The 72,089-nt window shown below is 41.3% G+C and overlaps 4 protein-coding genes across 5 annotated transcripts in view; all 4 read right to left on the reverse strand.

Moving 5' to 3' along the window:
* Window positions 1-1,571: 1,571 nt before the first annotated feature.
* inhbb (inhibin subunit beta B) lies at window positions 1,572-11,166 on the reverse strand. Its single transcript, XM_034134709.1, has 2 exons — window positions 10,152-11,166; window positions 1,572-3,283 (listed from the first exon to the last, which is right to left on the reverse strand). Exons 1-2 carry the CDS (start codon window positions 10,537-10,539, stop codon window positions 2,454-2,456), a joined length of 1,218 nt encoding a protein of 405 aa, XP_033990600.1. The 5' UTR covers window positions 10,540-11,166; the 3' UTR covers window positions 1,572-2,453.
* Window positions 11,167-16,386: 5,220 nt separating this feature from the next.
* Window positions 16,387-38,128, reverse strand: si:dkey-3d4.3 (leucine-zipper-like transcriptional regulator 1 homolog). 2 transcript variants are annotated; one of them, XM_034134538.1, is made up of 9 exons: window positions 37,928-38,128; window positions 37,682-37,810; window positions 28,464-28,654; window positions 26,951-27,033; window positions 26,728-26,806; window positions 23,686-23,732; window positions 21,690-21,801; window positions 20,683-20,872; window positions 16,387-18,448 (listed from the first exon to the last, which is right to left on the reverse strand). In XM_034134538.1, exons 3-9 carry the CDS (start codon window positions 28,630-28,632, stop codon window positions 17,800-17,802), a joined length of 1,329 nt encoding a protein of 442 aa, XP_033990429.1. In that variant the 5' UTR covers window positions 28,633-28,654; window positions 37,682-37,810; window positions 37,928-38,128; the 3' UTR covers window positions 16,387-17,799. The 2 variants fall into 2 exon arrangements, with proteins under 2 accessions (XP_033990429.1, XP_033990428.1); XM_034134537.1 differs by lacking the exon at window positions 37,682-37,810.
* A 2,653-nt stretch (window positions 38,129-40,781) lies between these two features.
* On the reverse strand, window positions 40,782-45,753 carry slc10a2 (solute carrier family 10 member 2). The gene is made up of 6 exons (XM_034134163.1): window positions 45,226-45,753; window positions 44,625-44,743; window positions 44,449-44,537; window positions 44,159-44,334; window positions 43,865-44,022; window positions 40,782-41,979 (listed from the first exon to the last, which is right to left on the reverse strand). Exons 1-6 carry the CDS (start codon window positions 45,615-45,617, stop codon window positions 41,786-41,788), a joined length of 1,128 nt encoding a protein of 375 aa, XP_033990054.1. The 5' UTR covers window positions 45,618-45,753; the 3' UTR covers window positions 40,782-41,785.
* A 17,986-nt stretch (window positions 45,754-63,739) lies between these two features.
* The window catches only part of gtpbp8 (GTP binding protein 8 (putative)), a 20,153-nt gene continuing 11,803 nt past the window's right edge, over window positions 63,740-72,089 (reverse strand). Inside the window, exons 7-8 of the mRNA XM_034134657.1 lie at window positions 65,422-65,540; window positions 63,740-63,908 (exon numbers count right to left, since the gene is read on the reverse strand). Coding sequence (XP_033990548.1) covers window positions 63,818-63,908; window positions 65,422-65,540 — 210 coding nt within the window. The 3' untranslated portion in view covers window positions 63,740-63,817. The remainder of the gene's footprint in view (window positions 63,909-65,421; window positions 65,541-72,089) is intronic.

The following is a 72,089-nucleotide window of genomic DNA, read 5'->3' on the forward strand; positions in this document are numbered from 1 at the left end:
ACACCAATCAGACGTGCTGTGCTCCACATGTACCAGCCATTGTTAACCAATCAGAAGTGGCCCATGATAGTAGGTGATAGACAGATTGATCCAATCACCTGCCAAGTATTTTTGAAATACTTTTCCAAATGGCTTCCAATGGAGCTATCCTAGATGGTTTGGTGAAACAAAGCATCTGAGTCAGGTTAGTAATGCTCCATCACATGTTTCTATTACAGGGTGAATCTTAAACTGAAGCTTGACTTTAAAGCAACCCAACGGAAGTTTCATGTAAGTTTAGTTCTTTCACTCGTAGCTCGGGCTGCGGGGGTGCTAGAGACGGGAGCACGTTGATACGACCTTCCTAGCCGGAGATATGGCCGCATTTTACAATAAACTTCCGTTGGGTCGCTTAAAAACAAATATCGCAAATCGAATCGCAATCTCAATATCTGTCAGAAAAATCGCAATTAGATTATTTCCCCAAATCGTGCAGCCCTAGTTTTCAGTGAGGTTTTTAGAACTTTAGAATCAAGGATCTGAGTACTTCTTCCCCAGTGATGCGAACACATCAGCAGACGTCAGATAGGAGTCAGCAGGTATGTGAGGCTCTGCAGGCTGCAGCTCTGAGGATGCCAGGGAGCTGTTAATCATGGTTGTAATTACTGTTCTACAGCTCAAAGAGACACTCCTGACAGACAGACACTTTTATGTTTCAACCAGTACAGACGAGGACCGTGTGTGTGACGGACGGTACCCAACTATTTCTGCCTCACCTCTTTGTTTATTGAGCTACACGCCCATAACATCAGGATTACAATATAGGCCCAACCCACTCCTCATCAAGAGAAAAGACCACACACATGGCACAGGAAAGAATTTAAGGTTACAAAATATTTAAGAAAACATTTTATTTTACATAAACTGTACAGATGACATTTATTTGACTAAATGATTCTTAGACAGGAACTAAAATAACTTTCTTATTAAATAGAAAACTGAAACAAAAATAGAATTAAAGATGAAAAAATGAAGTGTTGCTTATTGTACAAAACAGAGAATGAAAATAGAGCTAAGAAATGAAATCATACATCGTACCCTGATACAGTGGTAGGCCTATTGCAAAATGATTAAACAGTATTGTACACAGTAACTCAATGGCCTTGCCATCTTAGTACAATAGCTAAAATATTGGCCTCTTTGGTTCCTTTAATTAGGTAAAATACATTTGAAACAAAATTCAATTTACTTCTATAAAAATAACTTTTCAATGGCAGTTTTTGTGTCACTAATCCCGCAACTTTTCAGTGCAAACGTCACAACAATCATTCGCTTAGGAAAGGAAGCGATAGATTACATTTCAAGTATTGATAAAGAGTGGAGGATTGAAGCGAGAGAGAAGGAGAGAAGAGGATTCAGTCTAATAGAGCAGGCTGGGTATGGGGATAGGTTACTATACATTGCATAGCTCATGTGGCACTTATTAAGCGATAGGACAGGACACTCAGTACCCTTGGAAGGCATTTCTTTATACAAGTGCTATCAGGGTGTGCATTTCAGTTTCTGGAAGTGCTGCACTGCACTGTGGGGGGGGGGGGGGGGGGGGGGCGCCCCGACTCCAGTCTGCAGGCCGATCCTACCGAGCCTCAGCGGGCCGTTCTCTCTCCGTCGCTGCAAGTGCTCAAGTGAAGTGCACTTATGAGGTCTACCTTCACCTGGTTGTCATGGTAGCAGGGCCTGCACCTCTCTGGACAAGCAGGAAGTGGAGGCCCATAGTCAGCAGGAGGACAGCAGCTCTGCGGAGGACTTTCTTCTGCCTTTCTCTGGAGGTATAATCCTGCAAGGCATTAAGCGCTGCCCGTCTAATTCCACCAGAGAGGACAGTCGGACTGTGTCTGTCGGCAGAGTAGGGAAGTGCTGGTGTTCTGAATTGTATAAGCTGATGAATTGTCAGTGCTTTATAAAAAACAAAAGTTTGTCATGTGCTTAAATTACTTAAGAGGGTCCGAGGAGCGGGGTCTGGAGTGTTGGGGCGACGCCAATAATGTCCTCAGCGATGGCTGATCCTGTCACTTTCCTTAAGCGCTTGTTATCTTCATTCAAGAGGAGATGATGAGCCATTATTTTTGACTAGAAATGGCAAACTAGAGCAAAGTATCATTTGGTGATATAATCGTTCCCTTCTCGACCCATCACTGACCAGTCGTTGCTGAGCGGACAAAACACGGACGGCAAGCATGTCACTCAGTCTGATAAATACACACACTCGCACGAACACCTGCAAACACACACATGCACACACATGGACACTGGACTGCGCTGACGCTTGCATTTGCGAGACGTGCCAGTGTGCGTGTTGCTCGCACATACAGTAGGTATAGATATATTGTATATGTGTACCGTACAATAACGTCCTGTTTGTACAAAAGGCCATTCTGACTGTTCCGAGTTCAACAACAGTGAAGGGAGCGGACTCAAGCGCAGCCACACTCCTCCACGATCATGTTGGGCACGTCCCTCTTCACGATGTTGTACTCATCGTCGAAGTAGAGCATGGACATAGTACTGAGCTTGGTGGGGATGCAGCAGGAGTTCACCGAGCCCGGGCTCATCCCTCTCATGCGGTACTGGTTCACCACGGCGGTGTGGAAGGATGAAGCCGAGCCCGGCACGCCCGCCATGTAGGCCGGGCAGCTGCCCTCGCAGTAGTTGCCGTAGTAACCAGCTGGTGCAATGATCCAGTCGTTCCAGCCAATGAGGCGGAAGTCGATGTAAAACTGTTGTCGGCAGCAGAGGCCCCCGCCGGTGCCGTCACACTCCAGCCCCCTCTTGCGGATGCGATGCTTTCCGTCCACCTGTCGCGCTCGCACCACCAGGAAGGGCCGGTGGGAGGGGTCCAGGGGGTCCACCAGCACCGGGGCCACGCCGGACGTCTCACAGCCCTCACAGTGGACCTCCAGGTCCTGCCGCCGGTTGCCTTTCCCGAAAACAGCTCGTATCGCCTCCGAGAGGGGGAAGGTGTGCCAGCCGCTGCGCTTCAGATCCACACGCTTCTCCACCAGGGCCCAGCGACCGGTCCCTCCCCCTCCTCCTCCTCCTCCCCCAGGGCCTCCCTCTGCACTGCTGGTGGTCCCGGCCTCCTGGTAATGGATCTTGACCGTCACCTTCCTCCGGAGGCCCTTCTCAGGACCGGCTGGCAGCACGCGGAAGAAGAGCCACAGGTTGGCCTGGGACACGTACAGGTTCTGGTTCCCCTCGTTGGAGACCACGAAGTACAAGCTGGACTTGGCAGATAAGCGATCATCTGTTGGAGACAATAAAAACAGGAATGGTTCATTCTCAATCTGACATCCATCCAACATAACGATACAACATAAAGTTCAAGTTCAAAAGCTTTATTGTCATATGCACAGCTACAGTGTAGTTATCAAAATCATAACTCTCAGGCTCCTCCAATAATGCAACATCCATATTTATAAGACATAAACAAAGGAAAAAACTATAAAAAGAGTGCAAAAAGACACAATAGAAATAAAATAGTGCAAGACAATGTTGCAAGACTAATATGCAAGTGATGCAGGATAAGATGAGCTCAGAGTAGAATGTTAAATGAAATGCTGCACAGTGAAATAAAATACTGCTTATGGTAATAATAGATAAATATGTGAGATGCAAACAAAACTTATAGATAGCATGTTTCAAATGAGTTGCAATAAGAGATGAATATTATTTATACACAATAGTGAGTTCTTCTGACTTTAGAAATAGTGATTTGACAAAGAACACTCATTCTAACAGCTGATCTGAGGACAGGTGAGGATGAGCTCTGACCTCACGTTTCCAAAATTCTTTACTTGATTAAACTTGAACCATCACCATGAAAACTGAGCAAACCTTATCTGCTGTTGAGGGCCATAAGAAAGCTTGGGTTCATTTCCAGTAAATGCACGTGCATGTGCCCAGCTCTGGCTCTAAAGGGCTGTTTCCCCCTCTGTTAGCCCTCAATCACTATCAGGTGTCCTCGTGGCTACTCCTGATAGGCCAGCTGTGACGGGCCGGTTCTGGGATCAGGCCCAGTTGGCCCCGGGTCCAGCTTTGTAAGTGACGGGGGCCAAAAAGACAGAGAGCGAAAGAGGGATAAAGAGGAACAGAGAGGAGAACAGAGGAGAAGACGAAGGACAGCAGGAAGGATGCAAGTGGGAAAGGTGGGAGGGTGGCGGACATGGCCAAGGCCCCCAGGGGGTTCATTGAGTTCGCTGTTAGTACCCCCCCTGCCGAACCCCACTACCACCCTACCCCGCCCCTTCCCCCCCTCCCTCCAGTGTGAGCACCATGAGAGTGACAGCACAAAGCGGGCTGTGAGGCACCGGGATACAGCCGCGCTGCAGCCGCCTTTCAAACGCGTGGCTTTCCAGCAAAAAGCATGATGAAGCAAAAATAAAATCCATTTACATGACACTGGCTACATTCTACAGCCGCACAATGAAGAGATCCCGGGAGTCTTAAGGTGGCCATGGGCTCTCCCTGGCAGTATTTTTTTTCTAAGCCTAATGATGTCTTCCAAATTACCCCGAGGTAACTTGAAAGGTTTCTATTTCAGGAGATTTGGTACAATGTGCTCAAGCGGAGCAGCGCCTTTGAAAGCAGCTAAATGACTTTGTTTGCCGACTGATTAGTGTGTGTCAGTGTCAACAGGTGGCCACCAAAGACGGAGCCCCCCCTCTCTAAGGCGCCTCACGCCTCTTCCTCCTGTAAACCAAGGCTTTACATTCACACAGGGACCTGTTGAGACCAGCTCTCCACTCTGTAGCATGTCAGCTGGGAGCTCAAGCACTTCACACACATTTGCACCCAGCCATGAACACACACCCAACCCCACGGTTAGCAATACATCAACTATCAGCCTTCTCAATACCCGAGCCTTCGGGCAATGTATCAAGTGCACAGTGGGAAGGTATTGAAATGCATCTGAAGTGAGCGATATAAAGGAATCAGCGGAGCAGCAGCTTCCAAGGGCGTAAAGGCGCCTCAGGGCTACAAGTAACTAACCTCACCTCATTTAGCACCGTGCCTTCTTACTTGCCTCGACAGCGATGAGCACACCCTGCTCATACAGAGCTGGGGGGTATAACTGATGCATGGGTAACAGTTACTCGCGATTTGAAGGAAACCTTCAGACCTTTATGTTGTCAATCAATCTACCATTTAAAGAATGTATTCATTAAATGTCATAAAATAGTGCACAATGCCAATCAACAATACATAAAGTCTTCACTAAATCAATGTTTCTGCCTGACCAATACTACCAAATCTTAAAACCTCATGACATCGATTATACCATCATATAGGCTAGGACAATGCATTACATTAGTCCCGCAACATTCTCTTGCACTTCTTGTTGTATTGTTTTGTATCATATATATTTATGTTGCATTGTTAGAGGAGCCTGGTACTTAAGATGTTCATTGCCATACCTGCACTGTAGCTACTGTGCATATGACGATGAAGCCTTTAAATCTTTATCCTGAATCTTAAAGCGTGATGATTAAATGATAGGAAATATTGCTGTAAAAGGACAGGTAAATAGTTGTTTTATCCCCATATGACAGCTCTTTGTGAACCAAACAGTTATCAAAAGACGCATCAAACAACACCCAGTGCTGATGCTTTGTACCAGAAACCAAGACTAAACGTATGAAAGCATTACCTCCACAACGACAGAACAGTCAATCTCAGTATAGTTCTGAGATTTAGGATAAGACTACTGCAACAACTGCAACAACTATGAGCTGCAGACAGGCCAGCCTCATCACAGGACGCTTCAGTAGGGGCTCTGCAGCTTTCAGTCACATCATAAAGTTATCAGCACATGGACTTGAATCAGAATGAAGTAACTCAATTTAAATATCTACAATCCCAAGACGAGTGACCAAAGACATGATAAAGGTCACGTGGTATGGTCAAAGGCTACTAAAACAGACCTTGAGGAGTCAACTACTGTTCCAAAGGTCAGAAATAAACTGTTAATCTATAGTCTACAGTGTATTGGGTTGGTTGAATAAATACAACACTGTACCCAGCTGCTGCCTGGATACTTTACTGAGTAAAGCTGACATGTTTTAGACTCCGTCAGTATCAAAAACAATCCTGATCTTTTGGCTCCATACATACAAACATACCCAGGGTTGGGAGGGTTACTTTGTAAATGTAATTAGTTACTGAATACTGAATGCATGGCTCTGAAAGTAATCCGAATACAGTTACAGTTACGTGTCTTAAAAAAGTATTCAGATTACTTTTAGATTACTTTTAAAATACTTTTGGAATACTTTCTTTTTCCATAACAGATGGGTATGTTTTGGTGAACAGGAGACACGTATTTGACTGTTTTAATGGCTTATCAAGAGCACAACTCAAACACAACATCTTGGTGTCATTCTGGACAGCTCCCTCTCATCTGCACCCCACAGCCCACATAAAAAACATTCCCCGGACTGCATTCTTTGCCCTGTCTTAAACCTTTCCTTATAATATGGTATGAATTGTAAGGTGTCCTTGGGTGCTTTGAAAGGCGCCTCTAAATAGAATGAATTATCATTATTATTTATTATTATTATCTGAAACGATGTAATAACTTTTGTAACTGTTTCCAGTCACTTGCCCCATGCATTCAGCAGCAGCAGGCCGTTCACTTTGATTTCATCCCGTTATGAAATGTCATCATTTCGACAATAAAGAAATGATACATAAACGTTATCTTGCACATTTTATCTAACCATCTCCGTTTCTAACTTTCAATATATTTTAAAAGAGATCTTTCTCTCTCATCTGCGTGCGGGGGAGGGGCCTCACAGACACGCTGCATCTCTCTCTCTCTCTCTCTCTCTCTCTCTCTCTCTCTCTCTCTCGCTCACAGACACGCTGCATCTCTCTCTCTCTCTCTCTCGCTCACAGACACGCTGCATCTCTCTCTCTCTCTCTCTCGCTCACAGACACGCTGCATCTCTCTCTCTCATCTGCATGCGGGGGAGGGGCCTCACAGACACGCTGCATCTCTCTCTCTCTCTCTCTCTCTCTCTCTCTCTCTCTCTCTCTCTCTCGCTCACAGACACGCTGCATCTCTCTCTCTCTCTCTCTCGCTCACAGACACGCTGCATCTCTCTCTCTCTCTCTCTCGCTCACAGACACGCTGCATCTCTCTCTCTCATCTGCATGCGGGGGAGGGGCCTCACAGACACGCTGCATCTCTCTCTCTCTCTCTCCCTCTCTCTCTCGCTGAAACAGACACGCTGCAGCGCCGTGCACACAGATCTGCCGGTAATGAATATTACATTTTGTGAGGAAACTTTTCCACCAATAATTCCAATAAGTATTCCAAAATGTATTCACTCCAGGTTTATGAAAGTAACTATAATCAAATGTAACGCGAGCTGAATACAGTTACTTGATTTGTGTACAACCCAACCCTGAACATACCCCAAGACTTTCTCCACTGAGGTCCTTTGAAGGAACAAATTGTTCTTTTCATGCAGTGTTACAAACAATTTAGAGCTGGCCCGGACACGCCTCTCCTGACCCCGCAGTGGAGAAGTTCCTAGTGAGTATCAGCAGGCAGGACACCTGGGTGGGCTTGTGTGGAGGATAAAGAGCTGCTTCAGCGTGTCCCCACCTGTGCCACCAAGTCAGGGAGGAGGCCATGGAGGCAGGCCGCCCCACAGTCATTAGTCAAAGCTGCTGTCGACAAGACCACACGCCGTGGAAGGACCAGGGTGCAGCGTGAAGCATGCAGGGCTGGACCATGAGCAGACGCGTGCTCCTGTCTAGCACTCCAGGAATTCCACATAGGGTGAGGGGGTGAGGGGATGGAGAGGCAGGGATGCGTAGTTGACGAGAGGTTAAGGCCTCCGCGGCACTGGCTCTGTTGTTGTTAAAGCTTTTTGAGGGTCATTTTTAATAACGTTGCATACATCATTTATAGTATCACAATCTATAGAGAGGCAGCCAGGCCCAGTGAGGGGACTGAAACACACACTTGAGGGTGAATGTGGAAAATGTCTGGACCAGGTCCAGCAGGACCCTGACTGACAGCTCCTCATGAATGAGTGGTGTCCTGAAGTAAACCTGGCCAACCCGATTCCTCTGGAGGAACCGGGCCGGAGTTAATGACCTTCCATAATGAAGTCAGCGTCTTGGACCGCTCGCCGCGAGTTCACTGGGTCCGAACGGCAATAGTGAGCAATCAAGAAGTGCCGATCTGAACTTCTCCATCGACCCCTCTCTCTTTCGTCCTCCCCTCCACTCCTGACTGTGCTCCCCGCTCCGCTCCCGTGGATACGGGACACCAAATCCCTCAGCGAGGACCCACGGGACCATGTCAGGAGAGAAAGGCGATTGGCATCGTCTCCCTCACCTGCCCGGGGCCGCTTGGCAGACCTCTCCCCTCTGTGCTGCGGCAACCGGAGATAAGAGGCTGCCTGGCTGACAAGCAGGCAGTTAACCCTGTGCTGAGGGGGGGCCAGCTGACCCACACATAAACACCTATCCACATCCCTTCGCTGGCTACTGTTGGCTATACATGTGCCAACCTCACCCCCCAACCCGCCTGTGACAACAACAATTCAGGCTCCCTTATGCTTTGGGGGGACAAGCTCCCCTGGCTGCAGAGTTTTCTGGAGACCTTTCCTCTGAGCCGTGCCCCGGCTGGCAGCATCCGATCTGGGGGGCGTGAGCCAGCTGGCCAGGAGGCAGACGGGGTCCAGGGAGCAGGGAGCCCAGCCAGCTCCATGCTACAATGCCACACAAAGGCTCAAAGGTGTGAGGAAGAATGGAACCAGAAAAAAAACACAGAAGTAGAAGAAGAAGAAGAAGAAGCAAAGGAGCCCAGCGAACCTTTAGAACGACAAAAGCATTCTTTACAACACTGCAATATGGGCACACAATATCACCCCCCCTCCACCATCAACCAACACCATCCACCCACACTCCCCCAATCCAACCCCACAAACTCAAATGTCTCATGCATTATTCTGAGCAGTTTCTTTTGTTTTCCTTGCTTTCCCCCCTCTGTTCCATGTTGACATGTTGGGTTCAGCAGGAACACACAGTGCTCTTATAATAATAGCCCGGCTTTTGTTCCCTTGTCATGAAGAGCTCAGATCATTCCCATCGGAAGGTGGGACCAAGCAGCCCATTCAGGCTAATTGTAGCGGCAGGGCCAATGGGAAACTACAGGATGGTTTTATGTGTGTGTGTGTGTGTGTGTGTGTGTGTGTGTGTGTGTGTGTGTGTGTGTGTGTGTGTGTGTGTGTGCGTGTGGTGTGTGTTTGTGTAAGATATCCTATTTGGTGTATTTAATTGTATGTTTTCTTTTTGTTAAACTAACAGTTTGTGTCGGTTCTCACACTGCTAACTGACAATTATTGGATTCTGTCAAGCGCAGATGATGAGTGTGAGTGTGTGTGTTTGTGTATGTGTGTGTGTGTGTGTGTGTGTGTGTGCGTGTGTTTGTGTGTGTGTTTGTGTATGTGTGTGTGTGTGTGTGTGTGTGTGTGTGTGTGTGTGTGTGTGTGTTTGTGTATGTGTGTGTGTGTGTGTGTGTGTGTGTGTGTGTGTGTGTGTGTGTGTGTGTGTGTGTGTGTGTGTGTGTGAGGAAAGGGTGTTCTCTTTGGACTTGTGAGAATTAGTTAGATACACATTCTTAGAGCGAGGGATAAATGGCCAATTGAGGGACTTTGTCCGTATTTAAAAGAGGGCTTTATACATTGGAGTATTGAGTGTGAGCACAGCTTTAGTGATGAAATTGGATTCAGAGGCTCTTTTTATCCCCTAGACAACACATGGGGGTAATTTAAGGACTCTGTCTTTAGTTTGATTCCTTTTTGAAATGTCATTGGGCTAAAACAGGAGGATTTGACACCAGGGCTGAATTGCGATGCAATAAGAAGATGACAAAATGATGAGAGTATCCAATTAGTTTATGGCTTTTGTGTTCATCTCATCTCTGCTGCTCAGTCATATCAGCATGATAAGCTCTGCAGAATGAAATTCTATCTGAGTGATGTTAAGTTATTAACTCACCTGCTTCCCGCGGCTACCTGTTACATAAACTCAAAAGGTGAGTGGGTTCACCGAATGGTCGTTTCAGATGTGTGTGATGAATTATTGATGATTACCTGATTCTGCGAAGCAGATGATCTCCGAGTTCTCCGCCTGAACCTCGTTGTTGTACGCAGCCTGTCCGTCAAAGCTGGGGATCTCCACCCGGCCGTCCTCGCGCACTTTCCCGGCGTGCAGCCTCCTCAGAGCCGTCACCATCGCAGCCTTCGGGATGGGGTGCGTGATGTTGGGTCTGTCTCTCATCTGCAGCCGGTTCAGGATGTGCCTCTTGACCGCCTCCAAAAAGTCTATATTTACCCGCTCCGCCTGATCCGGAGCCCTGAGGCCGCAGGACGCGCACGATTCCTGGGGAGAGCTCTGAGCCTCCACCCCGGCCACCGAGCTGCAGCGCACGGACAGAACGCACGCCACCAAACAGGACAAAGTCACACCGTAGATGCTCATTTTCCCTAGTTTACAGTCCGAATTCAATTTTTTTTTAAAGAAGGGGGGAAAATATTACACTGTTAAGTTAAAGCTGTTCTTATTGATTTTCAAGTTCCGGGGAGAACATCCACTTCCAAAACAGAGATATCCAGAGAAGCCAATGAAATATTCCCAGAGTGCTGCTGAAACTTTGGGGCTAATTAACTCCAGGCAGTCATTGTGCATTCAGGATCCAGCAATGCGACTTTTCTCTGCACACAAGCAAAGTTTCATCCCTCTGAGTGTCACAAGTTTGGATAGTTGACGCGCTTCTGTCATAACACGCTCCCGTCAGACGCGTAATCTACCAAAACAAAGCAGATAAGACTAAATAGAAACAAGAACCTTAGTGTCCAAAGGTGCTCAGTCCGCTCTCTCCCATTCAAACGTGCACAGCTGCAGCTTCACAGAGAACAACAAAGCTCGCGGAGTCCCGTGCCTTTTGTGTACCTGCCTTGGGTACCGTGTCCGGTGCGCAGCTGTATGTGCAGCTCCGTGCGTCCTCTATGCTGCTCACTGAGACCCTCTGCTCCTTTGAGATCGCGACAACGGGGGCTCCGCACATCCAAAGTTTTTATACAGGAGTCGTAAACCACGTGGGGATTTCCACCAACTGGACGCAGGGGATTATTCACTACTACGCCTCAGAGCCACGACGCACTGATGGAACAAGGTTTTATTATGGTGACACGCAAACTTATTTGAATCAAGTGATGTCGTCATGCAACTTTAGGATCCTTTATGCGATGGTTGTGTCTCTGTGACTCATGTAAGATCACTGTTCCTACACTCAACGAAATATAACTTCTGAAACAAATTAAAACACAGTTATATGTCTGTCTTTTATATCATTAATTCAGAATATTAAAACAAAGTTCAAAAATAATAATAATTACAATAATGATAATAATAAAGAACAATTTGAATTAAGCTAATATTTTTATAAAAACTATAGTTTACAATAAAAAAATATAGAAAATTACAAAAAAAAGCTTGAAGGAGTATGCTGCTGATTAATACATGCATGGCGCCATCTACCGATATAAACGTGTCATTACACACTGATAGGGCGATGGATAGAAAAGGTAAGTAAGCAGAGCCATCACTATGAATTACTACAGTACACGATGAAATACTACACTATGAATTACTACACTATGGACTACTACACTATGAATTACTACACTATGAAGTACTACACTATGAAGTACACTATGAATTACTACACTATGGACTACTACACTATGAATTACTACACTATGGACTACTACACTATGAATTACTACACTATGGAGTACTACACCATGAAGTACTACACTATGAAGTACACTATGAATAACTACAATATGAATTACTACACTATGAGGTACTACACTATGAATTACTACACTATGAAGTACTATACTATGAATTATAAGGGTATTATTTATATGTGGTATTGTCCACAGTGTTCAATGTATTACATGTCTGTTGTAATATAATGTAATGAAAAGCGCTTTGGGAACTTGGAAAAGCGCTAAAATGAATATAATTAATTAATATTATAAAAAGCAATCATTTGTAAAACATACTCGGTTACAAGTCCTACATTAAAACAAGTAGTACTCAATATGTGTAATGGACCATTTTCATGATTATATCATTTTGATGACCGGATTATGATTATTGATGCATTAATCACAGCTGGTACAGGTGGAGCTTATTTGAATGACTTTGCTCATGGATATCTTATATGTATACTGTATATCATAGTTCATTTAAAGTTGATTTATATTTCTGTTGGCTGGTAATTGGAATTAAGTAAATTAAGCTGCTGTAAAGTAATACATCTTTTGCAGTAAAAAGTACAATACCAGCTTTGAAATTGTGGTGGAGTATAAGTATCATATCATAAAATGTAAATACTCAGGAAAAATACCACAGTTAAGTACTTGTACTAAAGTACTTGTATAGACCATGTATTTTGTTACAATCTACCATAGGATAATTGTATATGATGTAAAGCAGGGTGCAGGGTTGCCTTGCATAATTACAGATCTGTTGAATACAGGGGTAGATGTATGCTATATCATTATATATTATTTAAAAGTAGTATGATTGAGAATCAGAGTTAGTGTGTGCACAGACAGGAATTTTACTTAAAAGATATACAAAATAATTATATATTTTTAATAAAAATTGTAAACATAAATACATAGTGTGCAAATGCTGGATAAATATGACATAACAACGCAACATGTTTAACAAATGATGGAGAGAATGTGATGAGCAGAAGGCAAACCTTCATTTTGCACATGCAGCTTTGAGTGGTTTCTGGGAGAAGGCCATCAAAAAAGAAAAAACACATATCCCACTACTTGGAAAAACACCAGAAGAAATTGATAAATAAATAAATGTACTGATTCCTAGGGACCAAAGTTTCAACACATTACATTGGTTAACCCTCCTGTTGTCTTCGGGTCAAATCTGACCGATTTACTACTTTCATCAATCATAACTTTTTTGTTTTACATTCGATTGCATTAAGGCTTTATGATATCCTTCACAGTAGACATTTGAACATATAACATTGCTGATCACCACTTTCATTGCATTTTGGACGATTTAGTCAACTTTGTAACACCCATGGTGTTCCCGGTCAAATATGACCGCCATAAAGAAAAGGAATTAGTAACCATCCGGATCAGATAGAACACACACACACACACACACACACACACACACACACACACACACACACACACACACACACACACACACACACCCACACACACACACACCACACACACACACACACACGCACACACACACACACACACACACACACACACACACACACACACACACACACACACCTGGCACACACACACACACCTGGCACACGCAATACATGTTCAGTGTCTATTCTTTGTATATTTACTGCAGTTTTTCATGTATACCAGTAGTCTGATACAATATTTACAGTTTGAAAGGGTGTTAAATGACATTTGGTGATGATTAATGGTTTTTGTGTTAATGTAATAGCAGTTAAAACAGGACCGGTCAAATTTGACCGCAAACACCAAAGTAAGGGGGGGGGGGGGGAACAAAGACAATATTGTCTTCCTATTGTCTTCGTTTGTCTTCCTATTGTCTTTGTTTCCCCCCCCTTACTTTGGTGTTTGCGGTCAAATTTGACCGGTCCTGTTTAAAAGAAAAACTCATAAATGATAAAAGGAAGGATCTCGTAATTCCATATGGAATGGAAAAAACAACAAGAGAAATTCAGTTCAGATCTGTGACGACGGGTGCGTGACACAACACACACATTAAAAATGAGCCTACGGTTAGATGATGAAAGGTATATATTCTTATGAAAATGAATGATGTGTCAATTATCTGTTAAATGAATCCTGTAAATCCTCTATCTGTTTTCCCTCTTTTCTGATGTGTGGATTGTTATTTCATGTATTTGTGTATGCCTTAATCATTTCTTAAAATAGAAATAAAAAAAGTAGATAATGTAACATGTTGCTTTATGCACGAGGTAGATGAATATGGCAGTGTATATAATAATACACAGTGTATTTTAACATGAGAGCAGTGGGTATTTAAACGATGAAACGTGGTGATGTTACCTCTACTACTTTTTCCACAGTACCTTGTTATTTTCTATGGATAATAGAATAATAAATACTGAATGTTTTGCATCTCTTGAGCAGATTGAAATGATTGATATTATAATGGTATGACTGGTGGTGTCAACACCAATGCCACGACCTGTGAAAAGAAGAAGGGTCAAAAAAAGGTAAAGAGTTCCACTGATACAGTACTGAAATATTAATGAAGCTGGTATTACACACAGAATATGACGCACAGAGAGCAGCGTGTGTGAAGGCAGTTCATATGGTTCACACTGATCAAAGACAAGATAAGATCAAAGTACACACATCAATTATAAGAATAAAAACAGGAGCATACTGTATAAAGATCCGTATGAATAAAAATAACTATAAAGTCATATTTGATCTTTAAACTGGTTGATGGATGCTGGGTGGTGAGACAGGGCAGTGGAGAAGCTGCTCACAGATGATTGACAGCTGGAACACGAGGTTGGACAATAGATGGGTTGTTGCTACACTTATGGTTCGGAAGAAAGTCTTCCAGAATCAAAAATCTAATCTTCCCAGACTTACCTCCTAACACATGTAACAAAGGGATTGTGTAAATTGGACAAATGTAATCCTTTGAACAGCTTTTCGTCACAATATGGTTTACCCAAATCCCATTCATTCAGATTCTGTAAGTGAGAAGTTATCTTTCGGACATTGCTTCAAATATATGACTCTGGGGTGGAAACAAAATGTCTAACTAAGCTGGTTAAAATATTACAAGTTACCCATCAAGATGAACAACACAGTATAATTAATGTAACAAATAAATGGGAAAGTGAACTATCCTGCAATATTCCAAAAGAAGGTTGGGAACACATGCAAACACATTCCTAGCATAACCAACTACTGGAAAGAATACACATGGAAGGTTTTGATTTAGACACCCCAGATCCAGTCAGTATAAACAAAATGTCACTTCATATGCTGGAGAGAATGCGGGGAGCAGAAGGCCAACCATGGTCATATATTTTTGGTCTTGTAATATTTGTGTGGCTTCTGGGAAACAGTTATAAGAGAAATGTCAAATATGTTTGGCATTTCTCTAAACAAGGACACACTACTTGGGATAACACCAGAGGGAATACAAAAAAAAAAGGTTCCTACTTACTTTTAGTGATAAATGTGGGGGAAACCTCTGAAGCAATTGGAGTCAGGACTCAGAGAGACACGAGGAGAGCTGGAGCTTTGATGGCAAACTCTGACGGTTTATTTGGAGCTTCGGCCGGAGAATTCACAAGACATGTTACGGGCCACGAGTTGACCACACTGTTGAGATACCACAATCAATTCTGAAGACCCCTCCTGTAGCTCCAGGTTTTAACTAGTTCAGAGTGTAATAATCAACATTCTTCAATAGATAGACTAAACAGCTGAGGACACTGAATGACATTAGTTGTCGCTTATGGCTCGGGCTCATCTACACCCAGAGAAGGATGTGTTCCAGGTGTCCCACAACAATAACTATCTCTGACTGAGAGTTGCCCGGTCATAAACTGGCAGCATCAACAATATGCTAGGGCAGCCCCTCCTTCAGGGAGATAGCATGCTGCCCAAGGCTGGGCATCTGCGTCAGAGGGCAAAAGGTAAACATCTATGGAAATGATTCCCTGACAATAAGAATAGTAATTATTAAACAAGTACAAGGAATTGGTTAAAAGATAATAACTGAATTAACTCACTATGGAAGAATATAGTAAATGAGATTTATGGAAGGGAGAAATGAACCATGAGAAGCAGCCACCAGGTTCATATCTTTGATGAGAGATGGGAGAAATGTGTAAATGATAGACCACACAACATTAATGAAGACCAGGTGGATAGGATCTGACAGTTAATGTATGAATCTTAATGTTTTATCCATTATGTGTAAACTATACCTTATAAGTTCATTTAAATGTGTTTTTTTCTTTTATCCTGACTTGCCGTTTGTTATGTAGATGATGTATCTGTCTGTGTTTGTGATGTATGCCTTGTAATGAAATCCTTTCTTAAAATGTAAAAAAAGAACTATAAGGTAACATTTGATCCTTAAACAGGCTGATGAAGAGACTGCTGGAGGGCTGAGACACACAGATGATTGACAGCTGGGTGTCAATCATTGACAGTCCCGATTGATTTACAATTATGTTCTATATAACGTATCGGAGTCTAAAGACAAGCACACATCACCTGAGACTGTTTATGATTTTGTTTATTTGCACAATTAAACAAAGCCAAAGAAGCACAACAAAAAAGAAAATAAGCCAGATGTCCTAGTGAAAGAACCTCCAGACTCAGGCTGCTGAATGAAAGGAGGAGACAATAACTGAAAATAATATGAAATGAAATAATATTTGGCAAACATACGATTTTTTAAGAGTCTCTCACTAACTTGCACGCACGAACGTAATGTATGTAGGTAGATGCCATGGAAACAGCTCGTTGAGCCTGTAAAGGGATAGAGACCATTCAGATGTTTCACTTCACATCGACTTGACACAAGTTGACTTGACTCTTTGAGTTGAACCTGCAGCACCTGGCAACTACACACCATGTACAACAACAAAAATGTTTACTTAATTTTAGCGTTTGAAATGTGAATGTATCCCTGTAAAACCACACAAAGCTGTATCAGTTTAGAAATAAGTTAAGCTTTTTGAGTTTAAAGGTGGACACTTGATAGAATGTTTGCAGGCCTGATGGTCAAACTCAGATTTGGTGAAAGCAGAAAATCATTCCACGATTTTCCGTGTAAAATGAATGTTTGTTAAGAAAAGGTTTCTGAAATGTATAGCTGGACAGGAGTGCAATGTAATAGCAATGAGTGTAGTGATTTGAAAGCACTGTTCATTTGATTTCATTTGGTTTTTTTGAACAAATTGTGGAAATTTGATATCAAAATTCAGTGATATGTTACCTATAATCCAGGGGAGTCCAACTCATTTCAGTTCAGGGGCCACATAACGCCACATTGGATCTCATGGGCCAGACCAGTAAAATCATAGAATATCAACATATAAATAACCACAACTCCAAATTGTTCCCTTGGATTTAGTGCAAAAATACACACAATATGAAGTTGTTGCATTTTTATGTAATCACTCTATTCTTTAAATAATGTTTGCAACTTAAAAGGTACATTTAAATCAATACATTCTTTGGAGATCTATAAATTGAGCTCTGGCGCCATCGTGTGTAATTCAGGTCTTATTGCATTATTATCAGCTCCATGTTTGCAGTTTCTAATAAATGAATTGTGCAATATGTCTAACACAGCCTGTGGGGATCAAATATGTTTCATATTTTTAGTACAAGCAGGACAGGTAATGAAAGATAACACTAATACTGTGTGTGCTGTGTTTCTTCACTATCGTACTAATGATCTTTGTTCAACAACTGAAATAATGTGACGCTTTTCTTAAAATGTTTCTATATTTAATTTGATTACTGCATAAAGGAAAGTCGCAAAACATTGAAACTCACAACAGTAATATTATGAAAATATATATTTCCTTATTCACAGCATGTAAGCTGACGCCTGGTGATATAACACTGGTGTTGTTGATCGTACAGCCGACATGTTTGTACACACTAGTTTGTATGTTAGTTACGAGTCAGTGAGAGTCATATGCCATACGGAGATAGGACTGGTCCTGGAGCAGGGTCTCCCCCCCAGCACCAGCAGCAAGTCAGGCAGATGCTGAGCTACATCTTCCTCTTTCTCCTCCTCCTCCTCCTCCCCCTCCTCCTCCTCCTCCTCCTCCTCGGTGCGGCTCCACTGTTTCCTCACAGCCTTGTTCTCAAAGGTCAGACAGTTTTGGATGAGCGGGGGCTCAGTGACCGTGAAGCTCTCTCTGATGTAGTCCTGTTTAGAGCATTGTGTCTTGCCCCTGTAGCAGCTGAAGGTCTCCAGCTCGATGGCCCCCTCCGACCCCAGGAAGGTGAGCTGTGCAGGGAAGCACTTATTCTTGAAGGGCCTCAATTTCCCGTCCAGCAGCCCGGGCTGGAGCTCTGAGCTGGGGGGAGGGCTGCTGCTGTCAGACCTGTAGCTGGCCCCCAGCCCGGTGCAGCAGTGGTGAATCTTGTGGGGGGGGTTGGAGCCTGGGAGCGTGGCTACCTGCCCCCAGGACTGGCTGCTGAAGTGGTACCTCCAGAGGCAGTTCTGTGGAGAGTTCTGGCTCTCGCCCCCCCCGAACAGAAGCATGCTGTCCCTGTAGGCCACCGCGGAGTGGCCCCTCAGTCTGGAGGGGCCGGACCTGGGGGAGTGAAGCAGAGGTAGGAACACAATCAGAATCAGCTTTATTTTCCCTGGTGTATAGGTGCATACAAAAACACATTAAGTATTAAGTATTATTGGTGGTGGGCGTGCACTGGGGTTTGGGGTGGGGTAAGAGGTTGTTTAACCTGGCTGCACTCACCTGCTCAGAGTGCTTTTGTATGGAGAGAGAGGGGGTGAGTCGGGGGGGAAAACGTTCTGTTGACCACAAATGTATACTGAAATCCTGCAACATTTTTCCACCGCAATATCCCTAACCATCAGTGGCATGGCAATGGTTATCGGCACTTTGATATATTGTATTTGTGCTTGTTTCTCCTGCAATAAAAGTTTAAACAGAACGGAAGGAGTGGAGCATTTGTTTGAGAGTCTCAAAGTGTTTATCTTCCCGTGTTTAGCCCCTTGCTGGCCGCTTTTATTGGACTGCCTATAGCCGCAACAATGTCAACAGAAAACATGTCAACTGCAGCGTTGATCTACGGAAATTGGATGCTTATAGGGGATCTCTTGGATCGGTCTGGAACGCTGTGGATCTTAAAGGTAGGGTAGGTAAGAATGGAGAAACCAGCTCGAGTGCGCTAGAATTTGAAAATACACAACCGGAAAAACTTCCAGACTTCCTTACAGAGTCCCTCCTCCAACACACACGAACGCGCACATGACCAATGAGGGCACGAGATAAGTTTGTGCACGAGATGGAAGGCTGACAGGCAGGTAGGCCATCCAGTTATTTTAGCCGGGCCGGCTAAAATGATTGGTCGTACTTTTTACAGCGCCACGGCTTCCACAGATGAAATGTTTTTATGTATTTATTGTCAAAGCATTGAATGTATTCATTGCTATCGGGATGTTAAGAGCATTCCATGGAATATAACAAAAAGTGTTTCTGAAGTGAATTACCTACCCTACCTTTAAAGGAAACAGTCAAACGCCAAGATCACCGTTTTATTGGAGTAGGGCACAAGAAAGCAGAGGCCTGCTGCTACGAGGTGAAGCCAGATAGCCATCGACACAGCAAATTCCTATTGGGGACTCGTTGCTTGCTTGTGTTGGTTTTGCTGCTCGTGGTTATTTATTGCTTGTGGTTATTTACAGCAGTAAATCGTTTTATTGATTGATTGACTTGGTTGCGTGGATTGGAATATTTTTGGTATGCTCACTTAATGGTAAATGCCAAATGCGAATCAAAATCTAACTCTGAGGTCAATGTGTCAAACATTGATGGACAAAAGAGAGGAATCAAACTCGCTGGTTAAGGCATTGGGAAATAAAATGGAAAGGCTCCAGAAAGAGCGTCAATCAAAGGTTCTCAAAATGAAAAGTGTGATCAAGGCAATGAAGGATCTCATGCAAAAGGATGGAAATGCCCCACAATTAAAAACTCAACTGGGGGATTTAATTCAAATGGGTGAAGAAACCACAAAGTTGCATGAGTCTATAATCCCTTTACTTCTTATGGAGGAACAGGAAAAACAAAATACATGGTTTACCAACGTACTTAAATGCAACAATGGATTTATTGAGGACGTTAAGCAATGGCTTTCTAAAACGATGAGACAACTAAGCCATACCATTGCACATGATGCTTCAAGTGAAATATCTAATAAACACCACAATACTATGTCTCATGTCTCCAAACACTCTGGGCAAAATGTGGAAGCCTCTGTCAAACAAGATTATATCAAAATAAGTGGCAGAGGCAAAGACCTTGCTAAGAGAGCATTTTGGGAACCCACAAAAAATAGTTTCTGCTTACATGGACAAAGCTCTTACATGTCCACCTATAGAGTAAAAAATGTATTAAAAAAATGTAAATTTTAGATCTATATGTCTATATACACCGGCGGCTGTGGCTCAGTGGAAAGTGTGCTGGACTTCGAATCAGGGGATAACAAGTTTGAGTCCCACTGCAGTCAGCATGTCGTTGTGTCCCTGAAGACACTTCACCCCAAATTGCTCCTGTGGGGATTGTCCACAGTACTGAATGTATGTAAGTCGCTTTGGATAAAAGCGTCTAACAAATGACATGTAATATGTACCGTAAGTACATTATAAGCATAAACATTAACATATTTGTTTTTAAAACTAACTCTGTATATTTTATTAAACACAGTACAAGTGTTTTGCGTCAGTGGTGTTTTTAGCTGTGGACCTAAAGCCCCCCACCCCCCCCCCCCCATAGAGGACAGACTGACGGGTCATGTGACTTCTCACTTGTTTCTGAGGGGACTCCACATGTGGCTGCAGGAGTCCCACTTCCAGAAGTCTCTCTGCTCCCGCAGGCCCTTCAGGCCCCCGAACAGGTACAAGCAGCCTTGGTGGGCCACGGCTGAGTGACTGTGTCGGGGGCCGGGGCCCAGTGAGGCCTGCTGGGAGCCGCTCAGCAGGGACCAGGCCATGGAGTCTGTCATGAGGAACAAGTAAACACATACATGTTACTATCACAATATGAAACGTCTGTGTGCAGGACACTGTTTGGTGTGATGAGCGCAATGAGAAGCTCCTTCCACTGATGTTACACTCCATTCATTGTACAATAAAGGGCAATTATCTTCACAATGGAAACTTGAAATATCTGAAGGCATTTGCAAATGAAAACATGTAAATACTACTTTAAAGTTTCAGTTTTACCTCTTTCATTCAACTGTTTAAAAAACTAACATTTCAAATCAAACATTACTATGTATTATGTCAATTGTATTATGTCAACAGAATTCACATAACTGTACAAGGTTAGTTGGAAGCAATAATAATACATTTAAATAGATTCAACTTAATATTATTGCTTTCAAGTAACCTCATACAGTTATGTGAAATGTGTTGACTAAATACATTTAATTAAAGTCAACGTTTCAGTTTTTTCAGTGTACTATGCTTTTCTAAAATATTTAGTCAAAGATGATATATTAGAAGAAACCAAAAGTGTATCTTCCGATGTATCGGGAATATACATATACAGTGTATTAAAGAACATTATTATTCTTTGCAGTATGTCAGCCATATCCTTTTCTCAGAGAACAGAAAATGTAGTAATTACATCAAATCACATTTTTGACATCTCAGGCGACTGTTTCAGGTGAGGCTCAGGTTGAAAATCAGGAGGCTTGGTCCCTGTTGTCGTGTAAATGTGTCTGACAACTTGGGTTCGCTTTATGCTGCAAAGATGGCTGCATCTATGAGTGTTTCCTTTTCTTGAGGGACGAAAGAAACGTCAAACTCACCAAAATCCAGACTCCAGAAGTCCTGTGAGGACCCCTTCATGTCGATGAGTCCTCCGTACAGCAGCATGGAGGAGCCCAGCACCACGGCACTGTGGCCCTTCCTGTTGGTGGGCTGGCTCACACACACACAGACACACACAGACACACACACACACACACACACACACACACACACACACACACACACACACACACACACACACACACACACACACACACACACACACACACACACACACACACACACACACACACACACACACACACACACACACACACACACACACCTATTAACTCACAAATCCCAGGAGTCTATTATCACTAGTGTTTTTACTTGATTAAGTCTTGAACGTTTCTACATTTCTGTTGTTAGGATCCAAGGACTGTCATTGAGCACTCATCCTCCTGAAGATTAACACAAACACACTAATCAATGAAGTCCTGATTTTTGTTTACGACTACCCCACCTTTCTTCCTTGCTGACAATGAGTTTTAGCTTTGTTAGTTGCTACTGCTGAAGATATGACGGCAGTTTTTCTGCTACTTGTTCAAAGAAACTGCTGCTGAAGAGGAAAGAGGCTGTGGCTCAGGGGGTTGAGCAGTTTGACCCCCAGCCCCTGCAGTTAACATGTCAATGTGTCCTTGGGCAAGATACCTAACTCCAAATGGCTCCTGATGGCCAACAGTGTGTGAGTGTTTTTGGATCTTAGTTTAAGTAATGTATGAATTCTAAGTTGTATATGTAAATGCCCTTTGAGGGGTTGCAAATATTGAAAAAGCTATATTACATTACATTACACTATATTATAAATCCACCTCATTTAGCATTTAAAACAGCCCAACTTCCACGGAGGAACTACTTTACCTGGGAGTGGGCATGGTGCTGTTCACCATCATTTTACTTACATTTGCAATTCCATTCTCTAATGCAGCGGTTTTCAAAGTGTGAGGCGTGCCTCCCCGGGGGGGCGCCAGAGAGCTTACGAGAAACAGTGAAATCTAGCTAGTTAACTTCAGCTAACTTTATGCGAGCGGCAACATGGATCGTTTTTTTGTGAAGTTACCCAAAAGTGAGAGAGGAGACAGCGTCTGGCAGAAAACGTCACTTGCACACTTTTGGCTGTCTGTGGAGACCGAGTTCCCCCACCTCGCCAAAAAGGCTGTAAAAGTGCTCATTCCCTTCACCTCCACCTACCTGTGTGAGTGCAGGTTTTACACATTGACTTTTATCAAAAGCAAGTACCGGTCAACGCTGCAGCCAGAGGATGATCTGCGTTTATTCCTGTGTGCATCAAAGACGCAGACTCATTGTTCCCACTAAAGTAGGGGTGAGTGTAATAAGGAGGCAAAGTTGACGTTCAGTGTGTTGCCGGGAGCATATAAGGATTTATTCACAATGTTGAAAATGTTAAAAAATAAAAAAAATAAAATAAAAAACATAAAGATAAAAAGGTTTTAAAAAAGTTATTGTTTAATGTTTTTAGGAGGTGATGCTACTCAGCCAATCAAATCGGTGCAGTCCGTTAGTCAGCACGATAGATTCAAACACACACACAGAGACGAGACAAGAAGAGAGAAACAGTCGGAGTAACTTCAAATGGCGTGCTCAAAAAAGAGAAAGGTAGACAGCGAAAACAGAGCATTTAATTACATGTTCTCTTACTGGACCTCTTTGAAATGCAATTGAATACCCCTGCATTATAGCAACAACAACAATAATAATAATAATAATAATAATTGGGAGGGGGGGCACGGCTGTTCTTATGTTCTCTGAGGGGAGGCTCACCTTCCCACACTTTGAAAACCCCTGCTCTAATGTATCATAACGTATTACAACTACAAGTGAAAAACATGTCATTCTAAAATGTTTTTTCATGATTTATATGCTGTGTATTATCACTTTAAAAGGGGATCTAACCAGTTACATTCTGTTGTCGGTAACGATGTTACAAAAATAAACGTTTGAAAGAGTTTCCCCATGACAGGCGCTGTGTACCTGAGGGGAGCGCTTCTTGCTCTGCCAGTGCACCCACTTCTGCTGAGCTGAAACACAACACAGGAAAACAAAGCTCAAAAATATGTAACCTTATCCAAACAAGTGGAAAATGGAATGTGAAAAATCACCAAAATAAACACATGTTTGCACACTGTACACATATTTACAATTACTATTGTACAAATACCCTTGGTTTTAATAAACAGAACATCATATGAAACAATGTGAGAGTCCATAGATAAGTATTTTAATAATACAATTGTGTACACATCTGCTACATATACTGTACTGTATACTGTATCTTTGACAGTTTCCTTTGAATTCAAATCTTTATCTCACATATTTACTGGCACTGTACTTTTCAAAACTCTTTTTTCTTTATATAAAAGAACATTTATTTTGGGGGATTTAAACATCAATTGGCAGTGACCATGTTAATTATTTATTTTGAATAATAATAATAACTAGAGAATGCAATTCCTGAAGAAATTGCTAGTGGGAATGCTTTATGCTGAAAATCTGACGCTAAACTGCTATGCCGAAATGTAATGTGTAAGAAGAAAGTGAATAATTTAGATTGAAATGATACATGAACACTGGGGCCTTGAATGTGTGATGAGAGAAGAAAAGAAAGTAAAAGGCTTGGAAAAGCAGCAGAATATTTGAACTGCAAACTTTTGAACTAACTTGATGGCGAATGATCTGTCGCCATGCCAACGGCATTTGATGACACCCCATAATACGCTTAGATGCGTTGATGGCTGCATCGTTACCAAATCTGTGAAGTTTTGGGCTGTTTGGAGTATTTTCACTGAAGTTATGATAAAACCATGTTTCAAGGCGAGCATTGTGTTGCCATGGCAACGGCATTTGAAGAAATCTCAAAACTGTCCCGTAGATGTCTTCACGGCTGGACGTGAAGTTTGAGCACTTTTTGAACATTTTCATAGGAGTTATAGCGACATTGTCTTTTATGGCGAGGGATGCGTTTCCATGGAAACGGCATATGGTGAGATCTCAGATTTGGCGTAGAGCTGTTGAGGCATGGACAAGTGAAGATTGGGGGACGATTGGACCGTGTCGATTGGACTTACAGCAACATCGTGTTTCATGGCGAGTTGTCTGTCGCCATGGCAACGGCATTTGATGACACCCCATAATACGCTTAGATGCGTTGATGGCTGCATCGTTACCAAACCTGTCAATGTGACATCATCGTGTTCCATGACACAGGTGTTTATATTTGAGCTAACGATGACAGCTGTGTGTCACCAATAATGTATAAAATAGGTGGAACATGTTGAAGTCAGTATGAAGTCAGATCTCCATCAGACAGAAAATAATAGGCTCAGACAGTCTGTTAAACTCCAGTGACCACGTCGTTAGCTCAAACACGAACACCTGTGTGTTATGACATCATCGTGTTCCATGACACAGGTGTTTATATTTGAGCTAACGAGGTGTGCAGAGATCAAAGGTTTCCATTGTTCTGAATGAGAGATGAACCTCTTACATGTGAATGAACAGTTAGAACTGACTGCTGTCAGTTGGAGTGATGACATCATCGTGTTCCATTACACAGGTGTTTATAGTTGAGCTAACGTGCTCTGTAGAGATCAAAGGTTTGCATTGTTCTGAATGAGAGATAAACCTCTTACATGTGAACGTTTTGTGGAAGAACGATAACAGATATCTGTGAAATTTCAAAACGTGAAGCATGTCAAGGAAGTTGAGTATCTGACATGTAATTTTTGCGTACTTTCGGGTTAATAATGTGGCCTTTTTGGCAGTTTAACTAAAGGTGTGCGACTGCTGCTGTGAGGAAATATCTGCCTGAAATTACAATGGGCTTTAATGGAGACATGTTGAACGTTTTTGTCACTTCATGCCCTCAAGAGGCATTTTGTTTAATTATTTTGCTTAATTATTTGTCATTTTTCAAGCTACGAGATGTTTTCCTACGTTTGTCATGAAAAATGATGTCAAAAAGAATATGAAGGCACATTTCAAGAATTCCCACACTCTAGCTGTGACATCACGCACTCTAGTTAATGTTCAAATCTGAAGAAAACCTCTTTAACAAGGTCTGAACAATGTTTAATATCTCTAAAAGTAAGAATCAGATTTAAAAGTTGTGTTACACGAATAATGTCAGAAAGATGTGTAACATTTTAAAGTTGGAATGAGGTTTCTGAGTGAAAGTATGAATGAACAGTTAGCAGTTGAAGTCGCATGAAGATTTGTTGAAGTCTGAAGAATGTCTCCATTGACTTCCATGTTAAAAATTGGATGAATTAAGGGATGTATCTCTGGAATTATGAAAGTTATGAATGATAAAAGTAATAGCCTGCGATTCCCGACCGAGCTGAACGTTTTGATGTTTGAACAGAGTTTCTGCGATGTTGAATGTGGGAGGAGAAGAGGGCCAAAATAAGTGGGTGGAATAATAATAAGAATTTTGTCCGTAGCACAACATATAGTTGGAATGCTGTATCAGCATTCCCACTAAATAATACGTACATCACAAGCCAATCTTAAGTACAATACACTAGCTGTTGCAAAACAGATGCAAACATATAACTGTACACACACACACACACACACACACACACACACACACACACACACACACACACACACACACACACACACACACACACACACACACACACACACACACACACACACACACACACACACACACACACAGGAACCAACAGGTTGTGGTATTTGTACAGCAGGAAGCATGTCCTGTTATCGAGTCACAGCTGAATCACAGTGTAGCTAATCAACAGCAGAAACCACTGTTTACATGGTTAGCATTTCTCAGCATACATTTCATTTTTATGTTGTTTAATAATATTATGACTTTTTGTTCCAGAAAAATATACATTTTCATCTATAATTCTGAACTCTAGCACTGCAGTAATATTATCAGTGGGGGTTGGAGGCGTAGGGTGGAACTGACATGCAGCAACAGGTTTTTGGAAAAGCCAATAGCAAATGTGTTATATCTTGCACCACCTCCACAGTGAAACTCACCAATGTCAAACACCCAGAGGGGACATCTCCACTTGGTGTATGCAGAATCCAGCAGTCCTCCAAACACGTACAGGAAGCCCTGAGGACGTCACAGCGTAATGTTCACACACTGACACATCAGGCAGAGGGATATCAGCAGAGATACAAGCAACATAAGATCCTTTATATGCTTGTTATGGCAATACAAAATAAATACATAAAAATCCACTTGATGAGTTTGTACCTCATGAGCCACCATAGAATGTTCCTCTAGTTCTTCTGGTGCAGCGTCACTGGTGCAGTTTAACTCTGTCCACTCGTCACAAACTGAAATGTTGCAAAATGAATTTGATAAGTCGGCGATCTTGCAACACTACCCATCTTTCCTGTCCTTTGTACTTAGGGTTGCAAAGGGGCGGAACATTTCTGGTAAATTTCTGGAAAGTTTCCGGTAAATTTCCATGGGAAGTTAAGCTGGGGAATTTTGGAAATATTCCATATTTGAAATAAATTAATTAATTTAAGTTTTCCGCACTCTCGCAAGCTTAAGTTTCACTTTCGATTGCAGGATATAGCCCAGCGCAACACCTTCGTCACACATGTTCCCACGTGTTTGTACCATTTTCAGGCGATTTGTAATCTGTTCTAGAAAAACGATGTGTTTTTGGATATTTGGGGAGTTAGGTGGTCCGCGAGAGTTTTTTTATTGGTTAAGTGGTCCTTGGTATGAAAAAGTTTGAGAAACACTGTACTAGATGAATACATGTATATGTGATATTTGCAATTTAAACATTAAATAAATATATTACCCCATAATATCATCAAATCTTACTTCACTTTGTGTAGTCCACAGGCTCAAATGTGTGGCTTCATTTGTCTTGTGCTTTGGGCTCAAAAGTGTGGTCCAGTCTTCTAGAAATCATCTGTGCATGTGATGGAGGAATGCACAGTGCCTGTAGGGGGTGTGGTCTCAATAGCCATGCAGTAAGCAGTGTGCTATGTGCATGTGATTGAGGAATGGCATGGATATTCAAGTGTACTTGAATGGCATCTGTTTGTTTTAGTCAAGATTATGCTGAAATATACTTTCCCCAACTATATTTAAGTTCCCTATGAAGAGCCAACCTTCAATTTTGAAAATTCCCAGTTTATTCCCATAAATTCCCATAAATTCCCGTTAATTCCCGCTTATTCCCTTAAATTCCCATGGAAAGTTTCCATCTTTGAAAATTCCCGAAATTTTGCAACCCTATTTGTACTATCATACAAATCCATTTTCTACATATAGTATATAATGCATAAAATAAAATGCTTCATAACATCTGTATTACATTCATATTTTTGTTTTGATTTGATTTCTTTATGTTTTTTTAGGCCGTACCAAATGAAATTCTATTGAGTTTTTTCTAATGAAGCAAATCTCTGTCCTCGTATTTGATGACGTCATTTATGCTGTATTGATGCTTAGACCACCCCGTTAATATAGGTGCGTGTCTTCCTTTGAGTGCAGCACGGCAGAGAGCAAACTAATGTAAATTGAAGCTGAATACGTTGTTGAAAAAAACATGTTTTGAAAACGATTACATCTATCTCTTTTCTATTAACGTTGACTTTACAATGGTCTTGAGTAATTGGAATTTATAAAAAACAATATATTTAGCTTCAAAGTATTCGGTACAGTCCTGTTTTATTTTTGTCATCCAGTAGTAAAATCCTCCTTGAGGGCACTAAGGTAAAGTGGACAGTGTAGCCCTTACCCACGCTGTACCTCCAGAAGTCCCTCAGACTGCTGTTGTCTCGTCCTCCCAGGATGTAGACATGTCCACCAGAGCTGCAGCATGCGTGCTTGTAGCGGTCACAGGGGGTCCGGCTGCTGTGGGGGAGCCGCGTCCACAGGCAGGGACCACTCTCACTCATGTCCTGCATCCTCTGCGCTCATGACCATTTTCTAAATGAAGCAATATTTGAGAAAAGTTAGCACATCATGTAATAAATGCACCTTTAACCAAGTCTGTTTTCATACAGCCTTCTATTACACCCCCTATGGAGTGGTGCAATAAGGATGTCTTTTTGTAGGCTGACACAGAAGTTAGCATCACAAGGGCTCCCTCTACTAAAAGCAATGGGATTCTTACATTGGATTTCAGAATATTGCAGAAAATGAGCTCTGTGGCAAACACACGTTTATGATACCTTCATGTATTAACACCATAACAGATGAAGCTTAAATGCAATCACTAGAAGTAAAAAGCTAACTCTATAAACGGACTATATCATGGTCACATGACATCACCACCGCTAAGCTTGCAGCGTGATGACGTTTAGTAGTTTAATTGAGTCACTTGTTAACTGTTGTTTGTGGTGTATGTACTGATGTATTTGACGTCATCAGAGAAATCGTGAAAATCTCTTAAACCTGTGGTAACCACATATTATACACTTTATATCAGGCCTCTCCCCAAAAACACAATAAAAAATTAAACAAGTTATTTCCACATGTTTGGACTCACTCCTGCACCACTCTTGATTAGTTTACTAAGCTGACTGTAGGTCAGTTTGGTTGGGCGACCGTGGCTCAGTCTGTGGAGACTAGGGTTCACGTCCCGATTGGACCAATAAAAGCACAGAGTGGACTGGAGGTGCCAGTTCACTTCCTGGGCCCTGCCGAGGTGCCCTTAAACAAGGCACCGAACCCCTAACTGCTCCCTGGCGCAGGCATCAACTGGCTGCCTCTCCGCTCTGGACCTCTTCAAAATGCATGTGCATGTGTGCAGCTGTGTGTATTTGTACTGTGTCTTGTATAACAAAACATGCATGTTCATGTGCACCTATATACTTGTACTGTGTGTTTAAAACACAGTGTTGAAACTGAATGTACCTCTAGGGGGGATAGATAAAGATTCATGACTGACTTGTTCTTCTTTTTCTACAAATAACAACCAACACACAACTTTAAAAATCACATTTTGAAGTTGGGAAAAGTAGTATCACACAGCCCTCCCGGTCATTTTCCAGTGGTGATGTGTAACAACAAAAACACAACAGAAGCAGTCCAGCGGGGTTAGTGTCTGAAACACTGTGCTGCAGGAGTGAGTCCTCCACTTCCTGGTTAGCCAACAAAACGACATCATCCCTGTAGGACTTTATAGCGTGGGAATCGCGTTGGAGTAAGTCAAATATTGCCCAGCTGCACTCTTAATTTGTCATCTGTGTTTGCATCAGTGACCTTGATCACAGTGTCAAGAAAAGCCGAGAACACAGCACAGATCCACCAAACAACTTCCTGCTTCAGCAAACCACCATCATGCTGAGAAAATGAGCGTCAGGTACACTGAAAAAACTGAAACGTTGACTTTCATTAAATGTATTATGACAATGGATCTCACATAACTGTATGAGGTTAGTAGAAAGCAATAATATGGTTGTATTAGGTTCAACTTAGACCCCTTTACACGAGAACGAAACGGCTTGTATCTGCATAGTTTCTCTTGCACCTATTATTTACACGAGGCCGTAACAAAACGATAGAAACGGACCCCACAAACGATAACAGGTCCCAAGGTGGATAGATTTGCAAACGAAACGCTCTGGGGGGTCAAACGGCTCCGTGTAATCGCCTCTATACGATAATTTCCTGAAAAAATAACGATAGCCCCACCTCTCTCCGCCTCTGCTGCTCACTGCTGTAGCATGGCCAGTAGCTACTGTCAGTAGCTACTGCTAGTGCTACTGCTACTGACCATGCTACAGATGTTAGTGCAAAATCTACAGCTCCTCTACCACAACCATCAGCAACAAGTGGACATGGAGAATTACATGAACTACTACATGTTGCTAAATCCACCTCGGGGCATAAACAGAAGGGTAGCCATGGCAACCATGCTCCGGGGTCTTCTTTGCTGCTTTTGGTGTATTTTGTGGCGGAAGTTACAGCGCCACTTACAGTCCCGGCATATGTACTACAGCGTTTCCAGCGGTCTCGTGTGAACAGACACGTTAAATGAAACGAATGCATGTGAACGGAATACTTTTTTGAAAACGCATACTGTGCATAAACGCAAACATTCCCGTGTAAAGGCAGCCTTAATAGTATTGCTTTCAACTAACCTAATACAGTTATGTGAAATTCGTTGACATAATACATTTAATTAAAGTGAAGGTTTACGTTTTTTCAGTGTGCCTTGTGATGGTATGGCTCTGAGAAAGGAAAACGTCTGTTAATCACCGCATCATTAGGTAAATAACGTATTTAACTACTGTAGCTCCTACACTGGCAGACTGCCACATGGCACGAGGAGCTGTTGTGTGTTACAGTACAGAGTCAGTTGTTAAGGCTGTACCACGCTGGGACCTGGTGTCGGGAGGGGAAACACACAAACACTGGTGTCGGGAGGGGAAACACACAAACACACACACACACACAACACACACCGTGAAGCCTGGCTCTGGGGAGAAGCTCTCCTGTGGCTAAATGTTTTGTGCAGTAGTCGTAGAGTACCAGTCATGATTATTCATTATTGTGGTTTTATTTGATAATTTAGTTGATATAATGTATTTAAAATATGTTGCAATGTATGCAATCAGAGCAACACTGAGACAGATGTCAACGTTCTTGAGATAAAAAATAACGATTTTATATAATTTGTTGTGGATAAAATGGTTACATTTAGTAGTAGTTACATTATAAAATGGATAGTTCTAGGTCATGACACCCTCATCATAGAGCCAAAATCTACCAAAACACAGCTGTACCTGCAACACGGTTATAGTATAACTCCAACTAGTCACCAATAAAGTGGTACAGGAATGAGTCCTTAAACCTGGAAATTAGTCAGCATTTTACCACTTCTGGTTCCTTCGTCTAAAAGTCAATGTCCTTTTGAATGTGATTGTGTTTAAAAAAAAAATAGGTTTACACAAGCTTAACAGATGTTTACATTTTGTTCTACAACATTAATACATACTGGAGAATGTCTGAAGCTTCTATGTGACATAAATACAGCGGGTGCTAACAAGTAGCTAAATAGGACTAACAACATTACACCTAACATAAGATTCCTTCCATTAAGCCAGTGTTTCTCAAAGTGGGGGGCGCAGAGGCAAGACAGGGGGGGGCGCGAGAGACCAGGAGAAATTTTTTTTTAAAAATAAAATAAAAAACATAATCATAATTTGAAGAATTATTGATTCGAAAATAATATGATACAGTACAGTACAAGTACTTCTGGGTCTCTGTGTTTCATTCAAGCTCGGCTCTGTGTGTGTGTGGAACGAGCCATTTTGTGTGCGTGCCGAAAGAGCGCACCGGTACCGGAGATCGTTGTTGTTAGCTTCTGGTGCTAGCGAGCTACGCTAACGGATATAAGGAGCTTTTTCAACAACAAGGTGGAGGAGAGTCCTCTCCTGTCAGACTGAGAGACTCAGATAACCTCAGCTCAGGTGAAGTAAAGGGCTCTCTCAGTGTTTAGATAGTTAACTTTAGTCTAAGTTATCTCAGTGGGTCTCAAACGGTTTGGTCACGATTAATGTAAACAATTATTTCCGAGACACACGTTTATACGATCATTATAGTTATAAAAAAATAAGAGAATAAATGAAAAACAGGTATGAAATACTATATGACAGTAAAAAAATAATACAGTTTAAAAGGGGAGTGATTTGGAAGAAAAAGTAAATCTGTTTACAGTTCTGTTTCATATGGGTGTTGAGAGGTGTATCCATAGATCTCTTCATTTTGCTCTCAAAATGCACCAGATTGATGCTTTTAACTTCAATATTTAAAAATGTATCTTCCCGGGGGAGCATGCCCCCGGACCCCCCTATGTGAGGTCCACACACCACCTAAAAAAATAGCACTTTACCCCTGCTTACACCTATATGCCGTGAGCTGATTATCGAGCCTTCATTGTAACAGTCGCGGGTACACTGTGTATTTGCGTGGGGAGTGTTGCAGTAGAAAATTCCACTGTAGCGACCGGTACATTAATGGGAAACCCTAAATGTTTGAGCACCCTCTATGAAACGTCAAGCTACCCCACAGCACCCCCAAAAGAAAATCTCTGGCGCCGCCACTGAGCCTGCAACCCCGTTTTGAAGAAATGTGCAGTGCAAAACAGGCTCATTGCAGCCACTAATGCTGTGATAAGACACACTTTTCTGCCAAATATCAGCATTTTCTTTCTTTTCATTTTTTTGCACAGAAAGTATTATAACTTATTGTTCTAGCAAAGGGATTGCACAATTGTATTATTTTTTTTACCACACAGACTTATGGAGCATTGTTTTATTATCAATGTTCTAGCATTGTGATTTTTGAATTTTTTTTAAAGGAATGCTCACGTTCATATTGATGTATTTTAATAAATGTTAAATTGGCCCATTACGTGACTATTTGTGTAGGGGGGGGCCCGACTTATTTTTTTATCCAAAGGGGGGGCTTGACAGAAAAGGTTTGAGAACCACTGCATTAAGCAGAGGCACATAAAGTAATGTGACTGTGATGTTGTTTGTTTATAAAGCTAGCTTTTGACTTGATTAAGAATCATTAAAAAAAAACTTGAAATTTCATAGATATGAGTTTGCAAAAGATCTTATTTTCTGCAATATTTCAAAATTCAAGTGAAAAATCCCATTGCTTTTTGTTGAAGGAACCCTTGCAATGCTTACTTCCAGGTTGGCCTGGCAAAATGTAAAAGTAGAAAAGTATTGGCATCTAAATATAATCCAAGTACCAAAAGTAAAGTAGTCATTGTGCAGATTGGTCCATTTCAGAATAATATATATGATATGTTTTATAATGATTGATCATTAAAGTGTTCTCAAAGCTGGTAAAGGTGCAGCTACTTTGAATGACTTTGTATACTGCAGGGTAGCTTGTGAATTTACTCCAGGTGGAACTAAAGTCTGATTTAACACTTGATTATATTTCACATCATTCATCCACATCTGTAAAGTAACTAAAGGTTTGAAAGAAGAATACAATCCAGCTGCTCCATGTTGCTGCATTTGACCTTTGAAAACAAGAAAGCCACAACTTTTTTGTGAGGATTGCATTCAGGAAGCCCATGACTCACTTCAACAAGCTTTTACAATATTAATGAAGAAACACTTCATGTTAGGCGTGGTTTCACATTTCTGCTTTGTGAGTGACAGTTATTTTCCACACGCTGGTGCAATGCTCTCCTCTCTATTCTCCAGGACAACATGGTGGTTTCTCTAATTCATCTTATCACCCCGTCACATGAGCAAACAGCTCGGAGGTCATAACCAAACACCTCGCTCTGCCTTGTTCAAACACCTGAGTGTTAATTGTATAAAGAGCAATGTGGTCAGTTAAATACACAAAACCAAAGGCAAAAAGTCACATAACTGTGAAGCAATGTGTTTATAACCCATTGGAAATAAAAGCTGGTGAGATAAGAAAGGAACAAATTAAGAATATCAAATATACATTGCCCTTGGTCATTGGAAGAGTGACTAGCATTAAAATACATTATTATAATGTTCTATTTATTCTGTATTGTTATCTTCAGTGTAACTGCGTGAATTGAGGTTGGAATTTATAAATATATTAAGACCACTAATCATTTAAATAAAAGAAATAAATACAAACATCCTTTCAAATGTTTAACCTAATTTCTGAGGATGTATTTTTTGTCGTTTTATTAGAATGCCATTATAATATTATAATTCTAATTGTTTGTTTGTTTGTTTGTTTGTTTGTTTGTTTGTAGCCTTTATTTAACCAGGTTAAAAAATCCCATTGAGATCAACGATCTCTTTTTCAAGGGAGACCTGCGGTATATTAGTTACACATAAAAACAACAGAAAACAAAAAGGACATCACAACATAATTACAGGGGTATACATTAGCAACCTATTTACAGTGACAGGTATCTAATAACATTTCATCCAGCCGTGCTTTAAAATGATGCAAGGGAATCAAAATGCTCAGTTTCAATGTTTTTTGCATAGTGTTCCAAGCTAGAGGAGCAGCGCACATAAAAGCTTTAGTACCTAAAACAGTCCTAGCACTTGGCACATGTAATAAAAACACATCCTGGGATCTCAGGCAATAGCTACTTGCCACTCTCTGTGAGATCAAAGAGCAGATATAAGTCGGTAGTTTACCCAGCATGGCTTTATATATGAATATGTACCAATGACTGAGCCTCCGAACAGTAAGTGATGGCAGACCTGCCTTGGCATACAGGGTACAGTGATGAGTAAGTACTTTACAGTTAGTAACAAATCTCAGAGCACTGTGATAGGTGGCATCTAACCTTTCCAGGCAATGGGCAGGTGCATTCATATATATCAAATCACCATAGTCTAGCACAGGTAAAAAGGTCACAGTGACTAGCCTTTTCCTGGCTTCAAAAGAGAAACAGGACTTGTTTCTGAAAAAGAAACCTAGTCTAACCCTCAGCTTTTTAAGCAGATTAATGACCTGAAGTTTAAAAGTGAGACAATCATCAAGCCAGATACCAAGGTATTTATAACAGCTAACCACTTGGAGTACTTGTCCTTGCATAGTAACAATATCCAAAGCAGTCTCTGGAGTCTTTTTTGCTTTAGAAAAGAGCATTACTTTGGTTTTCTCAACATTTAAAAGAAGCTTTAGTTCAGAGAGCTGAGTCTGAATAATGTTAAAAACAGCCTGTAATTTAACAACCTCCTTAATGGAGGGACCTGCACAGTACATCACGGTATCATCCGCATAAAAATGTAAAGTAGCTTCATCCACATTTTCACCTAAACTATTGATGTAGATGGAGAATAAAAGTGGACCTAAAACAGAACCTTGCGGAACACCATTAGCAATGTTCAACCACTCAGAAGTGAGCCCATCAAAGTGAACACATTGGGACCTTTCAGAGAGGTAGTTCACAAACCACCCCACTGCATGGCTGGATAAGCCAATACTGAGTAGCCTTTGCTTTAAGATGTGATGATCGACGGTATCAAACGCTTTGGATAGGTCAATAAATAGAGCTGCACAACTCTGCTTTTTAATTAAAATACTTGTAATGTCATTCACCACTTTCATTGTGGCAGTGATGGTGCTATGTTGCTTTCTGAAGCCTGACTGATGTTTAGACAGGATATTATTTTTACATAAAAACTCCTTTACCTGTTCACTCACTAGGCGTTCAAGCACCTTCGCCAGAACTGACAATTTCGAGATTGGCCTATAGTTATTTAAAACAGTTGCCTCCCCTCCTTTTAGTAGTGGCAGGACATACGCTGACTTCCATACTTTTGGAATTGTATTTGTGCTGAGGGAGAGGTTAAAAAGAGAAGTAAGAGGTGGAGCAATAAAATCTGCAGCTATCTTTAAAAAGAAAGGTTCTACGTTGTCCGGGCCAGCCGGTTTCTTAGGATCTAACTTAGATAATGCTTCATGAACAACATCAACAGTAAAAGGAGTAAAACTGAAAGGGTTTTCCAGACCACATTGTTCAGAGTCACAGACTGTGGTGTTCACAGAAGCAGAGTTAGTCACAGAATCAAACATAGAACCGCAGGACACAAAATGCTCATTAAAACAATTTAACATAGTAGCCCTGTCCGATATAGAGCCAGATGCTGTGGTAAGGCACGGAGGTAGCTCATTTCGGATCTCACCGGTGGATATCGATTTTATGGCTTTCCAACATTTCCTAGGATTATTTAGGTTTTCTGTAGTAACTGACAAATAGTACTTCGACTTAGCACTTTTGACATGTGAAGTGAAGCTATTTCTTAGCTGCCTAAAACGCAGCCATTCAACCTCTGAGCCTGATTTCCTAGCCTTTGCCCAGGCCTTGTTTCTCTCATGTAGGAGACTGGACAGTTCAGCAGGAAACCAAGGATTGTCTCGTCCCTTTACTCTAAAAGTACATAGGGGTGCATGTCTATCTATAATTTCCATAAAACCAAGATAAAAATAAGACCATGCAGTTTCTACATCAGCACACAGATCGATTTTTCCCCAATCAAACCCAAACAGATCATGAACAAAACCCTGCTCCACAAAATGTTTTATGTGTCTCTTAATAATAATACGAGGTTTAACCTTTTGGACCTTAGTGTCCCTAATTGTGGCTACAACACAGTGGTCACTCACATCATTTGCAAATACTCCCACAGATGGGTATTTATAGGGAACATTAGTTAGAATGAGATCAATTAGGGAGGATTTATTAGGGGACTTAACGTTAGGGCGAGTAGGACTGTCAACAATCTGAGTAACATTTAAAGAGATACAAAGGTTTTTAAAATCCTCTGATACTGCAGTTAACCAGTCCTAAGATTATTATTACTAGGCTATTTACTTGTAATATATTTCTACTATCGAATAGGCTATGTATTTATTAGTTTCTTGTAATTTCACTTGATACTCTTAGGATATACAACAGGCCTACCTTTCAAGACAAGTATTTATTTCAGACAGACAAAATAGTCTTTACCATTTGCTTATTTCATATTTCAACAAATGGGAAAGTGCATATAAAAGATAGGAAAATAAAATAGGCAGATTATCATATTAAATAAAGAGGCTTAAGTTAATACAATTAAAAAATAACATAAGTAAACATCCAAGGTATTCAAAGAAGTAGCAGCGTTATAAAAGCGTACATACGTTGATAGTCCCTTTTAGTATTCTTGCATTAGTTCAGGGGGCGGAAATGTACTAAGTTGGGTCGGCGTGTGACTTACTTCTATCTTAGCTAACGTGAAATGACCTAAAGTGGGTTTATTGACTTTTTAGATGAACCATGCCATCTGAATTATTAAACCCACCCAGTGTGTTAACATGCTACCGAGATGTGTGTACGACGCTTCGCTAGCTGTTAACGTCACTAACGTTAGGCAACCGCAGAACAAGCACGGAATGCGAGCCGTTCATTTAGGGCTCAGTTACCAAGGGAACACCACCAACTACCTATATTTAGAAGCGTACTTGATCAAAATAATGTTAGTTTTAACTTACTGTATAGTCACGTCTGTCCCTGTATCGTCCTGACCATTGTCAGCATTAATAACGGTAAAGTTGAAGAAGAGGAAATAAGGAGGTGAACTTTTTTAGAGCTTCTTTGCGGGTAGCAGATGGTATCCGATGCTAAAAAAGATGGGACATCGTAATGTACAATCCGTATTACATTGAATACTTGTAAAATAGTGTCACAGGCATTCCGTGTATGAATACACTTACTGTAAAGAGGATTTTGTTACTTACCAGATATCCAAACTGCTCCTGTTCGTCTGATTTCTGTCTCCCTAAACGTACATTTGCTGCATTCAGGGTCTGCTCGTAATCCTCAGAATCTCAATTAAAAAGTCTTGAAAATAACAACTTGAAGTCATCAAAAAGAAATCTCCTAAAACAGGGTTGCCAACTCTCACGCATCTGGCGTGTGACACACGCTTTCACTCTCAATCTCACGCTCTCACGCTGCCCAAACTATTCTCACGCCAAAAATAAGAATACGAAGACGAGAAACGGTTTTGAAAACTTTTCTCACGTAGTGATCGTCTTCTCAATAGAACATCTTTGATAATGTATTCTGGCCAATCAGAATCACGATAACGGCGTGGTGTTGTTGCAGGAAGTCCCGACGGAGATGAGAATACTTTTGCGGTAGTACATCTCTATACATCGATACAACATTACGTGTTGATAGAAATCAACACGTAATGAAATAAGACCCCACGGTTTGATGATTGATAGGTGTGTGGGCTGTCTTTCATTTTGACACACAGAACAATGGGGGCTATCCACCCTTATCCACAATGTAAAGTAATTCACACAGCCTCTTCTGTGAGGAGCAGCACTGCTGCAGCAGGTTCAGCTTTCAGAACAAAGTAACAAAAAACTAATATGGCATTCATTTTTTTAAATGTGTAGTAATAGATTTATTTATTTTTCTTCTCAAGAGAGTACCAGAATGTGTATTTTATGTTAGTATTTAAAAAATTCTCCTGGGGGAGAAATCCCCCCAGACCCCCCCTGCAGGGGTCAACTCTTTCACCTGTGGGGAAATTGCAGGATTGGCTCCAGGTCGCCCTTTTTATTTACTACAAGACAAATGTGCCTTTTTATTTCATACAGTTCAATTTGGATTGAGACAGGGAAATAATCTAAACCTCACGCGTGGCGTTTCACTGTCGGGGGGAGCGTGTATGTAATTACATTGCAAATACTGATTTGAGCCCCACCACTGTATGGGTTAGCCCTACCATAGATTACCCAACAAAAATACTCTGGAGCGCATGCGCAGATCTAAGATCCAGTAGAAATGATAAAAAAGTAAAAGTCTGCTGCTTATTGTTCTACTAGGCCAAAATAGAGTCAAAGAGTATATGAGAGTGAGAGTGTGTTAATTAATATATTTGGCAGTTTGGAGTAAGTCTGTAGATTTGTTTGTGTGTGTGTGTTTCATGTATAGGCCTCTCACGATAATTAATATTGTTGGATACATTTTCCCGGAAATTATTGCGATAAACGATAATATTGTCGGCACCGTTGTATGACCATTTTAGACCACTGACATAATGATAATATATAATAATAATTCAAGTACATCCTTTCAAACTGCTAGTCACATCCTCATGTACTGTAAATGGCAATTTATCGAGGTCAGAAAAGTTATCGAGTTCATTTTTATTTATCGTACGATAAGTCAATTAATTGCTTATCACGACAGGCACACAATAAAACAGTGGAAACAAACATGTCTGACTTTCATTAGTGAATGAAACTTTGTGCCCTTTATAGTCTGTGTCCATTATTGTGTATTTGTATATATTGTATATATATCCTATATATATGCTAAGGTCCCGCTGCTGACACGATAGCAGTCATTTCGTGCGCATATGTGTAATTAAACCGAATTAAACCCATGATATCAAAATCTCACTCCAGCCAGGTACCCAAAGTTGGCAACCCTGTCCTAAAAGAAGAAAATAAATGTGACAGCAATACTTACAATGACATTTATATTACAGATAATATACAACATTTAGGTACTTGTTCTTTACTTGAGTATGTTCACATTATACTACTTTTATTCCATTACATTTTGTAGGCAAGTATACTTATTACCTCAGTAAATTGATCTGACAGCTTTAGTGACTTTGCTGATTTTGGTTATTAATGAAAAATCTAAATCAACTAATACACTATAAATTATTATCTGTTAAGATACTCAATAGTACAGTAAAAAGAGTATCTCAAATTCACCCTATCTTTACCAAATGCAACATTAAAATGATGAACACATTTATGCGTCAATAATTCATATTAAGTCTTTTTAAATAATAATAAAATACAATCATTTAATATATGTGTTGTTTAAATGTTCCTCCCTGCATAATGAGCACTTTTACATTTGGAACTATATTTAGATAATAAGATATTTTATTTTACTTAAGTACAATTTTTAATGCAGGACATTTACTTGTAACAACGTATTTTTATACTGTAGTAATGCTACTTTTTCTTCGGTAAATCATCTGAATACTTCTTCCACCGCTGGTATTGTGAAATTGGAAAGATATGTCATTTTTTGCAATCTTTGTCATGTGGAATTGTGAGAATCCCCAGTATTGCCATCAGTAATTGAAGGCAGCTGCAGTGAGGGGGAGGAGCCTGTGAAGATGGATCACTCACTGTGGCTCAGCTGGAGTCAGTACAGAGTCAGTACAGTCACACAGGTGAGCAGCACGTCTCTGGAGTCACATGACAGCACTTACTGTAGATCTGAGACTGAGAGTGCTTTTGCTGTCACAGCTTGGACTTTGAACAACTTTAAACAACATTTTAATTTGATTATTTTATGGTTGGAGAATTATGTTTAAGACCTTGTACATGTGGCCTGTACATTTTTACATTTTACTACATTACATTAAAATACTTTTAAAGAGCCAGTTTGTCTAAATGGCATAGATGTCATTGACGTTGGATTAAAAAAGGTTCATTTTAATTACAACATTTTAAAGAAATGCTTATATTCTCCAAATGTTCACTTCTAGTAAATACACAACATTGGAGCTAAGTTAACACATTAATATGTTTATTGATTTGGATAACAAAACTCACATTCACATCAAACCATTCATTATTACAGCACTTTTTTTTTTCTTTTTTTTAATGAAAAATAAACATAATTTCAGAAGGCATATTTCCCAACATAGTGGTAAATAGGAAATACAACATACTACATTATTGATATATTATTATTTTACATCCATGGAAATGTGTATTCATAGTTTTTTCTCATTGCACATTTATACAGAGGACTCATAAATTAGCAAATATGTCTCAGAATTATATCAGCATTCCAGTATACTCCTGTTGTTCAATCTTGGAAGGATATGTTAAACCATAAAAATGACTTAGAGCTTACATGTTTCAAAATTCCGCTGTGCCCCATTACCCCTACTGTACTTCTATCTAGAAATGAAAACACAACAGGAGTTTGCGTTGGGGTCCCAGTTCCAAACATGGTTTGTAGTTACCACTGATTTCACCAGCTATCAGAATCAAGTATTAAAAAAAACATACATAACTATCTTTCAAACAAAAAAGCAGTAGGCTCTTTTAGTAGGTTTTAGGACGTGGAAAGGTTGTCTCACAGCAGTGTTCATAATTCTCCTCATCTTGACACAATAATGTGTCTTATCAGATCAATTATGAATGTCACACACATTTAATTCCATCATTAAAAAAAACGACTGTAGCTAAATATCTACAATTGATCAAGGAACATGTGCATAACATGCGTTCCAAAGAATGTAAGTGGTTGCACATGTTAATATATGAATAAATTAATGTAAAGGAAGGCATCTCAATACAAGACATAATATGATACAGTGTGAGAGTCAGTTATTTGCCATACTAGGGAAGACGTTTGGGAACCCGTGTTCTTGTGAAGTATTTTCCAAAGTCAAACAGAACGGCACGTGTAGTGCACACCTCCGGCCTGCAGAGTTCACTGTGTGCTCACAGTGTGGAGTTCAGATGTCTTCAGAGGGTCTGTGGCCCTGAGTGGTTTTACTGAAAGTCCAATGTCTGGGATTAGCAGGTTCTGTAAACTCACAGCTGGGTGGCGTTCTTTACGTCCCTATTCTTCTCTTCGCTCTTGCTAATGTCGTCAAACTCAAAGCCACCATTTTCCACAGCATATATGTTCTTTTTTGCTGATTCACCGTCACCAGCTTCCAGGGCTGGAGACTCACTGTCGGCATCATCTGAGCCAGGTTTTCGATACTTCTTATACAACTGGTAGCCTGAATAGGGAAAAAACATGGGTTCAGAAACACTGAGTGGTCATCTTGAGGCTTTTTTAAAAAAGCTTTGGTTGCGGTCGAATAGTCCAAAAATCAGCTCCTTAGTTCTAACCCTATCGTCTATCCCTTGACCTCTGAGTGAAACGTCACAGGGTGGCAGCCCAAGGGATAGTGGATAGGAGAATTCAAAAGGTACTTTAGAGAATCCGACTGCACTTTCACTATCCGACGTGTTTATGATGCGCCAGCGGACGTCATAAATGTGCGTCTGCTGCTGTGGGGAAACTATGGAAACTACAGTTTTCTATACAGCGGACTACAACATGGATGTTTAATAAGAACGAGGGACTACTGTAAACTCATCTAGAGACTCTGCACCGTGCTCTGATGCTGTTGTTTTATGCTTTATGAACGGGGACAACAGAGAAACATATTCTTCATGACCAAAGTTGGAATTGAAATAAAAAAGGAAAGTGAAACTCATGCTCGTCACCCTCTCCCTCCGGTCCACATTAATACAAATGATCCCAATAGCCTACGTATGATTGTATGAAAAGATCTTAAAATCAATACAAATGTATTTATTATAAACGTTAGTCCTTAACATCTATCACTGTGTATATCACCATTCAAACATCTTTTAAAAGTTGAACAAACCCCACACAGCTCAGTAAACACTGAAATGTTGACTTTATTTGATCATTTCAGTAAAAACTAACATTCATATTTCTCTTTTCGATTATTATACTGATGGACGTTCAAAAACAAAGCACTTTGGCAACTTACCACATACGTTTTAAAATGCTTAATAAGCACCGTAACTTTCATGATATCATTTCTCCGTCATAATCGGTTGTTTCCGTGAACGGCCGACTGTTGTGTGACGGCAATGCAAATGCCGCGGCCGCAAGGCATTGTGGTGCAGCATTTTCTCCTCTCCTTTAGGTTAGGGAGGTCCAGTGGTTCCTAAGCTAAAGGAGGTTATAAAGGAAGTTTGAAACCTCCTTTCCTTTCATTTAGAGAATTCGAACGGCACTTATCATGGCTGCCACTGAGGGACTTCCGGGTCATTTCACTCCGTTAGGAAGGTTCCTAAGCTAAATGGACTATTCGACCGCAACCATAGAAATGTTTTGGGCTTCAGTGAATGATTTTATTTTCCAACATTTGTCCTGACAATGATAGATTATCCTTTTTTTGTTCTGCAAATGATCTCTTTAAACCAGGAACAATGCAATGAAAGAAGGCAGAGGTCAACACACACAAGCTGATTTGTGTGTTATGCTGCAAGCAAAGTGTGGTCAGACAAATGTCTAATGAATTACTGTACAGCTTTCTGGTTGTTTGTTTTTACTTCAGCAGCACAAAAAATGACACCACCTGAAAGCGATTGGAAAGTCGCCTGTTAACACTTTAACTTTGATAACATTCCTTGATCTCAGTCCAGCCAATCACCTTTCCTTGCCGTTGTATTTAATGTGGTTGATGCAAGAGGAGCCAAGACAACATTCAACATGGCATCATGCAGCCTGTGTGGGAGAAGCGTTTTGAGCACAGTTTCTGTCAGAACATGGGAAGTGACAAACCGTCACGCACAGTTCACCTTACAGCGTCTCTGTTTGGATCAGCCATGAAAACGTTTGAACTCAGACGTGGTTGAAACCTGTACAAAGTCCTTTTTTTCTCGTAAAACCTGCCAGTAAAACCCATAAAGGCTTTGTTTAACGTTGTTGCCTTATGGAGGAGACAGACAGCTTTGTTCACCTTCATTATTTTGGTGGTAGAAGACCAACCACAACTCCATGACCATCCCGTTTTCTAGAAAATGCTAGTGTGGTTACCATCCTTTACTAAGTAAGTAAGTATCTGCCTGCTAAACTCTCACCTCCAACGGATATGACGGACACCAGCAACTGGAAGATGCTGTAGATGAGGGGGAATGAAAACATGACCTCCAGCTCAGCAGGGCTGAAGGACAGCTGGACGATGGTGCTGCACAGCTGGGAGTTCTGAAGACCCGTCTCCAACCCGATGGTTCGACACCTGAAGAGAGCAGGCAATGATCAACGACCTTGTACATTTGTTTTTGTCTATGGATAGATGATTAATACAACTGAATATGACTTTATCCCAATCCAGAAGCTTTGTGTAACAAATGCAAACATCGCTGTCCCCCTACCTGTGCCAGGGTTGCCCCGCAAAGCGAGCAAAGAAGAACCCCAAGCTGAAACCAATGAAGGGGTAGATAGTTCCAATAATCCATAAGGATGGATCAATGTCCCAGGAGGACTGGTAGAGAATTCCTCCAACCACAGCTATGATGAGAATAAGAGCAAAGCCTGCAAAGGACCCCACCTGCGCACAGCAGACACACAGACAGTACATGACATTTCATTGGATGAAGACTTACATGGAAATGGAAAGTCAAATATCCTAATCAAATAGCAGACAATATTTCACGTTTCTTACCTTAAGGATTTTTTTTGCATAGTGGGGCCACTTCCGTTTAACAAGCATTCCCAGACCGGTTGGGACAAGAAGGGAAACTAGAGTGATACCTGAGGATACAACGATTTCACAACATTATTTTAATAAACCTGTACAGTGCACATGGGTTAGCAATCAACTAAGAGTTTCTTCCTTACCAATACTTTCGTATGGGATCTGGATGCTTCCTGTGGAGGTCCAGGTGGCGGTGTATATGAGCAGACAGAGAGGCATCATCCCCAAGGCCAGGATGGAGGAGCAGGCGGTCATACTGACACTGAAGAGGGGAGAATGCTGTCAGGGTCTGCTTCTTTAATAACATGGAGATTATAAGCATGGAATAAATTGAGTCATGATCAACTCATATCTCACTATGGGATTTGCTCATTGGGTCCATGATGGCCCAGTCATTCTTCCATACTGTTCACAGTATGTTGAGGACACATAAAGGGGCCCTGAGAATGATTTCTAAATGTACGGTAGCAATGTACACTGTAAACTGAAACGTTGACTTGATTTACATGTCAGCAAATTACACAGATTGATTTAGGTTATTTGAAGGCAATAATATTCAGTTTAAATAAAATGATTAGGTTCAACGTAATATTATTGCTTTCAACTAACTAATACAATTATCAGTTGACATAACAAATGTAAATAAACTCAACGTTTTAGTTTTTTCAGTGTGAAAAGATTTTCATTATCAATTAATCTGCTGATTATTGTCTCGATTTATCGTTTTGTTAATGAAATGAAAACCTCAGGTCCATGTCTCCATCCAGCCAGTAGCAGATGACGTTGGAGCCGGAGCCCCCGGGACAGCAGCCCATGATGATGATGACGATGGCCTGCACAGGCAGCACGTTGAAGGCCATGGATAAGGCGAAGGCTGTGAAAGGCATGATGCCAAACTGGCAGAGGAAGCCGATTAAGATGCCCCAGGGTCTCTTGATGTGGCCCCACAGCTTGGAGGCGTCCACAGTGCAGCCCATGGAGAACATGACCATGGCGAGCATCGCGGTGAGCGTGATGCTCATCGCCAGGCTCAGCTGCTCATTGAAGCTATCGAGAGGAACGAGGCAGTTTGCCCCTGAACACACCACGGCCAGAGGCTCGCAGCCGGTGGGCGCTGCAGTTTTTAATACGGACATTGTGGACAATGCACGGCAGCACAAGAAGATAATCAGTGGCTCCCAATCTGAAAATAGAAAACTAGCTTGTAACTCTTAGAATCCACAAGACTTCTTCAGTTTCTCCGTCTCCAATATCCAAGAAGATGGTGGCTTCAGTGACGAGAGCTCTCTGCTCTTTATACCCCGCTGCAGCCAAATAGTTGGGAGGGAAAATCAGCTGAAACTAAATAAAAAATTAACCAATACTTCGTGTTTTTATGGGGTCAGTGTTCAGTAGCCCATGCATATAAAAAGAGAATCATTCTGAAATGTGAAATGTCATTGCAACACAGTTCCAACTTTGACTGCCCTTTGCCCTCTGTAAACTTTATTGGGCAGCTATGCAGCATCATCACGCTGCGGTGCCAGTAAGAGGGAAGATGCGGTTTCAGAGACACGACACACCCTGAGGCACAAGCTATTCCTCCCATAGGATCTATAACACAGACCCAGCTTAGCCTCTTTAATCTAAATATATTTTAAAAGATTTTCTGACATTGTTTCATGGGAAAATGGTCTCAGATGTCAAATTTAGTTAAATCCAGTGGTTCAAGAATGACTCAGATATATGACTTTACTAAAAGTAGCAATACTAAATTATAAAACAAAATATATAAAAGCTAATGTACCAGAAGTAGAAGTACTCGTTATGCGTAATTGCTCATTTCAGAATTGCATATATTTATTTAATGGGTTATGATTATTAATGCATTCATGTGTTTACAGCTGGTCAATGTAGAGCTCATTTTAATTACTTCATATACTGATGCTGGATCTTAAATTATAATTATACGTCAAAGGTTATTTAATAATTGATTTATGTTCTGTATTAGCTAATCATTTAAATACAAAAAATTAGTTGTATGAGCTGTCAAATAAATATAGTGGAGCAAAAAGAACAATATTAGCTTCCAAAATGTAGTGAAGTAGAATGATAAAGTAGCATAAAATAAAAGCACTAAAGTACAGGTACTTCGAAATTGACAGACGTGAAACCATTGGTTCAATCTAAATACCTGTATATCTAAGTGTAGAGTATAGCACAAAAGCTTGTTCATAATTTTCTTTTTAATTCAAATGTTTGCAACATGCAGGATACGTATGGGAAGGATAATCAGGAGTTCCCGAGGCGAGTATTATTCCACAGTGTGCGGAGAGGTCAATGGGCACAGCTGTAAATGTGAAACTGCATGCGTTCACTGGGTTCACTGGCTGTATGGAAACACTACTGTAACTGTGCCACACTGGAAGCACACATGTGACATTCAATTCAATTCATAGTGGAAATATCATTACAAAAAATCAGTGCCTTTGTATCTGGAGAGCCTACCAACCAAATGTGTTGGAAAAGTATCTGATAACTTGTTCTGCTTTGTGAAGAAGAAGATATTTCCAAATGTACAAGAATAGACTAGATAGGAGTCTCACAGCTTTAATATCTCATAAAGATTTCTCGTGAAAATTACCTGATCATTCAGTAACTTAGTTTATCATAGATTTGTTAGTCTTTTTGGTTTATAATTGTCAAATATCTTACATCTCTGAACCTTATATTCACTCTAAATGTTGTAAAACAATAACACATAAAAAGATGGGTGTGCATCTGTTTTACTGTATAAGCACTTTGCGTGCCCATGCCAACAATGGACACAATAAAATAGTTGAAGTGTGATAAAAATCTGTTCATAAAGTTCTGCAGCTGACACTTATGCACACAGTCAATGATTCAAATAAAACCACACAATATAATATTGTGTGGTTTTATTTGAATCATTGACTGTACAAAAACGCTTTGCACTGTCAAAATAAGATAAGTTGTCCTTACCTTCTGAGGGTCCGACCGAAGAGTGTGAGCCTTTGCAGGAAACAGGTAATGCTAAACTGTAAAGTTAAAGGACAACTTAAGAATGAGTTATATATTGTTTTTAGAAATTAAACTGTCTATGCCACTATGTATTTGGAAAATTAAAAAAAAACATGTTGTGTTCAATCTGGACAGTTAGAGCATTAGGAATCTGTCACATTTTGCATGTGCATTTTCAGTCTTACTGTGTTAAAAGAAGAAGACACAAACGGTGAAACTGTGCCAGACAACATTTGGTTCAATTCAGATTTTGCAAGCTGAAGTTAGTGGTACTGTTTAATGACACGGGGGTACAAATCCCTCATTTCAATGTAACACATTCATTTGTTTTATTAGACTTGCATCAGGACTGATATCCAACCATTTAAAACATGTTTAAATCTTTTTGGGCTTTCAGTTTTATTTCAAATATGAATGAGTAAACTAGTGTTTTCTTTAATCTTTTCTAAAATGTAAACGTGGAGAAAATTCAGCAATACGTTGTTGGTCTCATATTAAAGAGGCCCTATTATGCTTTCTGTGTTTTCCCTCTCCTGTAGAGTGTTCTATAGGTTTTAGTGCATGTCAATGGTCTGCAGAGGCTAAAATCCCTGTGTTCCCTCCAGAGGGAGTTTCTCTCCCACACACTCCCCCCCTGCCTGTAACATATATACATCACAACACTCACGCTTTTATTGGCTAGCGCTCCAACACATTGTACGTGATAGGCTAAGGGGCAGGACATATATAAGCTGTTGACCAATCACAACAGAGCTGGCCAGCTAACCAATCAGAGCAGACTGGGCTCTGGTTTCAGACAGAGGGTGAAAAGAGGTGCTGCAGCACAGGCAGTATGAGAAAAATAGAGAGCTTTTTGAACATTAAAGCATGGAGACCTGTCACAGTAGAGCAGTGGTTCTCAAAGTGGGGGGAAAATGGTTATTAAAAAAAAAAAAAAAGATTTAAAAAAAAAAGAATCATAATTTGAAATATTATTGATTCGAAAATAATATGATACAGTACAGTACTATTACGTCTGGGTCTCTGTGTTTCATTAAAGCTCGGCTCTGTGTGTGTGTGGAACGAGCCATTTTGTGTGAGTGCGCAAGCGAGAGAGAGAGAGCACACCAGTACCGGAGATCGTTGTTGTTAGCTTCTGGTGCTAGCGAGCTACGCTAACGGATATAAGGAGTTTTTTCAACAACAAAGTGGAGGAGAGTCCTCTCCTGTCAGACTGAGAGACTCAGTGAACTAAAGGGCTCTCTCAGTGTTTAGATAGTTAACTTTAGTCTAAGTTATCTCAGTGGGTCTCAAATGTTTTGGTCACCATTAATGTAAACAATTATTTCCGAGGCACACGTTTATATGATTATTATAGTTATAAAAAAATAAGAGAATAAATGAAAAACAGGTATGAAATACTATATGACAGTAAAAAAAGAATAAAGTTTAAAAGGGTGATTTGTAAAATATCCATAAAGAAAAAGTTAATCTGTTTACAGTTCTGTTTCATATGGGTGTTGAGAGAGGTATCCAGATCTCTTCATTTTGCTCTCAAAGTGCACCAGATTGATGCTTTTAACTTCAATATTTAAAAATAAATCTTCCCGGGGGAGCTTGCCCCCGGACCCCCCTATGTGAGGTCCACACACCACCTATAAAAATAGCACTTTACCCCTGCTTACACCTATATGCCGTGAGCTGATTATCGAGCCTTCATTGTAACAGTCGCGGGTACACTGTGTATATGCGTGGGGAGTGTTGCAGTAGAACATTCCACTGTAGCGACCGGTACATTAAGGCAAGGCAAGGCAAGGCAAGTTTATTTATATAGCACCTTTCAACACAAGGCAATTCAAAGTGCTTTACAAAAATGGAAGACATTATGAAAATGGCATTTAAAATCAGTCATTAAAAAGAAAAGATAACAAAATAAACATTAAAAGATAAGATAACAAAATAAACATTAAAAGAAAAAATACATGGATAAAAGTTCAAAGTTACAGTGCAGTTTAAGATGTGAATAGTTCAATTAAAAGCAGCGGCAAAAAGAAAAGTCTTCAGCCTGGATTTAAAAGTAGTAAGAGTTGCAGCGGACCTGCAGGTTTCTGGGAGTTTGTTCCAGATATTTGGAGCATAATAACTGAATGCTGCTTTACCATGTTTAGTTCTGACTCTGGGGACAGAAAGCTGACCAGTCCCTGAAGACCTGAGAGTTCTGGATGGTTCATAATTTAGCAGTAGGTCAGACATGTATTTTGGGCCTAAACCATTCAAAGCTTTATAAACCAGCAACAATATTTTGAAATCTATTCTTTGACACACAGGAAGCCAGTGTAAGGACTTCAGAACAGGAGTGATGTGATCCACTTTCTTAGTGTTAGTGAGGACTCGAGCAGCGGCGTTCTGAATTAGCTGCAGCTTTCTAATAGATTTTTTAGTGAGGCCTGTAAAGACACCATTGCAGTAGTCGAGTCTACTGAAGATAAAAGCATGGACAAGTTTTTCCAAATCCTGCTGTGACATTAGTCTTTTAATCCTAGATATGTTCTTTAGGTGATAGTAGGCTGATTTAGTAACTGTTTTAATGTGACTGTTGAAACTCAGGTCAGAGTCCATGACTACACCTAGATTTCTGGCTTTATCTGTTGTTTTGAACATTGCAGACTGAAGCTCAGCGCTAACTTTTATACGTTCTGCCTTGGCTCCAAAAACCATTACCTCAGTTTTATCTTTGTTTAATTGGAGAAAGTTCTGACACATCCAGTCATTGATTTGTTCAATGCACTTACTCAGTGTTTGAATTGGAGCATAATCTCCTGGTGAAATTGTTACGTAAATTTGTGTGTCATCCGCATAGCTATGGTAACTTATTTTGTTGTTTTTCATTATCTGAGCCAGTGGTAGCATGTAGATGTTAAAGAGAAGAGGCCCCAATATGGAGCCTTGAGGTACCCCACATATCATATTTGTCAACTCAGATGTGTATTTACCTATAGAAACAAAGTTTTTTCTGTCCTTTAAGTAGGACTCAAACCAATTTAGAACTGTTGCCGAAAGTCCCACCCAGTTTTCTAGTCGGTCTAGTAATATGTTGTGGTCAACAGTGTCAAACGCAGCACTGAGATCTAATAATACTAACACTGAAGTTCTGCCACTGTCTGTGTTTAAGTGGATGTCATTGAAGACCTTGACAAGAGCAATCTCAGTGCTGTGGTTTGGACGAAATCCTGACTGGAACACATCCAAACAGTTATTTAAATGCAAGAAGTTACTCAACTGTTGAAATACAATTTTTTCAATGATTTTACCTAGAAATGGCAGGTTTGATATTGGCCTGTAATTGTTCATTACTGAAGCATCTAGATTATTCTTTTTTAAGAGCGGTTTAATGACTGCAGTTTTCAGGGCCTCTGGAAAAATACCTGAGTGAAGAGATGTGTTTACTATATGAAGTAGATCTGAGGCCATGCAAGGAAAAACATCTTTGAAAAATCCTGTTGGAATAATATCAAGGCAGCAGGAGGAGGATTTCAGAAGTTGAATAATGTCCTCTAAGTTTTTACCATTAATCTGATGGAATTGTGTCATGATGTTAGAATTGATATTAGGTGGACACAGGGACAACACATTTGCTGTACCTGATGCAGAGGCACTGACTGCTTGTCTAATTTTCTGAATTTTGTCTGTGAAGAAGGAGGCAAAATCATTGCACGCCCTGGTGGATAGAAATTCAGAGGCTACTGACACTGGAGGGTTAGTTAGTCTGTCGACGGTAGCAAACAAGGCACGTGCGTTGTTTTTGTTTTTGGTAATGATGTCAGAGAAGAAAGACTGTCGTGCGTTTTTCAATTCCAAATTATAAAGGCCAAGTCTCTCTTTATAGATTTCAAAGTGAACCTGGAGATTTGTTTTTCGCCACCTACGTTCAGCTTTTCGACACTCTCTTTTTTCTGTTCTCACGGTCATGGCCTTTCTCCATGGAGATATTTTCTTGCCAATCACTTCCTTTACCTTAGTTGGAGCAATGGTATCTATAACATTTTTAATTTTTGAATTAAAATGGTCTACTAGCTCATTTACTGAGATGTTAGCAGGGGCAAGTGTGGATGAAAAATTATGAGTAAACATTTCCCTAGTATTTTCAGTTAAATATCGCTTTGTGGTTACCTCTTTCTGAACATTTTTGTGAACAGAAATAGAGCTCTCAAAGAAAACACAGGAATGATCAGAGAGTGCAACATCAGTCACGTGGAGTCACCTTTGAGATATTCAGACCCTTTGAGATAATTAAGTCCAGAGTGTGCCCCTTATTGTGTGTGGGCTCCGCCACATGCTGAGTCAGTCCATAGTTATCAAGAACACAAAACAGTTCTTTAGCCCCTCTGTCCTGGGCAGAGGTGTGGACTCGAGTCACATGACTTGGACTCGAGTCAGACTCGAGTCACCAATTTGATGACTTTGGACTCGACTTGACAAAATCACAAAACACTTGCGACTCGACTTGGACTTGAACACCAATGACTCGGGACTTGACTTGGACTTGAGCCTTCTGACTTGAGGTGACTTGATAATTTAATTCAGGGGTCTCCAACACGCCGATCGCGAGCTGCCGTTAGAAGAGCATACTCCCGTCGGGGAGAGCAGAATCTTCAGCCGCTGCAACTCTTGCTGTGAATCCATGCAGGCAGGGGCGGGACTTTATTTTGCTGAGCCACCATGCGGCCAATCATATGCGAGGACACACTAGGATCATACCATTATGTGAAAGAAGGGTGGGGGGCAGACGCTCCAAAGACAGCAGGTGTAGTGGTACAGGCCAGCTACAGAGCCACGGGGAGCCGGATTTAAATGCAAGCGCATCGGAAAAAGTCAAGAAATTTGCGAAAACCGAAAAAAGTAGCAGCATCTGGCTGCATTTCAATGATATTGGAGAAAGCAAAGCTGAGTACAGGATTTGTAAAATGAAAATAGCCATCAGAGCAGGGTTTTTTTTTTGCTAACCACTCAGGATTTATTGTCAGAGGTGGGAGAAGTTCAGATCTTGTACTTGAGTAAAAGTACCTATGTGTAGGAATACTCTGTTACAATAAAATATCCTGCATTCAAAATGTTACAAGTAAAAGTACAAAAGTATTAGCATCAAAATATACTTAAAGTACCACCTGCAGAGGGATCTAGATTCAGGTGTTCTTTTCCGCATAAAGACCGCCTCGCTGCACATTATCCCTTGCATAAAGATAGATTGTGGGTCCCTTATAACATGTTGTACACAGTGGAAATAAACATTATGGTTACCTCAACATCAGGGATCTTATACATTAAACTCCTTCTAAATCAAACCGTCACGGTAGCCTTACCTTACTGATCCCTCTTACAATAGAAGAAAACACGTTACTTTACCAGCAGAGAGAAAATGGATTATTAAATGATTAATGTGACTAATAAAGAGCAGTTTGATTATTAAGTATTATTCTGTTGATCGATGTCATTACATTTGTTGAAAAGCACATAAGGACTTGTTTAAGACTCGTTTTGTCAAAGTTTAGGACTTGGACTTGACTTGAACTTGCCCATCCTGACTTGAGACTTGACTTGGACTTGAGCGCAAAGACTTGAGACTTGACTCGGACTTGAGCGCAAAGACTTGAGACTTGACTCGGACTTGCAAAACAATGACTTGGTCCCACCTCTGGTCCTGGGGGTTGTCAACATGGATGTTAAAATCACCAACAATGACTAGACGGTCAAAGTCAATACACACTATAGACAGCAGTTCAGTAAAATCATCAAAAAAGCTTGCACAGTATTTGGGTGGTCTATAGATATTTAGGAACAGAGCTCGAGAGGAGCATTTCAGCTGAAGGGCCACATATTCAAAAGAAGCAAAGTCCCCATAAGATGTCTTCCTGCATTGAATGGAATCATTGAACAAAATAGCAACTCCACCCCCTTTCTTATGCATTCTTTCCTGACTCATAAAACTAAAGTCGGGAGGGGTTGATTCGATAAGAACAGCTGCACTGTTATTTTGTTCAATCCAAGTTTCCGTTAAAAAGATAAAATCGAGATTGTGCTCAGTGATAAAATCATTGATTAAAAATGTTTTTCCTGCCAAAGACCTGACATTTAATAAAGCTAGTTTAAGTTTGTTAAATACACTATCAGTAAAAAAATGTGTGACAAGCTGTGGCTGACATGGAATCACTGCTAAATTTGATAACCTCACACAAACGTTTGAGCACTTCCTGTTTCTAAGCTGATTTACCGCTCTTAATCTATTACCTATCAACACAGATATCGGCAAAGCTACTGGCAGGCAGGGCCCCAGCATGTGCAAGAGTTGAGAGTGCCATATGCCCTTGAGCCTGGACCCAGCACATATCAGTAAGAGTTTGTTGCGTTTTGTACACACACATCCTTATCAGGCTTCGGAGACTGCAGATGCTTTCTTGAAGGGAGGGGAGGTGGTTGACGTAGGCACGGTGATGAAGACGGGGGAGATGGTGCTCTGCTTCGGTGATTTTGGTGGGCGTTGTGGAAGGGCGGGGGTAAAGGACATGCTGCCAGGGGGGGGAGGTGGTTGACGTAGGCTTGTCTTTGGTGATTTTGGTGGGCGTCGTTGAGGGGCGGGGGTAAAGGACATGCTGCCAACCCTGCATATCGCCTTCATGCGGTCATCGAACTCCAGGGGGGAGGGCGAGGGTGAAAGGGTGAGCGGAGAGTAGAGAGAGCTGGGGGATGAATGAAGAGTATCCTCAAAGGCGTTGACAGGGGGGGTGACGGGCAGTGGAGACTCCTCCATTACCAACACATCAACTTGAGGGGAAACATACTGGACCATGTTTATTCCCCTTTCCGGAATGGATATAAGGCTCTTCCTCGCCCTCCCTTTGGCAAATCAGACCATATCTCACTACTGTTGTTGCCTGCGTACAAGCAGAAACTTAAAAGGGACAGACCGATTACAAGAACAGTACAACGATGGAGCGAGGAGTCAGATGAGGCACTGCAGGATTGCTTTGCATCCACGGATTGGAGTGTGTTTGAGGACAATAACATCAACACACACACAGACACTGTCATCTGCTACATTGGGAAATGCATCGATGACGTGGTACCGAAGGTTTCTGTACGGACATTCCCAAATCAAAAGCCCTGGGTAAACGGTGAGGTGCGCGGCAAACTGAAAGCGCGCACTATCGCGCACACAGCGGGAGATTTGGAGGAGTACAGGAAGTCTAGGTATGATCTCCGGAGAGCAATTAAAAATGCAAAGAGACAGTACAAAGACAAGGTGGAATCTGACTTCAAAGGCTGTAACACTAGGAATATGTGGGCGGGACTAAGGACAATGACTGACTACAAAGGAGCAGCGGGGGGTGCTGCGGGAGTGTCTGCGTGCGCATCTCTCCCAGATGAGCTAAACAGTTTTTTTGCACGCTTTGAGAGCAGCCGGGCTGTGGAGGTACAGAGGGACCAGGAGCTACACTGCCCTTTTGTTTTAAATAGGGCAGATGTGTGTAAATCCTTTAAAAGGGTTAACCCACACAAGGCTCCTGGACCTGATGGCATCCCTGGCCGTGTTCTCAGGGTGTGTGCAGTTCAGCTGGCAGAGGTGTTCGCAGACATCTTCAACAGGTCCCTGCTGCAGTCTGTAGTCCCCACATGTTTTAAACACTCCACCATCATTCCTGTCCCCAAAAAGACAAAAATCACCTGCCCCAACGACTACCGCCCAGTAGCACTCACCTCCATCATAATGAAGTGCTTTGAGCGGTTAGTCAAATTATTCATCACCTCCTCCCTCCCTGAATCTCTGGACCCCCTGCAGTTTGCCTACAGAGCAAACAGGTCCACAGACGACGCCATAGCCCTCACCCTCCACACTGCCCTCTCACACCTGGACCCGAAGAACAGGAACACATATGTGAGAATGCTGTTCATTGACTACAGTTCAGCATTCAATACCATTGTGCCCTCCAAGCTGGCCATCAAGCTCAGAGATCTCGGGCTCAACAGCGCCCTCTGTGACTGGATCCTGAACTTCCTGACGGGCAGACCCCAGGCAGTGCGGTTGGGAAACATCACATCCTCCACCCTGATTCTAAACACCGGTGCCCCTCAAGGCTGCGTGCTCAGCCCTCTCCTCTACTCCCTGTTCACCCACGACTGCGTGGCCACACACAGCTCCAACACCATCGTGAAGTTTGCTGATGACACGACCGTCATCGGCCAGATCACAGACGATGACGAGACGGCGTACAGAGAGGAGGTCGAAAACCTGACATCTTGGTGCCAGGATAACAACCTCCATCTCAACATCAGCAAAACAAAGGAGCTGATTGTGGACTACAGGAAGCAGCAGGGAGAGGGACACGCCCCCATCGCCATCAATGGGACTACGGTGGAGAGAGTCAAAAGCTTCAGGTTCCTTGGGGTCCACATCACTGAGGACCTGACATGGTCTCTTCACACCACCACCATCACCAAGAAAGCTCGACAGCGGCTCTTCTTCCTCCGCAGGTTGAGGAGGTTCAAAATGGATTCCAGGATACTCTGCAACTTCTACAGGTGCACGATAGAGAGTATCCTCACTGGCAGCATGACGGCCTGGTACGGCAGCTGCACCGACCTCGATCGTAAGGCTTTACAGAGGGTTGTGAAAACTGCACAGCACATCACCAGGACGGAGCTGCCATCCATGGAGGACCTTTACTCCCAGCGGCTCAGGAAGAAATCACTACGGATTATCAAAGACCCCCATCACCCCAGCCACAAACTGTTCTTTCTGTTGCCGTCTGGCAGACGTTACCGCAGCATCCTGGCAAGGACAAGAAGATTCGGAGACAGTTTCTTCCCGCGGGCAGTGAGATTGTTAAAAAATTGAACTGTTGAAACAACATCAAACATTCATCTGCTACTCAGTAGTATGTATCTAATACCTAATATATATATATCATTCCAATAACTTGTATATAGACTCCAGTGGCGAGCCGTGAGCTTTATACCTAGGCCCTCTGACCCTCACCCCTTCCTTCGAAAAAAAGACGTTATTACGTCACAGCGTATACTTCAGCGGAATATCAAAACAACGGCCCAGGGTGCAAAACGCATCAATGACAGCGACCCTCTACCACACAAAACAACACCTGTGAACCCAATTTGTGTTCTTTGACATTGAAAATGATATTGCATTGTGTTTGTTACTTTCATTGCAGTTGTATGTCTTAAGTGTAATTTGGCATGCTTTTATTTTGAAGGCGAGTTCACGCTGTTGACAGGAAGTTGTTGTTGCTATGGAAACAAGAAAAGTTTCACAGCGGGCGGAACTCGTCATAAAGTCCGCGATAATAAAACCCACCCATTTAGAGGGAAGATATGATTGGTCAATTGTACTGTCATTTGACATTACTCTCTCGTTCAGTTACTATAGCGGGCCCTCTGTGAATCGCAGACAGGCCCGCTATAGTAACTGACATTCAAACAGAGACTGAACAGGCAGATTCGAAGGATTTATTTCTTTGGAAATGTTATTTTATTAAATCAAGTTTTTTTTCGGTAAAACTAATGAAAAATATAACAAAAATAATATTAAAAAAATATATATTTAAAAAAAAAATATATTTTTTTAATGTTTTTAAATATTATTTTTTGGAATATCTTAGGCCCTCACAGAGGGCCTAGAGGGCCCTGACGGCTCGCCACTGATAGACTCGTACTGCACTATTCCACATCATAACTTTATTTCATTTTTATAACTATTATTATTTTTGTATTGCTCATGCTCTTATTGTTATTATGTTATTATGTTGCATTGTTGGAGAAGCCTGTGACATAAGATTTTCAACTGCATAATTACTCTGTAGCTATGTCAGATTGACAATAAAGAACCTTGTACCTTGTACCTTGTACCTTGTACCTTGTGTCATAGGTCTCCCATAATCAGAACATTCCTCAGGCGGGTGCAGTGATACTTCTTCAGGGTTTTCTGCGCGATGTGTTGTGTCTTTCCCCTGTTTTGATTCCTCTTGCCGCTTGTCCTTGGCAGAGGGAACAGATTGCTGACGCAGGCAGTTGAATATGTTAGAGATAAACAATTTCACTCCTGACTTGTTCAGGAAAACTCCATCTGCCTTAACACTAGAACCGCCAGAGATTTTTTATACCTAAAACCGCCACCTGCGTCAAATTGACCCGCTATTAGAATGCATTGATTTTCAAGGTAAAATGTTCTTTTATTGAACAGAGAGTTTTGATCGCACAGGGATGAAACGTATACCAATATAATCTGTGGACTCTCAGGGCTCGACATTATAAATGGCCCGCTGGGCCGGAAGCATTATTTAGACACCGCGGCCAGCATAACATACTTTCAACTCGCCCCACAGCTGTTTGCTGCGGAGCGCAGTGCGAGCAGTCTCCCGTGAGCGGGAGCACACTCCTTCACTACAGACTGTCTCTATCTCTCTTTCTCTCTCTCTCTCTCTCTCTCTCTCTATCTATAACTATCTATCAATATATCTATCCATCTATCTCTCTCTCTCTCAATCTATCTCTCAATCTATAAGGAGGAACCGCAGTAGACAAAAGGCGTTGCTATAGCAACACGTCATGTTTATATGAAAAGGGGTGGGGTCAATATGACCCGCTTGGCGGAAATAGGTATAAATGGCAATTTTTTGGGTGATTTCTTCAATCTGACTTCATATTGACAATTTTTAACAACAGAGGGTGGTACATAACACACTTTCAGGAAAAGTCACGGACTGGGAGACTTTAATATTTTATTGAAAAAAAGTTACATCAAATATAAAACAGCTCGGGGTCAAATTGACCCCGTTGGCGGTTCTAGTGTTAAAAAGATGTCTGCGATCCCAGAAAAAGTTAAAATTGTCAATAAAATGGACAGAATGGTCAGTACAGGCAGCTGAAAGCCACGTGTTCAATGCAAACAGTCTGCTGAATCTCTCCACTCCTCTTCTGACTGGCGGTAGAGGGCCACTGATGAACACCTCCGCATTTAGAGAGCTGACAGTTTCCAACAGACATTTAAAGTCTTCTTTCAGCGCTTCTGACTGTTGTTTCACAACATCATTTGTTCCAATATGTAGTACCACATTCTTCACAGTCGGATGTTCAGCCCCAATATGCAGGATCTTCTCAGCCAAGTCAGAGACCATATCCTTGGGAAAACAGAGTACTTTGGTGTTGTTCTTACTACACAGACCTTTTACATCTCTTACAGCAGAGTCACCCACAATCAGAGTTTCAGGCCCAGTCGTTAGCTTTCCCTCTAGCCTTTTACTTTTGGAGTAGCTATTGGTCCTTACCCTGCTGTGTGAAGAGGACAGGTTATCCAGGTCATCAGAAAGAGATCTCCGGTTCTCGGTCAGCGGAGCGTATCTGTTCTGGATTGGCACACTTGGTGGTTTAGGAGGATTGTTTGTAGTTCTCCCTTTAGCAGCTGTCCACGGCTGTTTCCTAGTATGAATAGGGGTTGAAGAGGCACTCTTCCTGGGTGATAACAATGCAGGCCAGCCGGTCGCATCACAGATTTCAGAGCGCTGGGCTCTGCCTGTTATTCGTCCTCCCAAATCCCATGGAAATGATTTACTCTTAGGCTTTGCACCCAGAGAGTTCCAGGGAGGACTACCACTTGTAGATTTATTACCCAGTACACAGCCCTCCTGTTCCTTGGAAACCTTGTAGCTGCTAACTAGCTGTGAGTTAGCATACCCTTTTCCATTATTTTGCAACACTGGTAAAGTGGTGTTATTCCCACAACATAGTCCATTCACTTCCACGTTAACTTCCAACCGTTGCATTTTCATTTCCAACACAGCCATCTTCTGTAGAAGTTTGTGGAAGTCATCTGTAGAGAACGGAGGCATTTTGCTACCAACTAGCTTAAGCTAAATAGCATGCAGTAGCCTACTAGGCTTTAGCTGTTGCTAGGCCACGCTACTGTAAGACTGAGGTCGTCGTAAAAATGTTGAAATATGGCTGAAACCCTCCGACTATTTACGATGAATAACTGTCCCAGTGATAAGTTAATGTCCAGGAGCCGCTGCTCGAAGTTTTCAGAGAATAAGAATAGGAAAATCAGCATAAAAAGTAAGCAGAGGCAAGAGCAAGCGGAAAAGCGTCTGCACTGTAAGAAAGATAAGGGAAGGCCTTTATGGGAAACCCTAAATGTTTGAGCACCCTCTATGAAACGTCAAGCTACCCCACAGCACCCCCAAAAAAAATCTCTGGCGCCGCCACTGAGCCTGACTATTTGTGTTGGGGGGGCCCCGACTCTTTTTTTTCTCCAAAGGGGGGGCCTGACAGAAAAAGTTTGAGAACCACTGCAGTAGAGACACTACATACTGATATGAACCTGAACATGAGCAGCATAGGACACCTTTAATGTGCCAACATTAAAAACTAAACATCCTTTAGGAAGAATAATATATGACATACATTTCTTTGGGATAGGGACAATTATTCAGAATCTTTTTGGAAAAGGTTGACGTCAAAGGTGTAAAGTTGGGGGATGAGGCTCTGCTCACAGATAACACACTAAAGAGTCAAATGTTTACCTGCGGCAGAGGATCCATCATGCTGTTTGTTTCGGCCATGCTTATCTAAGACATCATGAAAACTCTGCAGAACAAAAACATGTTTCTATTTACGTAAAAGCCACATTTGTTAAAAGAAGTTGCAGCAAAATGTAATTCAAAGATTTAAAGATTCAAATGCTTTAATGTCATATGCACAATACAGTGTGGTTTTAGTGATGAAAATCTAAAGTCTCGGGATCCTCAAATAATGCCACATATACAGAATGGGAAAACATATATTTATTATAAGAAAGAACAACCAAAAAGAAATAATATGCTTTAAATAGTAAAGTAAAGGGGATCTGGGTAATACATTGAATATAAATATCAACTCCACTACTCATATTTCCAAACCTTTGATATTATGCGATTTTCCAGATTTAATTTTTTATTTATATTTTGTATTCCTTATTTGTTATGATAATTATTGTATTGATATTTTAAATATATTTTTCATGGCCATATGTTGAGAAGGGTTGTCATGGCAGAGGATATCCTGAACAAAGCAATAAAGATTGGCATTTCAAACCATGCCCACAATCTTATCAAATCAAATCAAATCAAATCAAGTTTTATTTATATAGCACATTTTAAAACAATTTTGGTCGAGCCAAAGTGCTGTACAAGCAATAAAAACACTTTACTACAATAGTAAAACAGAAGACAATAAATTACAACAGCAAAAATAAAAATCACACACAGGGAAATGTCAGGAGTCGTGCTCCGCTCTGACTAGAAGGCCAGAGAGAAGAAGTGAGTTTTAAGTGTAGATTAAAAAAAACCTAGGGTCTGGGCCGACCTCACATGGAGGGGCAGAGTGTTCCAGAGCCTCGGGCCAGCTGCTGCGAAGGCTCGGTGCCCTCAGGTTTTGAGCCTGGTCTTGGGCACTATCAGCAGCAGCTGGTCAGCCGACCTTAAAGCTCTGGCTGGGGTGTAGCGATGGAGGAGTTCTGCTATATAAGCCAGAGCCAGCCCATTTAGGGCTTTAAAAACAAATAAAAGGAGTTTAAAATCAATTCGGAACCGAATTGGAAGCCAGTGCAGTGAGGCCAGAATTGGGGTGATGTGGTCACGCTTTTTATGGCCAGTGAGAAGACGTGCAGCTGCGTTCTGCACTAGCTGCAGGCGTCTAATTGACGCCTGGTCCATACCCACGTACAGAGCGTTGCAGTGATCCAACCTCAAGGTAACAATGGCGTTAATAACCCTTTCTAGGTCTTTAAAAGAAAAAAACCACTTGGTCTTGGCCAATAGTCGTATTTCTTATCAGTGTATCACATGTATCTTACAGTAATATCTCCAAATCAAATCCCAGTAACTTTAACTGATTGAAAAGGAGAACACAAGTTATCCCTTTAAAAGCTTTGTGAGGTGATTCGCACATGTCTCATAAAGTGTGAATGTGTGTGTGGAGCGTTGTTCTGTACGTCTACATCCTCACGGTGTGGAATGAGGAAGGATCAGAAAAACTTCCAGGTGCCCTTCAGAGGAAGTCTTATCACGTCTTTATCTGCCTTTATCTCCTTCTCTCCATCTGACGTGTGTCCTTGGTACAGCATGCAGTAAATGTTAAGTATCCTTCTGTGTGTGAAGCTCCGTGTCACGTCAAGGCTATTCTCTCAGGAGATCTGAGAGCAGATAACAATCTAATCAGATGAGCTGCATGTATCTGCTACACCGTTAAAGGAAATAAAGGTTGGATAAAAAAATGAAGGAGGATACGATGAAGTTCAGATTGTGAACTTGACCCTATAAAAACGTTATGACTGCATGTCTGCTGATGTGCTGTCCATTGATCTCTGCAGACTGGATCCATCATATTCAAACGTGTCGTTCATTTAGTTTTATTAATTAAACTAGCTTTAGCTGCTCAGCAGAATTCTTTAAAGCTGTCTGCAAACAAGGGAAAGAGTTATTTAAAAAACAACAGTTGTTTGAGAGGTTACATATTGAGCTGTTGTGAAACATACATTTGTATGTCTTTCAATTGCATAATAAAGTGATTAAAAAACAGGTGAAAAGAAGAACTGTGGAACAAAGACATTTGGATTTCCTAAATCCGGTCACCAATATAAAGTGGGATCTAAATTATAAGTGGCCTCAACTGTCTGTAATTATTGTCAGCTCCATCACTAACCAACCCATTACAGTGTTAAACTAGTCATATTTGGTGCGTTATTTTAACCCTTTGATACACAAAAATGACCCATGTATGCAAGTGTGATAGAAATGATAAATCAAAACATACTAAAATAATAATTTGGATAAAAAATATTATATTATCAGTGATTTGGAGCAAACAATACATTTCATATTTGAAATCTTTATTTGTCACACTCACAAATAACATATATCATACAAAGGACAAGAGTGATATTTAACTGTAATTGTTTCTGTAGCGTAACTATTGTACTGTGGTGAATGTATACAATGATTGAATAAAAATAAAATAAAACTGATTGTGCAAATTGCCATGTCAGTACCTCACAAATGACGATCACACGTTTGTGCCCTTGCACACAGAGCTGCTTCACTTGGAACACCAGCTGCTGGCTTTTCGGTCTTTGCCAGCTGGGCAGATCTTGCAGCTTTCTTTTCCCTTGTCCCTCCTGTCTGGTGTCCTCCTGTGGCTGGATGGTGTGCGCTCTTTTTAGCCCACATCTTTCCATTGCCCCTGTAATGTGCTCTTGGAGGTGCGGCGTGCCCTCCATGCGCCTCTTCATAAGCTCTAGGCCCAGCTCATTGATGAAAAGCCGCCGAGCATTGGTCACCCCCCCCCCCCCCCCCCATGTAATCAGGGTGTTGTGCAGTAAAGATGGGGTAGGCATTGAGGGTGGCAACATCAGTACATTGTGCCAGAGCACCATGGGCCACCTCCCTGTTCTCCGCTTGCATGTGTAAGTGCCAACCATCTGATCCATTGTGTCCACTCCTGATTTTAACAGAAAGTTATTTTTCTGCACAAAAGTTATCCCGGAAACTTTGAGAAGACAACAATGATAACAGTATTAAAAAAAAAAACGCAAAGCAAGGCCTTGTCATTAAAATGAGTTGTTTCCGGAATTAGCTTGGATGAGTAACAAAGTGTATTTATACAATTCATGCTCCTCTTAACTGCTGCAGGTTTAAAGACAGTGTGAAACCGGTGTAATATACTTAGTTTGAAGGCTGTGTTAGTTATTATATATTCAGTGCTACTTATTGTACCACTAAACTACATAATGTGGTGAATGATTCAGTCAGTCAGTTGCTGCCAAGCCTTCCTCTCAGTGAGTCATCCATCCAACCATTTAACAGTTATTGTTGAAGAGGCCCACTCAACACACCAAGAAAGCTAGATTGTGTAGAAGGCTATGAGGAAATTAGCCTAAACTTCTCACTTGATGTATTACCTCAGTAAACATTTTCCTGATGAGTTAAGGGTATGCTTGGGGCGGGACTTGTGATTGACAGGTCACGTCCACAGTGTGGTCCGGTTTGGGTGTTGTCTTTTTTTTGTCTTATATTACTCCAGGTTCATCTCTTATTCATTAATCCCTGGTCTCTTAAAAGCAGTTGACAGCATCATCATCATCATCATCATCATCATCATCATCATCATCATCATGTTCCTGGATCAGGGCCACTTTAGTACAACAAGGTCGCTGGACCAGTGAATGTTTTACATTTTATTAGGAAATAAAAATAACAGTTAGGCGAGTCCCAGCTCCACCCAGTCCGCTGGCCTCAGGTCAGCTGAGAGAGGTGTCTGTCAAACTGATGCTCCCCGTTACATGAGCGATGAAGCAGCGCAGCAGGTAGATCCCGCAGAAGTTCAGGGAGCTGTTGCAAAGAGAGAGAGACTTCTGAATTATGGATGATTACAAAGAGACATTACATCCTCAGTTATTACTGCAAACAGCTCAATTGATTAACTGAATTGATCTCTGTAAAAATGATGGATGACATGATGTTTTTGTTACACATGCTTTTTCCTCTTCTACTGGAGCTGTTTTACTGATTGTCCTTTCACCAGATGAAGAAGACAAACAACACAATGTGTTCCTGATCTACAGGTATCAACACAGTAGTCTATACTGCAGTGGAAGAGGAGTGGAAGCTGATCAACATGGATGTAAACATTTCTGGATTTTAACTAGTTTAAAAATCTGCTTTGCAAATGTTTTGTGTAACATGACAATTGGACAGAGACGTTAACAATAATGTAAGAGTGAGTGAAAAAACAAACAAATATAGAACCAATTGAGAATAAAAAACAACAATAATATTTTTGTCAAAATTTGAAAGACAGCCAGTGCCGAGAGTATATGTGGAACGAGATATTGAGGAACCTACCATCTTAACACGTGAGCATGGAATTAATAAAGAGTCACAACCATCCATCAAACATTGAAACATTCCTAAAACCCACTCTGTAACACTTGCACTTCTTTTGGCTAGCACTCAGTGTACATCATAGGCTAAGGGGCGAGACATCTTCGAAAAATATCTAAACAGTTGACCAATCACTACAGAGCCAGCCAGCTAACCAGTCAGAGCAGACTGGGCTCTGGTTTCAGACAGAGGGTGAAAAGAGGTGCTGCAGCACAGGCAGTATGAGAAGAATAAAGAGCTTTTTGAACATTAAAGTATGAAGACATGTCCCAGTAGAGACACTAAATACTTTTACTCACATACAAAGCGCTCAATGGTCAGGGACCATCCTACCTACAGGATCTTTTAATCTCCTATTGCCCCTCTAGGGCATTAAGATCCCAGAGTGCAGGTCTGTTGGTGGTTCCCAGAGTCCACAAAAAAAGGTCAGGTGCTAGAGCTTTCGGCTACCAAGCCCCGTTCCTCTGGAACCAACTTCCAGTGACGATTAGGGAGGCAGACAGTGTCCACACATTTAAGAGTAGGTTAAAGACTTTCCTCTTTAGTACAGCGTACAGTTAAGACTGGTTTTAAACCCCCTTGTATACATCCTCATGGACCCTTCGTTTTATGGAATTTTAATTATTGTACTCTAACTGTATTTGTGTCATTGTGTTATGTTCCTTTTTAAATTACGTTTGTTGTTTTTACATTGTTTTACATTGCCAATTGTGTTTGTTGATTTGTGAAGCCCTCTGAGACAAATAGGATTTGTGATTTTGGGCTATATAAATAAACTTGAATTGAATTGAATTGAATTGAATACTGATATGATCCTGGAAATGTGTTTGCACGCACAGAGGGAGAAGATGCACATGGCTTTAATACCCACACACAGAACTTGTTTGAGCTTTGTTTATGAACTAACATATCAAATCTCAGCAGGCTGATTGTAAAGTAGAGAACAAACAGAGTGACTGACCTGATGAGCAGCGGCTGGGGGAAGCAGCTCGTGGTGTTCCTTCTGACAGTATCCTGCAGACTCATCAGGTTCCTCAGCACAGTTCCATTTCCAGATTTGTCAATCTTAGTCAGCACCATCTGCACAGCAACATGTGACACATTACAATTCTACCCTCAAAAGAATAGAGCTCAGACTTAAAGGGGACCTATCATGCAAAATGCACTTTTGTACGTCTTTTATACATGAATGTGTCCCCGGTGTTCCAGGAAACTCACCAAGTGTCAGAAAACACAACCCTCTCTATTTTCCTCCATACCCAAATCTCTAAAAAAAGGGGCTGCAACGGATCTGATAAAAACTGATCCAGATTTGAACACTGTCCTGACGTCAGGACGGTGGCGCTACGGCTATTGGGCCAACTCTCCACCTATCAGGGGCAAGCCCCCAGGAAGTGCGCCGGACTCAGATGAAAATATTCGTGCTGGCCAAACGGCGGTACTACACTTCCTTTTGGTTGCCAGGCCCGGAAACACTTTTTCCCATTGACTTACATGGGGAAAGAGTGGTCTGTAAATCGTTGGATAATTTTTTTTAAACTAAATAAACTACCCAGTATGAACACTTGTATAGCCCTTATTAAAAACATTCGTTCCTCAAGTTGTAAAAATGTGCTAATAACGTTATTCTGAGAGTTATTTCCCTCTGCATTATGAATGCGCATATAACCCACCGCCCGGCACGTTCATGTTACGTGTTCAGCACTACATGCGTTTATCTTTACCCATGGATGCACAATAAGAACGGACCCATATCGCCTTACTGCCAGCCCACGGAGCTGTAATAATGGATATATTGCACATGTTTGCTGTAATTCATCATTTGTAAAATATTATACTACATGGGCTGTATTATTAAATCTTGTACCGTAAATGTTGTATTAAATAAAGTTAATATTACCGACGTAGATTAACGTCCCTGTAGCTTCTTATTGCACTAAGAAGCTTATTGCACTGTATATATATATATGTATATATATGTATATATATATATTTATGTGTATATATATACATATATACACTGGCGGCCGGTGGTCTTTTTTTTTGGTGGGGCTCTTGACGTACCGTAAGTGACCTACCCGGGGGGTCCGGGGGGTTTCCCCCCGAAATTTTTTTTCGAGAAATGACCCCTTAAATGATGACTTCTGGTGATGTTAGAGGGGGGGGGGAAAGGAGAAATCGAGGCTTAAAAATATGAGAAGACTGATCAATACCTCCATAATCTTCAGTGTGGAAAATATTATTTATCAACCTGAACATCTACTACTTTACCAGGAATTTGTGTTCTCAGAACTGGTCTGTTTTTTTCTTTCTTAAAACTGTTCATGTTTTATGAACCAACACCTTCACCAAGTAGCTTTACAGTGAACTGCATGTGAGATATAAAATTAATAGCATCTTTTCAGTAGCATTAATTATAAATATTTAAGTGGTTCAATACAAGTCACTACAGCATTTCAAACTGAACTGTGAATAAATGCAATTTAAAAAAAATAACCACAGCACAAAATGTCATAAATTGTGTTTTTTCTTTGTTTCTCTGAGGATTATTTACAAACAGGCTTATTTACATATAGCAATAACTCAGAAATGAAAAAGCTACATCGTCTAACACGAACAACCAGTTAGCATAATGATAATATATGTGTTATGTACAATGTAACTGGCAAGGCTAGAGCAAGAAAGAACATAAAGTTTGCAAAAGGTTTAAATAACTTCAAGTATCTGTCTTCAGATTACGTGGAGGTTTTAGTCCGATGGGAAGCAGATTTTAAGCGACACCGAAGATAAACCAAAAATGTGGTGGAGCTGCAAACCGTGTAGTGTTGCTGGGACAGAACAGGAGCTATAACCGTTGGAAAATACATCACAGACAATGCAACAAACGTGGAGACAGAACAATCACTTCTGTGATAAATGCCCACTTATTAATAAACTTCTAACAACCATGGGAAACCTCCTCTCTACATATAAAGTGATATCCAAGCATGGGAAACAAAAGACAGCATTTACCTGTTTGCATCCAGCTAGCCAAGCCTTTCTTGTGTACCAGCTACTTGTGAAGCCTCGTGTATAAATGTTGTCTTTTTCACGAGATTGCTGCGATATATTCAAATCGGGTTGGTCCGGTGCAAGGTCTTTAAGCAACAATTTATCTGCCAAACTTCTCCTTTCGAAAGGATTGGAGATTAGCTCTTGAACAGAATTAGGCGCGGACCGAGGTCCGGAGACTCCACCTGCACACGAAGCCATCCTCATCAACTACTGCGTCAACCGGATACGAGTCACTGTCCAAACTACTCACAGACTGCACTGGGCGCTGACATTGGCGCCCGGTGACCGTCATCTTTGACGACGCTGATTGGCTGAAATTATATTTTCGCGGCATAGTTTACACGTTACAGATAGCAACAGTCAGCTGCTGGTGGCTGCTGCTGCACTGGTTGAAGGCTCCTCTCTTAGCGCCCAGACGAGAGAAGGTGCATGGGCAAGGCCAGGCAGGAAACATGTGACTTATCAGTAACTTTAGACATCGTAACACAATTTTAAACGAGATTTTATTGTAGATTATACATTTTACTGATACCAATTATATAATATTTACCTTGTTCATTAAAAATAAAAATAAAAACATATATATTTTTTTAAACATATATTTTTTTTTTAATTTTAATTTTAATTATTATTTATTTTTTTTTTTTCAATATGGGAAGAGGTGGGGCGGCGCCCCTAGCGCCCCTATGGACCGGCCGCCACTGCATATATATATATATATATATATATATATATTAGGGCTGTCAAGTTAACGCGTTAATAACGCGTTAACGCAAAAAAAAATTAACGCCACTAATTATTTTAACGCGATTAACGCATGTGTATTTTTTGTCCTCGGCCGCCGTAGTTTCAGAGCGCATCGAGTTTAAAATACCATCGACAAGCTGATGCTGACAGCCCCGCACAGCTCCGCTTGTGGCAGACCACACTTCCACGCTCACTGGCAGGCCCGGACTGGCCATCGGGAGGACCGGGAGGGAGTGTGTATGTGTGGCGCGACTCGCGCGAGCGAGGCACACCTTACGTGTTGTTGTTGTTAGCATCTGGTGCTAGCTAGCTGCGCTAACGGATATAAGGAGCTGTTTCAATAACATTTCGCCGACAACTGCGCCGAGCACTTGACTTTATGCAGGTAGCCAGACAGTGGGACATTGTACGAAAAGTCAGCACACTCAGCACGGATAGTACGCGCAACATGATTGCAGCATCCAGGCAGCTCCCGTTGGAGCATATATGCCTTGAGCCACACACACACACACACACACACACACACACACACACACACACACACACACACACACACACACACACACACACACACACACACACACACACACACACACACACACACACACACACACACACACACACACACACACACACACACACACACACACACACACACACACACACACACACACACACACACACACACACACACACACACACACACACACACACACACACACACACACACACACACACACACACACACACACACACACACACACACACACACACACACACACACACACACACACACAGTATGAGAGAGGTTCCAGGTTGAATTGAGGCGAATATTTGTAATGTTCAGGTTGTTGTGTTTAATATTCATGAGAATATTTGTCATTGTTCAAATGATAATAAACAAACATATAAAGCATATTTGTCCACTCATATGTTGATAAGAGTATTAAAAACTTGAAAGATATCCCTCTAAGGTACATTTAGAACAGATAAAAAAATGTGTGATTAATTTGCGATTAATCGCGATTAACTATGGACAATCATGCGTATGCGTATATATGCGTATATATGTATATATATATACATGTATATATATATGTATATATGTATATACATATACACATGTATATATATATATGTATATATATGTATATATATATATATATATATATATATATACATACATATATATACAGTGCAATAATTCTTTCATGCTAAATGAAGCTGTTGCTTGGATATCACTAGATCCTGTTACAGCGTAATATAAAAGTACATAACGATTGATGTGTAAATGAGCATAATTACTAGCTAGCCGCTAGCTGCTAACTGCCGCCTCGTTAATATCAAATCCATCATAATAACAATCCATTACCATACTGTCATGAACGTGCGGTGCTGTTACGTGTACGCAAATGGACGTGCTTGATGTGAACGAGCATTTTGGGGGGCATGGTTAAAGTTGCGCATGTACTATGAGCACACATACGGGTACTTCTCAGGCATGCCGGGTAATCTGTGACGTTTCGCTCTCTCAAAAGTTGGGCCATTTTATCATCATGCGCGAATGAGCAACTCTCATAGGAATGAATGAGGCCCCGCCTCCCACGCTGTATCCAGTTCTTATTATACATCCATGATCAGGGGAATGTGGGGTTGGGCCACGGCCGGCCATTGCCGCTCGAAAGCGCTGGAGACGCTGTAGTACATATGCCAGGCCTGTAAGTGGCGCTGTAGTCTGCCACAAAAGCAGCGAAGAAGACTTCCCGCGCATGGTTACCATGGTTACCATGGTTACCATGGTTACCCTTCTGTTTATTCTCCGCTGTGGTTTTTTTTCTCCCTCCCCGAGGCAAGCGTTTGCTCCTCCTGCTTTAATTCAATGCAATCCCTCCCCGTCGAGGCAAGCACTGTAATTCTCTCCGGTTAGTCCACCAGCAGATGACAAACACCCACCTCTCCGCCTCTTCCAAGGAACGAGGGGACCGTGCGGCAGAGTTTCAGTTGGTTTTCTTTCGCCGGTCAAGATGTCCGTTAAAGTTTAAATCTTCCGGACAAAATTAGAAAAGTGCCGGTCAAAGGTCTTCTTTGTTATTTATTGAGCTTTAAAACAAATGAATAACGACTCTATATAATAATATAATAAAACACGGAGGACGGAGATCTCCCCCCTCTTCTGACAGCCCAGCAGCTGTTCAGAGCACGCTCCCCTCTCCTGCAGGGGGGCGTGGTCAGCTGCAGCTCACAGAATCAGCCCCCTGCAAAAACAGTGCTGGAAAGAGCAAATGGAGCGAAATGAGGCATGGCTAAAATGCATGATCTGTTTGGTATTTTGAAAATAAAACTATATTTATATACTTTATATAGGTATGGCCCTACAATATATTGTTCAAATATAGCATGATAGGTGTCCTTTAAAGGAACACAGCTCTGTCAGCAAACAGATAGTAATAACAGAATCAGAATCAAAGTTGGTTTTTACTAATGTATAAATCCACAGCTAAAATGACAGTTATTTAGCTTTAGTCATCCCCCATAGACTGACTATATTATTAGTTTGCATCTATTCCCCCAAAAGTTCAAAAGATGCAGTGTAGAACTTGTATTTCTCTTGTCAGAAGATACTATTGAATGCTGAGAATTAGTGGACAGATTTAAATTGATCCATTTAAACTGGTCATTTGGTACTTCATAATGTAACAAGCTGCTGTTAATTATGCTCTGCATCGTATCCATACCATAGCCACAGGAGAGCAGAGCAACAACTCAGTCTGTTCACAGCAGCACTGACACAGCCTTAATAATGGTCCAAGTGTTTAACAACCAGAGAGCATGAATAATTGACTGCAGGGGGGAGGAGGGGGTGTAGGGGGCTTCATTATAACGCTCAGAGGGGACAGCAGTTTTAAATAGCTGAGTGAGAGCGCTCAGCATTAACTCACTGTGGACATAATGATAAGGGTCTGTAAGAGATATGAGTCAAATGTGAAGAGGGGGGGGTTAGCATTAAAGGGAGAGTTCAGATAGTATGAATGGTTAAATGAATGACTTAAGTCAGTGTATCTACTACAGTAGTGTACAGATAGTAAATGTTTGTAGAAACAGACAGGAGTACAATGCAAATTAAACAACAAGAACTGTGCGAAGACAAATGCAGAAACAACTTTACCAACTTAATGAAACATGCGCAGCGATAAATAAAACCACTGCATAAACGAAACGCTGCAAGAAGCTCACAACACAATGGAAACGGGGACGCTAAAAAGTGACGCACACAGCTGGGACTGGAGCACTTGGTGACGTTCGGCATTATAAAGTTGGCCAACTGCCTCTGTCACCTAAAATGTGTTATGGGTTTATTTAAACAATGTGATCACATGATTCCCTCCTATGTCATTGCAGAATGTTTTGGGCCGTTGTCGGCCACCGTAGTTTTCAATGAGAGAGCTCATGGCATCTGATGCGGCCGCAGCAATAAAGGTGCACACCCACTGTCTCTTTTCAGAGCACAACACAGTTTTATGTTCGGCCGCTACGAGCACTTCAGGTAGAAAATCAACATTTCAGGAAAGAGCTTGTGACATCAGTGTATACATTGGAAGCTTGTTTTTGGCCGTGTTTGTCAAACAGAAACTATCATAACAAAGACCAAAAAACGTGTTTCTTTCAGCAGACCTGTCGAGTGCTGTACTTTTATCTCAGTACACAGATCGCTCTGGGGGTTTCTGCCTGAGCGCTAAAGCTCATTTGAACAAAGTGAGAGCAAGCATCTTCAGGTTGTGCTTATGGTGAAAAAAACAATGTCAAACAAATAGTGAATAGCTCAAAGAG

Source organism: Trematomus bernacchii, unplaced genomic scaffold (genome assembly GCF_902827165.1).
Source record: "Trematomus bernacchii unplaced genomic scaffold, fTreBer1.1, whole genome shotgun sequence".
In the NCBI taxonomy this organism is placed as follows: Eukaryota; Metazoa; Chordata; class Actinopteri; order Perciformes; family Nototheniidae; genus Trematomus; species Trematomus bernacchii.

Bases quoted from the DNA above. Each gene is read 5' to 3' on its own strand.
- slc10a2 (XM_034134163.1), bottom strand. From the start codon at position 45,617: ATGTCCGTATTAAAAACTGCAGCGCCCACCGGCTGCGAGCCTCTGGCC. The intron at 44,744-45,225 runs GTTTTCATTTCA...TCCCCTCTTCAG, and splicing joins GATGGAGACATGGACCTGAG to TGTCAGTATGACCGCCTGCT. The intron at 44,023-44,158 runs GTAGGGGGACAG...TGCTCTCTTCAG, and splicing joins GCGGGGCAACCCTGGCACAG to GTGTCGAACCATCGGGTTGG.
- inhbb (XM_034134709.1), bottom strand. From the start codon at position 10,539: ATGAGCATCTACGGTGTGACTTTGTCCTGTTTGGTGGCGTGCGTTCTG. The intron at 3,284-10,151 runs GTAATCATCAAT...TGTCTCCAACAG, and splicing joins CATCTGCTTCGCAGAATCAG to ATGATCGCTTATCTGCCAAG.
- si:dkey-3d4.3 (XM_034134537.1), bottom strand. From the start codon at position 28,632: ATGCAGGACATGAGTGAGAGTGGTCCCTGCCTGTGGACGCGGCTCCCC. The intron at 27,034-28,463 runs GTAAGGGCTACA...GCAACATTTCAG, and splicing joins CTTCTGGAGGTACAGCGTGG to TTTGTGACGAGTGGACAGAG. The intron at 23,733-26,727 runs GTGAGTTTCACT...GTTGTGTTTCAG, and splicing joins CCTCTGGGTGTTTGACATTG to CTCAGCAGAAGTGGGTGCAC.